Source organism: Rhinoderma darwinii, chromosome 11, assembly GCF_050947455.1.
Source record: "Rhinoderma darwinii isolate aRhiDar2 chromosome 11, aRhiDar2.hap1, whole genome shotgun sequence".
NCBI lineage: Eukaryota > Metazoa > Chordata > Amphibia > Anura > Rhinodermatidae > Rhinoderma > Rhinoderma darwinii.
The window spans coordinates 85261731-85323750 of record NC_134697.1 but is presented as its reverse complement, the minus strand read 5'-3'; the positions used below and the strand labels follow the sequence as shown (position 1 = coordinate 85323750).

At 45.8% G+C, this 62020-nt stretch overlaps 3 protein-coding genes across 9 annotated transcripts; 1 reads left to right on the top strand and 2 right to left on the bottom strand.

Moving 5' to 3' along the window:
• Positions 1–3663: 3663 nt before the first annotated feature.
• On the bottom strand, positions 3664–24565 carry LOC142663724 (uncharacterized). 5 transcript variants are annotated; one of them, XM_075842523.1, is made up of 5 exons: positions 24495–24565; positions 7336–7440; positions 5705–5887; positions 5056–5158; positions 3664–4922 (listed from the first exon to the last, which is right to left on the bottom strand). In XM_075842523.1, the coding sequence occupies exons 1-5, from the start codon at positions 24501–24503 to the stop codon at positions 3907–3909; spliced, it is 1416 nt and encodes a 471-aa protein (XP_075698638.1). In that variant the 5' UTR covers positions 24504–24565; the 3' UTR covers positions 3664–3906. The 5 variants fall into 5 exon arrangements, with proteins under 5 accessions (XP_075698638.1, XP_075698637.1, XP_075698639.1 ...); XM_075842522.1 differs by having other exon boundaries at positions 3664–4925; positions 24495–24563; XM_075842524.1 differs by lacking the exon at positions 24495–24565 and adding an exon at positions 11170–11674 and having other exon boundaries at positions 3664–4925.
• A 131-nt stretch (positions 24566–24696) lies between these two features.
• On the top strand, positions 24697–35831 carry LOC142663713 (uncharacterized). Of its 2 annotated transcripts, none has more exons than XM_075842499.1 (5): positions 24697–24845; positions 25002–25164; positions 27694–27864; positions 27947–28250; positions 29229–35831. In XM_075842499.1, the coding sequence occupies exons 2-5, from the start codon at positions 25087–25089 to the stop codon at positions 30200–30202; spliced, it is 1527 nt and encodes a 508-aa protein (XP_075698614.1). In that variant the 5' UTR covers positions 24697–24845; positions 25002–25086; the 3' UTR covers positions 30203–35831. The 2 variants fall into 2 exon arrangements, with proteins under 2 accessions (XP_075698614.1, XP_075698613.1); XM_075842498.1 differs by having other exon boundaries at positions 24697–24854.
• A 9171-nt stretch (positions 35832–45002) lies between these two features.
• On the bottom strand, positions 45003–56004 carry LOC142663720 (uncharacterized). 2 transcript variants are annotated; one of them, XM_075842513.1, is made up of 7 exons: positions 55923–56004; positions 52559–52698; positions 52265–52447; positions 51893–51962; positions 51404–51501; positions 49953–50061; positions 45003–49192 (listed from the first exon to the last, which is right to left on the bottom strand). In XM_075842513.1, the coding sequence occupies exons 2-7, from the start codon at positions 52634–52636 to the stop codon at positions 48276–48278; spliced, it is 1455 nt and encodes a 484-aa protein (XP_075698628.1). In that variant the 5' UTR covers positions 52637–52698; positions 55923–56004; the 3' UTR covers positions 45003–48275. The 2 variants fall into 2 exon arrangements, with proteins under 2 accessions (XP_075698628.1, XP_075698627.1); XM_075842512.1 differs by having other exon boundaries at positions 45004–49195.
• Positions 56005–62020: the final 6016 nt, after the last annotated feature.

Sequence of the window (62020 nt, the reverse complement as noted above, 5' to 3'; positions counted from 1 at the left end):
AATGTCTTGACTATATTTTCTAGTCATTTTGCAACTCATTTGATAAATATAAGTGTGAGTTTTCATGGAAAACACAAAATTGTCTGGGTGACCCCAAACTTTTGAACGGTAGTGTGTGTGTGTGTGTGTATATATATATATATATATATATATATATATATATATAAAAAAGAAGATTTCAGCTACATTACTCAAGATCGCAAGCCCACGTTGACAGGTGCACTCAACAGCCTACCAGGTAGGTGACACTCCGTAGTTAAAAATGTGCCTCCTGTTGTCAAAAACTTTGCCTGAGAAATAGATGCGTCACGTGGGGTGAGAGCGCAGAGCCTTTCAAATGGGGATGTCGGTCCAGAAGATCCAGGTAGTGGTCTGGGTTCCGGTAGGGTGAGCTACAGCAACCAAAGCTAGCCAAGCAGAGGAATAGAACAGAGCTTTCTATGCTATGAAAGCAATACAAAATGGCGCGGGAGTCATGTGACGTAAGGACAGCATACAGCCCTAAACCACGGATACGGAAGCACTATGGACTGCATTTTGCAGAACTGAAACGGTTGGCGTTAATAATGGGGTTTGACCGCTCGTGGAGTTACAACCGCCTCCATTCTTCAGGGTTTCCACAAATGCTGCAATATGTCTGTGGACGTTTTTGCCAATTCAGCCAAAAACCCATTTGTGAGGTCAGGTGCTGATGTTGGACGCAAAGGTCGGGCTCGCTCTCTGCAGTATAATTCCTCCCAAAGGTGTTGAATGGGGTTGCGGTCAGAGCTCTGCAGCCACTCATCACCCCATGTCTTAAAGGGATTTCGCCACAATAAAGATCATGTCCTATTTTATTCTAATTTAAATATCTGTAATTAACATTAACTATCAAAACTGTATCGTTTGGGTGAACACTTTCAGTTTCTTATTTATGTATTTGAAAGATATTTTGGGGTTATTTCTTCTTTCTTTGGCAACGAGTCTCTCTGTTTCGATCTGATAGTACTGAAACTTCGCACTGGTGGGTGAATAACTTCCCATTTATTTTGGCAGCGCGGTCTCGTCTCTATTCTTTCGTTGCATCCCACGTCGCCGCTGCCGCTATTTAAAACCACTTTTCAATTGACTTTTTAGGATACGGCTTCTTTGTATCCTGTATACATAGAGGCTGTACCTTCCGTCAAAGTCGATTCCATCAGTTTAGCCGTACTGGTGATGATCTTAGATGTGATGGTTATTAGCCGGATACTGCGTGTCCGAACCAGCTTTGATCGGAGTACAGCGGACCTGACCAAATCTGCTCTGACGGAAGAACGCCGCTTCTATGTATACGGGATACATAGAAGCTGTATCTTAAATAGTTTTGAATAAAAATGTATTGAAAAGTTGTTTGTACATAGCCTTTAAAGCATGTGTTGGTTTTAAAAAACTTGCATCATATAAAAGATCATAAAAGTGTTCCTCCAGTTATACTTTCCCGCCCGAACAAACATCAAGCGTGGAGAGACAACGGCACACAGGGCGGTATGGCTACCGTGGCAATTGTATGACGCCTAGAGAGTATCGTGCATGGGACCACCTAGAATTGGACACGTGCGCGATACACTCCGGGCGTCGCAACATCGGGAGAGAGAAAATAACTAAAAAGACACAAAGTGGTGCAAACACAACCATTGAACAGCTTACAAAAAGTTAGGTCAACAACATCTGGATTTATAGAAGTGTCACACGTGATGGGCTCAGAAACACAGGCTCACGCCGGCAGTGTCACACGTGATGGGCTCAGATACACAGGCTCACGCCGGCAGTATCACGCGTGATGGGCTCAGATACACAGGCTCACGCCAGCAATATCACGCGTGATGGGCTCAGATACACAGGCTCACGCCGGCAGTATCACACATGATAGGCAGATACATTGGCTCAGCAGTAAGTATCACTCTTGCTTAGGTACACTGGCTCAGTAGCAGATAATGGGGACTGTAGAGCGGTGTGGTTTTCGGGAAACAGGGTGTATTCACACATGAAAGAGATGTTGCAAAAATGTCTGCAATAAATCTACTGCGTGGTAATATGGCTCACATACACTGGCTCACACAGAGTTTCACACGATAGGCTTAGATACACAGACCAAGCAGACTGTATGACACATGACAGTCTAGAGACCCTATTACACGGGTGATCTCTTTTATGCAGAATTAAAAATCATCGTTGTCGTCAGCACATCTCCCGATGTAATCAGGACAACGCGCTGCCAACAAGATGAAAAAGAAACGAGCGATCGTAGTCCCTGTACATATCCAATCATTGCTCTGTGTAAAAACAGAAAACGAGCGCTACGCAATGAGCTGTCTTGTTGATCGGCGCTCGTTTACACAGCCCATGTAATAGTACCCCTAGATACACTGGTTCACGCAAAAAGCATCATATTATAGGCCAATACATTGGCTCAGCAATGAGTATCACCATGCTTAGGTACACTAGCTCAGCAGCAGATAATGGGAGCTGTATGGTTCTCTGACACAGTATCACACATGATAGGCTTAAAGGGGTTGTCCATACAGGACAACTGATGACCTATCCACAGGATAGATCATTAGTATATGAACGGTGCGTATCCGACACCCGGACCACGCACCGATCAGCTGCTCCGACTGCCTCCAGGCACCGGACGTTATTGCACAGTATGCAGTGTATGTGTAATGTCGGGGTAGGGAGACAGACAAGTGAGCCCTAATCTACCCGCCACTCAGTCCCTGCCTACTTGCAACGACCCGCCCTAGGCGACGGGGTACAACTGGGCGACGGTCCCTACACTCAATAGGTGCACGACAAACAGACAAGGGTACAAGAAGACAGGGAAATGGGAAAGTTGCCCACAGGAACACCGTGAGCAACAAGCGAGGTGAACGAGCCGAGTCAAACCAGGAGATGAGCGAGGTACAAAAACGCAGAGCAGAAGAGTGGTCAGTAAAGCCAAGGTCAAACACAAGCAGAGGATCAGTAGTTCAGAAGCTGCAGCAGGGCCAGGAGACTAGCAGAGAATAATCACAAGCAAGGAGGAACAGGAAAGGCAGGTATAAATAGACAGAGGGCGGGAGCTAGCTCCGTCTGGCCAGGCTGTGATAGGCTCTCCCACTCCTAAGCCTGCCATCCTGAGTGGTGGAAGATGGAGTCAGTCTCACAGACATAGAAGCAGGTGCAGACTGATTACCTATGGGCGTCGACACAGAAGTTGTGTCTGGCAGATCCTTTACATATGGAGCCGGAAGCAGATGGCTCCGTGCACTTCATAGCGGCCGCGCTGCAAATCTGCTTTTATTCACTTGAATAGGAGCAGAGCTGTAGTACTGCAGCGCGGCCGCTATCCAGTGACCAGAGCCAACTGCTTCCGGCGTGGATATCCAATGCCCGGAGGCAGCCAGAGCAGCTGATCGGTGCGGGGTCCAGGTGTCGGACCCCCACCGATCATTTACTCATGACCTATCCTGTGGATAGGTCTTTGGTTGTCCCGGTCGCGAACGACCCCTTTATAATAAACCTGCTCAGCAACACAGTATCGCACAGATATACCAGGTGAGTAGAACAGGAAAAAGAAGCTTACAAATCTTGACAAGAATCCTAACATCACTTTTTTCACAAAGACCAGAATTTCCTTCACAGTGTTAATTACAACAAATATTTAACATCCAGAATGTATAAATTTACTTTTTGGAAATGCAAAAGAAGAAAAAAAAAAAAATGCAAATACATTTTAAGTTAAAAGTTTAACAAGTCTAACAATAATATTACTTACAATGATTATAAAACAACTGGAACGAGTCGCACCGCTCTCTTCAGAGCGGTCCCATCATACTTAAGGGGGCACTTGGTTGTGACTTCCCACATATAAGATCTAGACGCTGTCAGAAAGCTGGATTATCGTTACAGGTGTGCGTGGATTTTCTGATGACGTACAATGTCGGACTTAAGCTTGAAGCATTTCCCACAGTAACAACACGTGAATGGCTTCTCCCCTGTGTGGATGGTTTGATGTTTGAAGAGGATGGACCGCTGAGTAAAACACTTCCCGCACGACGTACACGAGAACGGCTTCTCCCCTGTGTGTATCCTTTTATGGTCAAGAAGACTGGCCTTCTGGGTAAAGCATTTTCCGCAGTCTGAACACGAAAACGGTTTCTCGCCCTTATGAATTCTCTGATGGGCAACAAGGTTTGGCTTATGTGTAAAACACGAGCCGCACTCTGAGCAGATGAAGGGTTTCTCTCCTGTGTGGATCCTATGGTGCTTCACCAGATCTGGTTTCCGTATGAAACATTTCCCGCAGTCCAAGCACGCGAAGGGCTTCTCTCCAGTGTGGATCCTCTGGTGTTTGCTCATATCAGACTTCCGAGTGAAGCATTTGCCACAATCGGGGCAAGGAAACGGTTTCTCTTTCGTGTGAAATTTCTCATGGGCAACCAGTGTGGATTTCTGGGTAAAACGTTTACCACATTCCAGGCAGGAATACGGCTTCTCGTTGGTGTGAATCCTCTGATGGACAACTAAATCGGATTTCTGGGTAAAGCATTTTCCGCACTCGCAACAAGCAAATGGCTTCTCCCCAGTATGGATTCTCTCATGCCTGATGAGTGTGGCTTTCTGGCCGAAGGTTTTCCCACACGTGTAACATGGAAACTGCTTCTCGGCTAAGCTGAGATTTTCTTCAGACGACAATTTTGTGTTCTGGGGAAGAAACGGAAAAATGTTGTGATCTACAGGAGGTCTGCTGTGACCAAGAATGTCAGAGTCCTCCAGTAAATGTTCCTGATTATTCTCAGGGGCTGGAGAGGTTTCTTTAACGGCATGGTTTTCTGCAAATTCTTGGGCGACATCATCTTCCATTTCATCATCTAAAGATGGAGCAAGATGTTTGTCTGATAGGGTCCATTGGTAGTGGTCTGCTGGGGGGAAAAAATATATATGTGATGGATAAGAAACACCAGAGAGGATGGGAGTAGGAATGGAATAAGTGCTGTTGGCTCCCACACATGAAAGAAGCCCTTTCGGAAAACATCTGACAGAACTACCAACCTGCACCGATATCTTTTGGGATTTCTTCCTCCTTGCACTGCAATTCAACTCTCACGTACGTCTCCTCTTCATCGTCTGTATTTTCCTCTCTTAAGTTTTGCTCCTTAACATAAAAGCCCCATTATTGCATGAAGTGAAGACATCAAAGGCTTATGAAGCAAGACATAGTAAATAAAAATATATATATATGAGATGTTGGCACCGCCCATATAGTGCCCGATACATGAAATGATAAAACATCTATTCCTAGTCCCCAGCACAAAAATGTCATTCAATACGGAGCTCTGCCCTGCTTCTCGCTGGACGTCCATGCAACTAACATTAGAGGTTGACCTAAATAAATACCCCATAAATCCACTCCCCGGAAAAATAACTCACAAAAGTAAATACAGTATTTGTAAGAAATGGGTCTTAGGATCTAACCCAAGGACTGATAATTGACAAAGTCCAGCCGCCATAATGATGAAAGTGCTGGGATTTAATCTGCTAATGGATACCTAACATGTGGAGTTGACTTCTTCTATTACGCTATGGACTCCCGAGGTTTGACATAATGGCACCTAAATTTTACACGAAGGTGAAGACGCATGAAAAATCCTCCTGTTCTAGTCATGATCCAGGCACCTCCAGTATTCCCGCCGGTCCTCACCTCCACAGTCAGCAGATGAATGATCTTGTTGGCAAGTTCCAGGACCTTCTGTTCATTGTCATGTATTAGGGAGTGACATGAAAGAACTGCGGCGCATCTCGGGGTCCTTCTCAAACCACGCATCACATGACGGCTACTGTTGGAGGGCACGTCCTTACTGGATCTTTTCACTACTGTGTAGTCCTGTATAACAAACATTGCATATGTATATAAAAAGATAAAGATTAAGGCCGGATTCACGCGGCCGTGTTCGTTCCGTATGTCGAACACATTTTAAGGAGTCTGGGTCCAGGGACCATAGTTATCTATGATGTTAGGAGTCCCTGGATCATAGATACTGTCCTGAATACTGTCCTGTACTGACAGTGAGGCCTCATGCACACGACCGTAAAAACTCCCGTTATTACGGGTCGTAATTACGACCCCTAATAACGGGCTCATAGACTTCTATTGGCGACGGGTGCCTTCCCGTTTTCTCACGGGAAGGTGCCCGTGCCGTTGAAAAAGATAGAACATGTCCTATTTCAGGCCGTAATAACGGCACGGACAGTCCATAGAAGTCTATGGAGCTCTCGTAATGACGGGTGGCTACATGTGTGCACCCGTCATTACGGCAGCGTTGCTAAGCGACGTCAGTAAATAGTCACTGTCCAGGGAGCTGAAAGAGTTAACTGATCGGCAGTAACTCTTTCAGCACCCTGGACAGTGACTACCGATCAGTATAAACCTGTAAAAAATAAAAGACGTTCATACTTACCGACAACTTCCTGCTTCCTCCAGTCCGGTCTCCCGCCCGTTGCCTTGGTGACGCGTCTCTCTCGACATCCGGCCCGACGTCCTGGATGACGTTTCAGGCCATGTGACCGCTGCAGCCAATCACAGGTCAATCACAGGCTGCAGCGGTCACATGGACTGCCGCGTCATTCAGGGATGTCGGGCTGGATGTGAAGAGAGGGACGCGTCACCAAGACAACGGCCGGGTAAGTATGAATTTCTTTAACTTTTATTACAGAAAAGGCTGTCCCTTCTCTCTATCCTGCACTGATAGAGAGAAGGGGCTGCCGATTAGTGCAGTGCTATTTTGCCGCCAAAAACGTGCTCGTAAATACGGGTGGAATACGTGTGACACCGGACCCATATTTACGAGCACGGGTCCGTAAATACTGGTGCAAAACGGGTCGAATACGTGTGACACCGGACCCATATTTACGAGCACGGGTTCGTAAATACTGGTGCAAAACGGCTGGAATACGTGTGACACCGGACCCGTATTTACGCCAGTATTTACGGGTGGGAAAAAAATACGGTCGTGTGCATGAGGCCTGATACTGTCCTGAATACTGTCCTGTACTGTACTGACAGGGATACTGTCCTGAATACTGTCCTGTACTGACAGGGATATTGTCCTGAATACTGTCCTGAATACATGATTACAGTACGGGACAGTATAACCGCAGAAATGAAGGGACTCCTAACATCCTAGATAACAATGATGCTAGGAGTCCGGCTTCCTAAAATGTGGTCAGTCCGGGAAATACAACTGTCATACTGTCTGTATATCACGGACCGAACACGGCCGTGTGAATCCGGTCTGAGTGATGACTCAGGTGACATGTGTAAGAATCCCTCACCTCTCCGGTCAGCAGGTAGATGATATCCAGGGTGAGATTTAAAATCTTCTTGGTCATGTCACTCCTGTTCTTCTCCATCTGGAGGGGATGACGCCAAGGTGACCTCTGTAAGAAGTGAATATATAATATGTTCAGTTTGGAGATGGTCTGTAGCTAGATCTCCCGGCAATCCTCTGCTGCATAGTATCATGGGGCACCCGGTAGTGGCATTATATCGGAGGCACGGGAGGAAAGTCAGAGCGAGAAAGTGGCAGGCACCTCCTGGTCACAAAACACACACAGAATGATGAAGTCCTCAGACTCGGATGTCCCCTCCAGCCTCCTGCTCAATGATTTCACCTGCAAGTACGGAAGCCCCTGCATTACCGGAGCTCTCCCCTTATCTATAAGGCATAGCGCTCCGCCTGATCATAGAGAGAACTGTGCAATACAGTCCTCTCTATCCCCCTCCCGCACAGGTCTCTATGATCAGGGGAGGAACCAAACAGGATTCTGAACGGACAATGTTCTGCTTTCTGTCACGGCTCCGACTCTGTAGAGACCAAACCACTGGATACCAGAGACGTCACTTAACCCTTCACTGCCATAGACCACCCGGGATGCTGACATTTACCCTTTCACTACTCCAGACCACCAGGAACAATGGCATTAACCCCTTCAATACTCAAGACCACCAGGGATCACTCCTTCAATACCGTAGACCCCAAGGAAACCTTAAATGGGGTTGTCTGAGATCAGAAAAAAAAGGATCAGCTTTTTTCTCAGCGTCGCCCTCCTCCATGGGCTGCATCTTGTATTGCCGTACAGACCCATTGTGGTGAATGCGTACGAGCTGCAATACTAGACACAGCCCACGAACAAGAGTGGCGCTGTTTTAGTTAAACACACACCCTTTTCTTATTTTAGCACCATCTCTAGCAGCCTATAAGAAAATAAAGGGAGCAGTGGCCGAGCATGCAGAGTACCGCTCCACTCACATAGGGCACTTGGGGACCCCCGTGCTCAGATGAGTGAGGGTCCCAGTGGTTGGACCCCCCACAGATCATAAACTGATCACCTATTTTGTGGATAGGTGATAAATGATCATTATGGGAAAACCCCTTTAATTACTCCAGGCCCCCAGAAGTGCGCATTAAAGTGGAACTAAACGTTGAAAAAAACCTTTCAAAGTTTTGATCAGTGGGGTCCAAACACGGAGACCTCCACCGACCGATAAAACGAAGCAGATCCGTAACTGCCGATAAAAAGACGGATCCATTCATCTCTCGTCTATTCACGTGAAGGTGTCCGGGCTGTAGAAAGAATACGCAACTTTTTTTTTTACGGACCGCGCTACAATAATTTACAATGAGAGCACGGCCCGCAGATGCGGGTGACAGTCCGCGGCCGCCCGTGCCCGTAATCACAGGCCCTGCACACAGCCTCACGGTTTAATCTTTACAGTGCGGCTAATGATAGGAGTCCGGCTTATCATGAGCTGCCCCTCCCCCCACCGCTGGTTGACAGATTTTTCGCTATAGACAGTAATAGGCAAAAAAATAATAAACGTGCAGAAATTGACCTGCAGTGCGTTTTTTTTTTTATTTTATGCCCCAAAAATCGCAACTCGGAGAAAAAAATATATACTGAAGGTCTGTTCGGCTTTTTCCGGAAATCAATGTATCAGAGTACGGACTAGAAAGTCTGAGCCCGCGCTCCGATACATGGATTTCTGGAAAAAGCTGAACAGAAACAAAGCGGCTTATCGCTCACGCGAGTGCTTCCGCTGCTGCTTTTTAGCGATTGGTTGGGGGTCTCAGTGCCCGGACCCCCATCAATCAAAATTATGTCACGACAGAAGTTTGTCAAACGTTTAGTTACCCCTTACCCAGATCTCCCTGCTTCTGCTTCCAGCCCGGCCTCCAGGGATGACGTCCTCCTGTGATTGGCTGCAGAGGTCACATGGGATGGCTGGGCTGCAGGACGTCAGAGGGACGTGTCGCCATGACTATGGGTAAGTATAGTATTTTTTTATTTTTTTTCTTACCTGCCGTTTTCCGCAGCGGACATTCCGGCCAAAACACTGCACCACAATTTGCTGCAGTATTTCGGCCGCAATTCCCTGCAGGGACCAGCGCGGATACGCCCTGTGTGAACATACCTTAAAATAATGAGGGGAATTGGAGGAAAGTGGATAACAGAAAAACTGTAAACCTCTGCTCTTCATCTTATATGTTGTGATGTAATAAAAAAAGAAAGACTGTGGGCGGAGTCATCACTGTACGAGCGCTAGAAACGAACGCCATTTTTATGAAGTCCCTGTACAATCTGTCTCCAGCACACGCGGCTGTAAGTCTGGAACTCCTAACCAGAGCGACCAGAAGCTTCACAGGGTGCAGAGGGATCAGATGCCCCGGCCCTGGAGCCTGAGGGGCCCAAAAGCCCTTCTGCCGCATAAGAAGACCCCCCAAGGTACTATCCATGGCACATGCTGGGTGGGGCCTGTAACACTTTTTTTTTAACCTAAACCCTGGGACCTTTCTTCATTACCTAATCTTCTCACCGGACCACCGTGGAACACTGCATTCCAGAAGGGAACCCCAGAAATGACAGCTAAAGGTGAACTCCGCTGACCCCTCACAGAATGACAATCTGCTTACAAATCAGCTGTACAGGTGACCCCAATATCACACACACAGGTGACCCCAATATCACACACACAGTCACTATACACAGGTGACCCCAATATCACACACCCCAGTCACTATACACAGGTGACCCCAATATCACACACCCCAGTCATTATACACAGGTGACCCCAATATCACACACCAATCACTATACACAGGTGACCCCAATATCACACACACAGTCACTATACACAGGTGACCCCAATATCACACACACAGTCACTATACACAGGTGACCCCAATATCTCACACCCCAGTCATTATACACAGGTGACCCAAATATCACACACCCCAATCACTATACACAGGTGACCCCAATATCACACACCCCAATCACTATACACAGGTGACCCCAATATCACACACCCCAATCACTATACACAAGTGACCCCAATATCACACACCCAGTCACTATACACAGGTGACCCCAATATCACACACCCCAGTCACTATACACAGGTGACCCCAATATCACACACCCCAATCACTATACACAGGTGACCCCAATATCACACACCCCAATCACTATACACAGGTGACCCCAATATCACACACACAGTCACTATACACAGGTGACCCCAATATCACACACAGTCACTATACACAGGTGACCCCAATATCACACACCCCAGTCACTATACACAGGTGACCCCCAATATCTCACACCCAGTCACTATACACAGGTGACCCCAATATCTCACACCCCAGTCATTATACACAGGTGACCCCAATATCACACCCGTCATTAAACACAGGTGACCCCAATATCACACACCCAATCACTATACACAGGTGACCCCAATATCACAGACAGGTGACCCCAATATCACAGACAGGTGACCCCCAATAATTATACACAGGTGACCCCAATATCACACACCCAATCATTATACACAGGTGACCCCAATATCACACACCCCAATCATTATACACAGGTGACCCCAATATCACACACCCCAGTCACCGGATGACTATACACAGGTCACACACCTGTCAGCAGTGACCCGTCTTATACCCAGTCGGGTGTAGGGGTGTATGCGGGCAGAAAATCTCGCTGTCACCACCCGCCCGTATCTCTGTTCTCCTCACGCTCGGTCACTAGAGTTATGCCGGTGGGCGTCCGCCATATTCCCGAAGACCACCTATCTCACAAAATGGCGCTTACCTGACGACCACCCTCCGCAGGGTGCACATCCGCACTCCTCCAGGACGGGTAGCGGCAGTCCACTGCCCGGGGACCCCTCACACGCAGATGCAACAAAATGGCGGTCGGATGCCGGTTACGTCCCGGGAATGAGGGATTGATACTGCGATCACTGGAGAGTCTCCTTACACGGGGAGGACATGAAGTAAAATATTATATATCGCGCCCGTGGCATTAGCTCCATGTGTACACACTGCTCCTCACACAATGGTCCCAAATCAGCATCAAGTCTCCGTAGTGCTTCAGTGCCCAACACGTCATTTACCTAGACAACCAGCAGGGGGCAACCACATACTATAGTGAGGGCAGAAATGATCTCAACTCACTGTACGACTGCTGCAATAGTCACGGCCCCGCCTCCAAGCTGTGTCCTCTAACCTGCTTGAATGTTTCAAAGTTTACACTATAATTTACATGGTGCGGTTTTGCTGCGATTTGCATGCTAACTGCAAAACCGCTGTAAAAATGCTCCATGTGAATACACCCTTAAAGGGGACACAACATCAAATATTCATAGAGATACTTCCTTGCACTATTAATAAAGGTACTAATAATAAAAAAAACTGATTAGGACTCCGATACGATGCATCAAAGTATGTAGCATATCCGACCTCAAACCCGCAGCGAATGCCGCCTGAAAAATCTGAACAAATTGTGGTGCAGTCTTTCAGGCGGAATCTCCGCTGCAGAAACCAGCGCTTGAACAAAACAAAGAAAGTCTATATTTACCCCGGGCGGTTGTCATGGCGACGTGTCCCACTGTTGCCCGTACAGGATGACGCTGCAGCCCATGTGACCGCTACAGCCTGTGATTGGCTGCAGCCGTCACATGCAGCGTCATCCCAGAAGGTGTTGTGCTGTAAAACAACACAATTTATTCTGAAAAAACGCCACAAAAAAATAAATAAAAATTTACAGCCACACATTTTGGATCAGGCAAAAAAACCTATGGATGTCGAGAAAGAGACAGAGAGAGACATATATATATATTGTAAAGGATCTGCCAGGCACAGCGGGGTTAACTCCCAGAACTAATCAGTCAGCACCTGAGAATACATCCCTGAGACTGACTCCTGCTTCCACCATTCAGGCTGGCAGGCTTAGGAGTGGGAGAGCCTATCGTAACCTGGCCAGACTCAGCTAGCTCCCGCCCTCGGTCTATTTAAAGAGGCTCTGTCACCAGATTTTGCAACCCCTATCTGCTATTGCAGCAGATCGGCGCTGCAATGTAGATTACAGTAAAGTTTTTATTTTTTAAAAACGAGCATTTTTGGCCAAGTTATGACCATTTTCGTATTTATGCAAATGAGGCTTGCAAAAGTACAACTGGGCGTGTTGAAAAGTAAAAGTACAACTGGGCGTGTATTATGTGCGTACATCGGGGTGTGTTTACTACTATTACTAGCTGGGCGTTGTGTATAGAAGTGTCATCCACTTCTCTTCACAACGCCCAGCTTCTGGCAGTGCAGAACTGTGACGTCACTCACAGGTCCTGCATCGTGTCGGCACCAGAGGCTACACTTGATTCTGCAGCAGCATCAGCATTTGCAGGTAAGTAGCTACATCGACTTACCTGCAAACGCCGATGCTGCTGCAGAATCATCTGTAGCCTCTGGTGCCGACACGATGCAGGACCTGTGAGTGACGTCACAGTGCTGCACTGCCAGAAGCTGGGCGTTGTGAAGAGAAGTGGATGACACTTCTATACACAACGCCCAGCTAGTAAAAGTAGTAAACACGCCCCGATGTACGCACATAATACACGCCCAGTTGTACTTTTACTTTTCAACACGCCCAGTTGTACTTTTGCAAGCCTCATTTGCATAAATACGAAAATGGTCATAACTTGGCCAAAAATGCTCGTTTTAAAAAAATAAAAACTTTACTGTAATCTACAGTGCAGCGCCGATCTGCTGCAATAGCAGATAGGGGTTGCAAAATCTGGTGACAGAGCCTCTTTAAGCCTGCCCTTCCTGTCCCTCGGTGCTTGTGATTCTTTCCTTGTGGTTTCCTGGCCCAGCTACAGCTCCTGATTATTTGATCCTGCTCCATACAGACCCTGGCTTACCGACTACTCTTCTGCTTTTCGTTTTGTACCTCGCACACTCCTGGCTTGACTCGGCTCGTTCACCACTCTGGTTGCTCACGGTGTTGCCGTGGGCAACTGCCCCTTTTCCTTGCTTGTGTTCCTTTGTGTGTTTGTCGTGCACTTACTGAGCGCAGGGACCGCCGCCCAGTTGTACCCCGTCGCCTAGGGCGGGTCGTTGCAAGTAGGCAGGGACAGAGTGGCAGGTAGATTAGGGCTCACTTGTCCGTCTCCCTACCCCCTGCCATTACATATATATATATATATATAACGACCAAAAAACGTCTACAGTGCATTTAATATTTCCCTATGGACTTCCAGGTAACATCTGGTGGCAACATTTTTTGCCAAAAAAGTGACCCTCTGGTGAACATTAAAAATGTAGAGAGACCATACGGGATGCCCTCCCCCTGAACCATCTGGCCTCCATTCCGGTCCCTCGTTGTCGCCTTTACAAAATGGTCTGAGCCTGCGGCAGCCATTCTGGAGAGAGGACAACGAGGGACCGGGACGCTGAAACAGCGGCAGAATCAGTCAGGAGCGCGGCACCAAACTAAACATCCGTGATGTATATGACATTTTTTACATTTGACTGGAGGGTCTTATTGTGGCCGCCGGAGTATATGATCCAAACTCCGGTGTCCTGTAAAGGTTTTCTGATCCACGTGGAATATATCGTGGATGAAACGTGTGGAGATCTTCTTATCATAGGATTCGGCAGATCGCAGACATGAATTATCATCACAATATACACAGTAAAGTCCCATTATTATGACCAGCAGCGAATATCCAGAGTAACCGCCGTGTGCAGCACGGACAGCAGTGGAAGGGCGGGAGTGATCAATAATGTGCTAGTTGGTGGTCTCCGGTATCTGGCGCCATTGACTGCAGAACATCCCACATTTACTGGAGTGTGCGTGGGGGGAGGATCCATAGAGCGAACAAGAAGACCGAGGTCCCACAGATGCTCAATTGGGTTCAAGTCTGGAGAATTAGGGGGCCGGGGAAGTACTTGGAGGTCTTGGTCGTGCTCTTCCAACCATTGATGGACATTTCTAGCCGTGTGACATGTCGCATTGTCTCGCTGGAAGATTCTGCCCCAGGGAAGACAATCAGCATGTAGGGTGGACGTGATCTGCAGCGATGGATTCATACACAAATACCCGGTTCAGAGCCTTCCACTTGGATGAGGGGCCCAGGGAATGCCATGAAGAAATCCCCCAGACCATAACGCTGCCGCCACCGGCTCGTGTTCTTCCAGCAATGGTTGCCGGGTGTTTGTTCTCTGATGTTTCTCGTCTGAAACGCAACGTCCATCCGTTCCATGAAGCAGAAAACGTGACTCATCGGAGAAGACGACCCTTTACCAATCATCGGTGGTCCAATGCCGATACTGCCGTGCAAATTGAAGCCTTTTTTTCCGCTGCACCTTTGTTACCTAGGAGCAGTGACCATCAGTCTGCTTCGGAGCCCCATACACAGTCGGGTCACTGAACTGTTGTTTTAGACACAGGTCTGGTCGCCCCCTGGTTGATTTTCACTGTGAGCTGCTCCACGCACCTGCGTAGCCGACGTTCACCTCACATCAATGACACGTGGAGCTCCGCAGTTTCCACGTCTGTTATTCCCAATGAGGCCATTTGTCCACTCACGATACACTCACCACAGCAGCACGAGAACCGTTCACAAACTGCGCTGCTTGAGAAATACTCCCTTATTGCAACTCTGATAAATTGCCCCTTTTACCGCCGGCAACAACGAGTGATATGTGATCAGTCAGCTTATCCCACCCCTTATATATCCACCTATCCGGCACACAACACATCACATCCTTCATGGGCTGCGCGCTGCCGACATCAAAAGTAGGAGGTGGTCATAATAATGGGACTCCACTGTGTATTACCAAACCTTGATGAATACACTCAATGAGTACAAGCCATTAGGAAAAGTTAATGTATATCATATATATCTGTCCTCTATTAGCAGGGTTTCATTTTTGAACACTAATGGCTCATTCAAACAAGCGGGTAACTCGTCCGTGTGATGGCCGTCACACGCACGTATTTCAATGAGGTCGTTCACATGGCTGTTAGTGCAGCAATATGATATTCAGATTTGATTGGAGTTTGCTCTATATATGCCAATATGTGTGGAGGCACTATGGGGGCATTATACTGTGTGGGGGGCACTATGGGAGCATTATACTGTGTGGGGGCACTATGGGAGCATTATACTGTGTGGGGGGCACTATGGGAGCATTATACTGTGTGGGGGGCACTATGGGAGCATTATACTGTTTGGGAGGCACTATGGGGGCATTATACTGTTTGGGAGGCACTATGGGGGCATTATACTGTGTGGGGGCACTATGGGAGCATTATACTGTGTGGGGGGCACTATGGGAGCATTATACTGTGTGGGGGGCACTATGGGAGCATTATACTGTTTGGGAGGCACTATGGGGCATTATACTGTTTGGGAGGCACTATGGGGGCATTATACTGTTTGGGAGGCACTATGGGGGCATTATACTGTTTGGGAGGCACTATGGGAGCATTATACTGTGTGGAGTGACACTATGGGAGCATTATACTGTGTGGGGAGGCACTATGTGAGCATTATACTGTGTGAGGAGGCACTATGGGAGCATTATACTGTGTGGGAGGCACTATGGGAGCATTATACTGTGTGGGGAGGCACTATGGGGGCATTATACTGTGTGGGAAGACACTATGGGAGCATTATACTGTGTGGGGGGCACTATGGGAGCATTATACTGTGTGGGAGGCACTATGGGAGCATTATACTGTGTGGGGAGGCACTATGGGGGCATTATACTGTGTGGGAAGACACTATGGGAGCATTATACTGTGTGGGGGGCACTGTGGGAGCATTATACTCTGTGGGGAGGCACTATGGGAGCATTATACTGTGTGGGGAGGCACTATGGGAGCATTATACTGTGTGGGGAGGCACTATGGGAGCATTATACTGTGGGGAGGCACTAAGGGAGCATTATACTCTGTGGGGAGGCACTATGGGAGCATTATACTGTGTGGGAGGCACTATGGGAGCATTATACTGTGTGGGGAGGCACTATGGGAGCATTATACTGTGGAGAGGCACTATGGGAGCATTATACTGTGTGGGGGGCACTATGGGAGCATTATACTGTGTGGGGAGGCACTATGGGAGCATTATACTGTGTGGGGAGGCACTATGAGAGCATTATACTGTGTGGGGAGGCACTATGGGAGCATTATACTGTGGGGAGGCACTATGGGAGCATTATACTGTGTGGGGGGCACTATGGGAGCATTATACTGTGTGGGGAGGCACTATGGGGCATTATACTGTGTGGGGAGGCACTATGGGAGTATTACACTGTGTGGGGAGGCACTATGGGAGCATTATACTGTGTGGGGAGGCACTATGGAAGCATTATACTGTGTGGGGAGGCACTATGGGAGCATTACACTGTGTGGGGAGGCACTATGGGAGCATTATACTGTGTGGGGAGGCACTATGGGAGCATTATACTGTGTGGGGAGGCACTATGAGAGCATTATACTGTGTGGGGAGGCACTATGGGAGCATTATACTGTGGGGAGGCACTATGGGAGCATTATACTGTGTGGGGGGCACTATGGGAGCATTATACTGTGTGGGGAGGCACTATGGGAGCATTACACTGTGTGGGGAGGCACTATGGGAGCATTATACTGTGTGGGGAGGCACTATGGGAGCATTATACTGTGTGGGGAGGCACTATGGGAGCATTATACTGTGTGGGGAGGCACTATGGGAGCATTATACTGTGTGGGGAGGCACTATGGGAGCATTATACTGTGGAGAGGCACTATGGGAGCATTATACTGTGTGTGGGGCACTATGGGAGCATTATACTGTGTGGGGAGGCACTATGGGAGCATTATACTCTGTTGGGAGGCACTATGGGAGCATTATACTGTGTGGGGAGGCACTATGGGAGCATTACACTGTGTGGGGAGGCACTATGGGAGCATTACACTGTGTGGGGAGGCACTATGGGAGCATTATACTGTATGGAGAGGCACTATGGGAGCATTATACTGTGTGGGGAGGCACTATGGGAGCATTATACTGTGTGGGGGCACTATAAGGGCATTATACTGTGTGGGGGGCACTATGGGGGCATTATACTGTTTGGGAGGCACTATGGGGGCATTATACTGTGTGGGGAGGCACTATGGGAGCATTATACTGTGTTGGAGGCACTATGGGAGCATTATACTGTGTGGGAGGCACTATGGGAGCATTATACTGTGTTGGAGGCACTATGGGAGCATTATACTGTGTGGGAGGCACTATGGGAGCATTATACTGTGTGGGAGGCACTATGGGAGCATTATACTGTGTGGGGAGGCACTATGGGAGCATTATACTGTGTGGGGGCACTATAAAGGCATTATACTGTGTGGGGACACTATGGGAGCATTATACTGTGTGGGGGGCACTATGGGAGCATTATACTGTGTGGGGGCACTATAAAGGCATTATACTGTGTGGGGACACTATGGGAGCATTATACTGTGTGGGGGGCACTATGGGAGCATTATACTGTGTAGGGAGGCACTATGGGGGCATTATACTGTGTGGGGAGGCATTATACTGTGTGGAGTGACACTATGGGAGCATTATACTGTGTGGGGAGGCACTATGGGAGCATTATACTGTGTGGGAGGCACTATGGGAGCATTATACTGTGTGGGAGGCACTATGGGAGCATTATACTGTGTGGGAGGCACTATGGGAGCATTATACTGTGTGGGGAGGCACTATGGGAGCATTATACTGTGTGGGGAGGCACTATGGGGGCATTATACTGTGTGGGGAGGCACTATGGGAGCATTATACTGTGTGGGGAGGCACTATGGGAGCATTATACTGTGTGGGGGGCACTATGGGAGCATTATACTGTGTGGGGAGGCACTATGGGAGCATTATACTGTGTGGGGAGGCACTATGGGGGCATTATAGTGTGTGGGGAGGCACTATGGGGGCATTATACTGTGTGGGGAGGCACTATGGGAGCATTATACTGTGTGGGGAGGCACTATGGGAGCATTATACTGTGGGGAGGCACTATGGGAGCATTATACTGTGGGGAGGCACTATGGGAGCATTATACTGTGTGGGGAGGCACTATGGGAGCATTATACTGTGTGGGGAGGCACTATGGGAGCATTATACTGTGTGGGGAGGCACTATGGAAGCATTATACTGTGTGGGGAGGCACTATGGGAGCATTATACTGTGTGGGGAGGCACTATGGGAGAATTATACTGTGTGGGGAGGCACTATGGGAGCATTATACTGTGTGGGGAGGCACTATGGGAGCATTATACTGTGTGGGGAGGCACTATGGGAGCATTATACTGTGTGGGGAGGCACTATGGGAGCATTATACTGTGTGGGGAGGCACTATGGGAGCATTATACTGTGTGGGGAGGCACTATGGAAGCATTATACTGTGTGGGGAGGCACTATGGGAGCATTATACTGTGTGGGGAGGCACTATGGAAGCATTATACTGTGTGGGGAGGCACTATGGGAGCATTATACTGTGTGGGGAGGCACTATGGGAGCATTATACTGTGGGGAGGCACTATGGGAGCATTATACTGTGTGGGGAGGCACTATGGGAGCATTATACTGTGTGGGGAGGCACTATGGGAGCATTATACTGTGTGGGGAGGCACTATGGAAGCATTATACTGTGTGGGGAGGCACTATGGGAGAATTATACTGTGTGGGGAGGCACTATGGGAGCATTATACTGTGTGGGGAGGCACTATGGGAGCATTATACTGTGGGGAGGCACTATGGGAGCATTATACTGTGTGGGGAGGCACTATGGGAGCATTATACTGTGTGGAGAGGCACTATGGGAGCATTATACTGTGTGGGGAGGCACTATGGGGGCATTATACTGTGTGGGGAGGCACTATGGGAGCATTATACTGTGTGGGAGGCACTATGGGAGCATTATACTGTGTGGGAGGCACTATGGGAGCATTATACTGTGTGGGAGGCACTATGGGAGCATTATACTGTGTGGAGAGGCACTATGGGAGCATTATACTGTGTGGGGAGGCACTATGGGGGCATTATACTGTGTGGGGAGGCACTATGGGAGCATTATACTGTGTGGGGAGGCACTATGGGAGCATTATACTGTGTGGGGGGCACTATGGGAGCATTATACTGTGTGGGGAGGCACTATGGGAGCATTATACTGTGTGGGGAGGCACTATGGGGGCATTATAGTGTGTGGGGAGGCACTATGGGAGCATTATACTGTGTGGGGAGGCACTATGGGAGCATTATACTGTGGGGAGGCACTATGGGAGCATTATACTGTGTGGGGAGGCACTATGGGAGCATTATACTGTGTGGAGAGGCACTATGGGAGCATTATACTGTGTGGGGAGGCACTATGGAAGCATTATACTGTGTGGGGAGGCACTATGGGAGCATTATACTGTGTGGGGAGGCACTATGGGAGAATTATACTGTGTGGGGAGGCACTATGGGAGCATTATACTGTGTGGGGAGGCACTATGGGAGCATTATACTGTGGGGAGGCACTATGGGAGCATTATACTGTGTGGGGAGGCACTATGGGAGCATTATACTATGTGGAGAGGCACTATGGGAGCATTATACTGTGTGGGGAGGCACTATGGGGGCATTATACTGTGTGGGGAGGCACTATGGGAGCATTATACTGTGTGGGAGGCACTATGGGAGCATTATACTGTGTGGGAGGCACTATGGGAGCATTATACTGTGTAGAGAGGCACTATGGGAGCATTATACTGTGTGGGGAGGCACTATGGGAGCATTATACTGTGTGGGGAGGCACTATGGGAGCATTATACTGTGTGGGAGGCACTATGGGGGCATTATACTGTGTGGGGAGGCACTATGGGAGCATTATACTGTGTGGGGAGGCACTATGGGAGCATTATACTGTGTGGGGGGCACTATGGGAGCATTATACTGTGTGGGGAGGCACTATGGGAGCATTATACTGTGTGGGGAGGCACTATGGGGGCATTATAGTGTGTGGGGAGGCACTATGGGGGCATTATACTGTGTGGGGAGGCACTATGGGAGCATTATACTGTGTGGGGAGGCACTATGGGAGCATTATACTGTGTGGGGAGGCACTATGGGAGCATTATACTGTGGGGAGGCACTATGGGAGCATTATACTGTGGGGAGGCACTATGGGAGCATTATACTGTGGGGAGGCACTATGGGAGCATTATACTGTGTGGGGAGGCACTATGGGAGCATTATACTGTGTGGGGAGGCACTATGGGAGCATTATACTGTGTGGGGAGGCACTATGGAAGCATTATACTGTGTGGGGAGGCACTATGGGAGAATTATACTGTGTGGGAAGGCACTATGGGAGAATTATACTGTGTGGGGAGGCACTATGGGAGCATTATACTGTGTGGGGAGGCACTATGGGAGCATTATACTGTGTGGGGAGGCACTATGGGAGCATTATACTGTGGGGAGGCACTATGGGAGCATTATACTGTGGGGAGGCACTATGGGAGCATTATACTGTGTGGGGAGGCACTATGGGAGCATTATACTGTGTGGGGAGGGACTATGGGAGCATTATACTGTGTGGGGAGGCACTATGGAAGCATTATACTGTGTGGGAGGCACTATGGGAGCATTATACTGTGTGGGAGGCACTATGGGAGCATTATACTGTGTGGGGAGGCACTATGGGAGCATTATACTGTGTGGGGGGCACTATGGGAGCATTATACTGTGTGGGGAGGCACTATGGGAGAATTATACTGTGTGGGGAGGCACTATGGGAGCATTATACTGTGGGGAGGCACTATGGGAGCATTATACTGTGTGGGGAGGCACTATGGGAGCATTATACTGTGTGGGGAGGGACTATGGGAGCATTATACTGTGTGGGGAGGCACTATGGAAGCATTATACTGTGTGGGAGGCACTATGGGAGCATTATACTGTGTGGGAGGCACTATGGGAGCATTATACTGTGTGGGGAGGCACTATGGGAGCATTATACTGTGTGGGGAGGCACTATGGGGGCATTATACTGTGTGGGGAGGCACTATGGAAGCATTATACTGTGTGGGGAGGCACTATGGGAGCATTATACTGTGTGGGGGGCACTATGGGAGCATTATACTGTGTGGGGAGGCACTATGGGAGCATTATACTGTGTGGGGAGGCACTATGGGGGCATTATAGTGTGTGGGGAGGCACTATGGGGGCATTATACTGTGTGGGGAGGCACTATGGGAGCATTATACTGTGTGGGGAGGCACTATGGGAGCATTATACTGTGGGGAGGCACTATGGGAGCATTATACTGTGTGGGGAGGCACTATGGGAGCATTATACTGTGTGGGGAGGCACTATGGGGGCATTATACTGTGTGGGGAGGCACTATGGGAGCATTATACTGTGTGGGGAGGCACTATGGGAGCATTATACTGTGTGGGGGGCACTATGGGAGCATTATACTGTGTGGGGAGGCACTATGGGAGCATTATACTGTGTGGGGAGGCACTATGGGGGCATTATAGTGTGTGGGGAGGCACTATGGGGGCATTATACTGTGTGGGGAGGCACTATGGGAGCATTATACTGTGTGGGGAGGCACTATGAGAGCATTATACTGTGTGGGGGGCACTATGGGAGCATTATACTGTGTGGGGAGGCACTATGGGAGCATTATACTGTGGGGAGGCACTATGGGAGCATTATACTGTGTGGGGAGGCACTATGGGAGCATTATACTGTGTGGGGAGGCACTATGGAAGCATTATACTGTGTGGAGAGGCACTATGGGAGCATTATACTGTGTGGGGGGCACTATGGGAGCATTATACTGTGTGGGGAGGCACTATGGAAGCATTATACTGTGTGGAGAGGCACTATGGGAGCATTATACTGTGTGGGGGGCACTATGGGAGCATTATACTGTGTGGGGAGGCACTATGGGAGCATTATACTGTGTGGGGAGGCACTATGGGGGCATTATACTGTGTGGGGAGGCACTATGGGAGCATTATACTGTGTGGGGAGGCATTATACTGTGTGGAGTGACACTATGGGAGCATTATACTGTGTGGGGAGGCACTATGGGAGCATTATACTGTGTGGGAGGCACTATGGGAGCATTATACTGTGTGGGAGGCACTATGGGAGCATTATACTGTGTGGGAGGCACTATGGGAGCATTATACTGTGTGGGGAGGCACTATGGGGGCATTATACTGTGTGGGGAGGCACTATGGGAGCATTATACTGTGTGGGGAGGCACTATGGGAGCATTATACTGTGGGGAGGCACTATGGGAGCATTATACTGTGTGGGGAGGCACTATGGGAGCATTATACTGTGTGGGGAGGCACTATGGAAGCATTATACTGTGTGGGGAGGCACTATGGGAGCATTATACTGTGTGGGGAGGCACTATGGGGGCATTATAGTGTGTGGGGAGGCACTATGGGGGCATTATACTGTGTGGGGAGGCACTATGGGAGCATTATACTGTGTGGGGAGGCACTATGGGAGCATTATACTGTGGGGAGGCACTATGGGAGCATTATACTGTGTGGGGAGGCACTATGGGAGCATTATACTGTGTGGGGAGGCACTATGGAAGCATTATACTGTGTGGGGAGGCACTATGGGAGCATTATACTGTGTGGAGAGGCACTATGGGAGCATTATACTGTGTGGGGAGGCACTATGGAAGCATTATACTGTGTGGAGAGGCACTATGGAAGCATTATACTGTGTAGAGAGGCACTATGGGGCATTATACTGTGTGGGGAGGCACTATGGGAGCATTATACTGTGTGGGGAGGCACTATGGGGGCATTATACTGTGTGGGGAGGCACTATGGGAGCATTATACTGTGTGGGGAGGCATTATACTGTGTGGAGTGACACTATGGGAGCATTATACTGTGTGGGGAGGCACTATGGGAGTATTATACTGTGTGGGAGGCACTATGGGAGCATTATACTGTGTGGGAGGCACTATGGGAGCATTATACTGTGTGGGAGGCACTATGGGAGCATTATACTGTGTGGGGAGGCACTATGGGGGCATTATACTGTGTGGGGAGGCACTATGGGAGCATTATACTGTGTGGGGGGCACTATGGGAGCATTATACTGTGTGGGGAGGCACTATGGGAGCATTATACTGTGTGGGGAGGCACTATGGAAGCATTATACTGTGTGGGGAGGCACTATGGAAGCATTATACTGTGTGGGGAGGCACTATGGGGGCATTATACTGTGTGGGGAGGCACTATGGGAGCATTATACTGTGTGGGGGGCACTATGGGGGCATTATACTGTGGGGAGGCACTATGGGAGCATTATACTGTGTGGGGAGGCACTATGGAAGCATTATACTGTGTGGGGAGGCACTATGGAAGCATTATACTGTGTGGGGAGGCACTATGGGGGCATTATACTGTGTGGGGAGGCATTATACTGTGTGGGGACACTATGGGATAATTAGGCCGGATTCACACGAGCGCGTTCAGTCCGGCCGGGCTCTTATCGTCATCTTTATCTATGATGCTAGGTGTCCCTGCGGGAAAACTGTCACGTACTGAAAACTTGTGACGATAAGAGCCCGGCTCCCTGCAGTGTGCTCAGTCCGGGAAATGTGGCCGACCTGCGGACCGTATATGACGGACTGAACGCGCTCGTGTGGATCCGGCCTTATACTGTGTGGGCTGAACTGGGTGTGTATGGGCGGAGATTGGGTAGGGTTAGAGGAGTGTCTTAAGAGAAAAAACTTTTTACAATACTTGGAAGCTGTTGAAATGAGGACCCTCTGACTGACACTATGGACGGGGAACACTGCCCGTCATTTGGAGGTGGTCTGAATTTGAGGAAGGAACTTGTATGAAAAAATACAGCACTGGGGGCCACCAACTCAAGCAACCAAACTTACAAAACAAGCCACTTGTCCTATATACCATATTAGTGTATACCCCTCCACTATTTAATAGAGAGGTAATTGATCATTAATACATAAAATACTTTTCCCTCATTTTTTTCTATTTATTTTTGTACAAATGCAAATCAGTACACACCGTCCAATTAGAACTCATCATACCTTGCCCATGTAAGCGGCAGCTCCACAGACGGCGCCTAGAGGACGATTGCTGAATAAAGCGGTCTGCCATTTTGTTGAAGTCCAGCACAATAAAAAGCATGTGCAGCGCCTTACCTACAATGGTGCTCCTGCGAGAGACAAAAAGATTGCGTGGAACTTAAAACCCCATCGTCTTTTGGAACGCAAAAATCGGAAGTACGCTGGAACGCACAGTGGTCAGTCGAATGGAACGCAGAAACCGGAAGTGAAACACCGGCAGACCGGAAGTTTTTTTTCTACTCTTGAACGTCCTGTTCATGTTACAAATGGGTGATAAAGGAAAGAAACCGCAGCCAATGTGAATGACTCCAGGTGACTCTGGTATTTGTCTTCTTATTTACCTCTGTTGCCATGATACACAGGAAGGGGAGTGGATTTCATCTTTGTATTCTCATTATTGTGCAGTAATACATGTTATACACATCAGAGCCTCATATTTATTACACTTTTTTTTTTTTTAATTTACAGGAAGGCAGTGCATTAAGTATACATGTCACGGGAAGACCCTCTTTATTAGGCGTCCCGCGTGGATCACGTGACTTTCTCGGGGAAGATGGAGAAGGACAGAATTTACATGGCTGAGAGGATATTTAATATTACCCTAGAGATAATCTGTCTGCTGACTGGAGAGGTGGGTGATGCTATATGTGCTCGGAAGAGACATAGATGAATAAGGCCATGTTCACACAGGGCGGATCCGCTGCGTAAAGTTACACCGCGCATCTACCCTGACGGCCGCAGGGAATTCAGTCTGAAAAACCGCACCAAATTGTGCTGCAGTTTTTCAGCCAGAATGTCCGCTGCAGAAAACTTCACATTAAAAAAAGAAAATTCATACTTACCCATAGCCATGACTACGCGTCCCTCTGCCGTCCCGCATCCCGGCCTCCTAGGGTGAAGTTTCATCCCATGTGACCGCTGCAGCCTGTGATTGGCTGCAGCGGTCACATGGGATGAAACACCAGCCCAGGAGGCCGGCCTGGATGAAGAAGCATAGAATTCTGGGTAAGTATAATAATTTATTTGTTCTTTCGGAGCTACGTTTTTTGCGGCAAAATCGCAACATCTGCTATTGTTGCGGGTTTTACCTCCCCATTGAATTCAATGGTGGAAACCCCCAACAAAAAGTGGTTACGAAAATACAATTGACATGCTGCGGATTAAAAAAACGCAACACGGGTCGATTTCTGAGCGTTTTTTCCGCTTATCATTTACGCAGCGCGTGGATGAGATTTGTTCAAATCTCATCCACTTTGCTGCTACTGTATTATGATGCGGGTTTTCCGCAACAAAATCTGTTGCGGAACATCCGCAGTATTTACACTGTGTGTGAACCCGGCCTAATGGTGGATGAGTAAGAAATTGTTCTACTAGATAATGGTGGTTGTAGTGCTTGAGTAAAAAAATAAAAAGGGAAATTCTCTACGGGTTTCACCCCGGCAGGTCACCATCGTCCCCTTGAGTAGCACCGGACACAAGACGCCTAGAATTCTGCAATTAGAATAATAATCAGCTCTGTTTTAGTAAATATTTGCAGGTCCCATGAAATAACAATTATGGAGCATGTTTTCTTAGTATGTAGGCACTGCAATGTTCCTCTGTTATTCCTCCTGCAAATGTATGAATAAATTGACAACTGGGCGTAACTATTCCCCTTGTCAAATGGGTGTGTCCTCACACCCTCTGATACTGTGCCTGTCAGTGCTGACAGTGTCCGGTTGTGCGGGGATACATCTTATTAACAAGGGGAATGGTAACGCCCAGTTGTCAATTTTATTCATTTCAGGAGGGTTGACAGGTCAAGCCTCTTCACGTTCGGGGTAGGAGCACACAGGGGTACACTGCATTTTTGGACGGAGTCCCTGCTGCGGAAACTGCTAGAAAGAAAGAGTTAATACTTACCCCGTTCTCTGTTGTCCTCCTACGTGGGGTGAAGCGCCACCTCCTGGGATAATGCTGCAGTCCATGTGACCGCTGCAGCCTTTAAATGTCATCCCAGGAGGCCGGGCTGCACTCAGTGTCGCGATCCTCTGTTCTATGAGAATGCCCGGGGGTAAGTATTAACCTTTTTTATTATTTTTAAAGCAAAAAAAGTGGGTTTCTTTTCTGATTTGCGACCTTTGTAGTGGAATCGCAGCTTTTCTGCCGCAAAAAACTGCCGCAAAAATCGCAACGTTTGCTTTTTGTTGCAGGTTTTACGCAATTCAATGGGGAAAACCCGGAGCAGAATAGCAGTGATTCCGCAGCATAAATTGACATTGGCGTGCTTAAAAACTGTGGGCATCGTGCCAAGAGATGAGGACAAGTCAATGCAGCCATTTAAAAAAACTGCACCGCAGATCAAATTAGGAACGGTTTCTCGTCTGATTTTTTACATTTCTTTAAATCTCCTCCACTTTGCTACTACTATATTACAAATTTACGTCAATGAAATCCATTGCAGAAAATCCGCAGTGTTTACGCTACGTGTGAGCATACCCTTAGAGTGTGTTCACACCTGCATAAAAACACATAGTTTTGCCGTGATTTTGCAGTAATAAACCGCCAATTATGCGCACGGAGTGAATAAGGTTCCTCTTACACGGCTTCGACAGCTCGTTGATCGGCGCTCGTTTGCTCCTTCCACAAGGAGGTATGTATGGGGACGAGCGCTCGTTACTCCGATCGCTCGTCCTCATATATTTCCATCATGTCGGCAGCGCGTTTCCCTGTTTACAAACCAAGATGTGCCGCCGACAACGATAATATTTCTTACAGCATAAATGATACAACCAGTCGATGAAGGAGCAGTTGCTTGTTCATTGGCTGACCGTTGCCCTGTTCACACAGAGCAAAGATTGTGTACGAGCGTCCATATGAACGCTGGATCATCTGCTGATCGTATCGTTTTAAAAAACTAAAATATTATCGTCGTCGGCAGCGCATCTTGGTGTGTAAGCTGCCGACATCATAATAATGTATGGGGACGAGAGATCGGAGTAACGAGTGCTGTCTCCTAGGACAATGCTATACAAGTATTGATGATTCTTCTGGGGCCGTAATGTCTAATTTTGATCAAGACCTCAACTTTTCCAAGATTAAGCCGTACTAAAGGCGATAGTTCCAGCGCTGTGGGTTTACATATAAGTCTCAAGTTTATAGTGTTGCTTTTAATTCATAGGATTGTACAGTTGTAAACAAGTATGGGGAACCTGTAACACCTACCAGCCGTTCCTGTCTGACAAGAGGATGGAGCAGGACCCAGAGCTCCATCACGTTATTAGAAAAGGGGGACCATGAGCAGAAGATCCTGGAACTCACCAACAAGATCATTCATCTGCTGACCGGAGAGGTGAGGACTACCGGGAATGCTGGGACATTATATAGTAACGCTATGAAGGTGTCGGGGTGATGACTGTCTCATTGTGTGTCAGGTTCCTATAAGATGTCAGGATGTCACCGTCTATTTCTCCATGGAGGAGTGGGAGTATTTAGAAGGACACAAGGATCTGTACAAGGACGTCATGATGGAGGACCACCTGCCCATCACATCACCGGGTAAAAGGGATCTGTACAAGGACGTCATGATGGAGGACCACCGGCCCCTCACATCACCTGGTAAGAGGGATCTGTACAAGGACGTCATGATGGAGGACCACCGGCCCCTCACTTCATCGGGTAAGAGGGATCTGTACAAGGACGTCATGATGGAGGACCACCGGCCCCTCACATCACCGGGTAAGAAGAGGGCATCTTGTTGACTTACATACTAGGTATTATCACTGTTTGTAAGCTGTAACGGTTGCCAAATTTAGGTCAGGTTGGGTTACACCAGTGTCTAAATTGTTGAGCATCATTTGTGTTGATGTAAATACATGGACACGCACATCTCCATAAAAATTCTGTTGCTTGAAAATTTACTATTCTAGCATTCAAACGCTCTTAATATTGTTGACAATCAGTGTGTTTGTTAAATGGACACTAAAATTTCAAGCAACTTATTCTAATCCAATAGTATACCTGATCTAGATCAACTTTATAATTTACTTATTGTTAAAATTTCGTTTTATCCATGCAAATTCTGTGTAAATATACTAATTCTTGGTCTCTGACGTCCACCCCGGTTGTCAAGTAAAATCCGTCCCTAGTTAAAGTTGGACTGCAGAAGGTGAGGGTGTGACTCTTCACTGCCTGCCTTTACAAGTCTATGGAGAGGGGAGAAGGGAGCAGAGAGAGAAGGAGACACAGACATGCTGGCCATATATGTCTATAGAGAGGGAAGGGTGAGCAGGTCGGAACAAGAGACACAAACACTCTGTCCATATAAGTCTATGGAGAGGGGAGGAGGAGCAGGATTCTCCTCTGAATGCAGTGTATAGAAGACATAAGTCGTTAGGCTCCAGCCACTAGCTCGGAGACAACTGAGAACTAGAGATAGTCTGCTGAAGGGAAAAATGCTAAATAATGCAGAATACAAGTCATATAATGTCCAAAAAAAAGAGTGCTATTCCTCCAGTACGCACATACGACAGCTTATTCTGAAAAGTTAGGTACACTTTAAATATGGTCATTTTCTTTTATGTACTCCATGTATTTTTCCCAAATTAGTTTGGTTCCCCACCTAGCTATAGAAACTCCCATCTCCAGTAACACTTCATAGACAAATTTTGACTGGTATTTAGTATTGTTCTTTTTATTTTATTTTATTTTTTTAAGGTTTATCAGAAGCCAAAATGAAGGAAAAATTGGCCTCACCAAGAAATGTAAACCTCACAGCCACTGACGTTTATGTACCCGTACAATATCCATCTTCTCATATGAATCCGAAATCTATGTTGGGTGATGAAGGAAATCTATCAGACACTGACATTTATATACAATATCCAACTATATACATTAAAGAGGAATCCGACTCCGGTGACAATGGAAATGTCACAGACACCGACACTTATGCAGATAATATTCAACTTTATCCATCCATTCATATTAAAGAGGAATCGACCTCTTGTGAAGAAAGCAATGTCACTGACACGGACACCTACACAGAGCAAACCCGCTACTCCTCTACTGACCAAGCAGCGGACACTATAGACAGTACATCTGAGTATCACAATTATTACTCCAGCAATGTCCATCTTCATAAGAATGACGCTGCTCAAGAAGAGCCGCCATCTATTATTTGTTCTGAATGCGGAGAATGTTTTTCCACCGATTCAATGCTCGTTCTTCATCAAAGAGTCCACGGAGGGAGAAAGATACATTCCTGCCCGGAATGCGGGATGTGTTTTAGCAACAGTACGTATCTTAGCGGTCACCTTAAAACCCACACTATAGAGAAGCCATTTGCTTGTTCGGAGTGCGGGAAACGCTTTGCCAACAACGAAGATTGCGTGAAACATGAAAGCGCTCACACGGTCCGGAGACCTTATATCTGTAATGTATGTGGAAAGTATTTCTCGAACAACTCGAACCGTGTTAGACACCAGAAAATACATACGGACGAAAAGCCATTTTCTTGCAGTGAGTGTGGGAAGAGTTTTAGACGTAAGACACATCTAACCATACATAGTCGGGTTCACACAGGAGAGAAGCCATTTAACTGCCCGGAATGCGGGAAATGTTTCAGCTGTAGCGCTCACCTTACCGCACATCGCCGCATTCATCGAAGAGAAGCCGTTTTCTTAGTCTGAAATGGGGATTTTTTTAAATGACATTTACAGGTGCCAACAAGATATCTCGAAGTTGGGTCCGTACATCATGATTCCTGGAATCCAAGGCCTGTAAAATCCCAAAATGCCGGCGCTCATCGCGACAAATGTTTTAGCTGTAAACGGCCAAAATCCTGTATGTGAAATATTTTTACATATATTGCATAAGATTAATGTTTTATCTACAAGACCCAGACATCATGCAGATGGGACAAGTGTCATTTTTATTTCAATTAAGAGGTGAATAAGTAGAGGTTAGACGCCACTTTTAGCGTTTCTCTACTGGTAGGACTAAGGATTGGGCATGTTGAACTTCAACATGCCAGATTCTTCTTTATCTGCAATCGGGGGAATGTCGAGAGACCCCCTTACACATTAGATTGTCACCTGCTTCCGCTGGCATTGCTGGCTTCGGACAACTTTTATCTAATGTGTATGGCCAGCTGTAGGGAGTAACTTTCCCTAGACCTCCCTGGGGCAAGCAATTTAGTAACACATTTCGAATATGGCTCAATATTGGAGTGCTCGTCTTCGTTGCAGTCTACCTCTTTGCACAATTATTGGAGTTCTGTCTTCTGCTCAGTTTTTTCTTCTGGTTACATTTACTTCATTATATGCTCTCGTCCGGTGGAGGTCTGCCGTAAAGAATAAGCAAAAGAGCCAATTAGTTTGGGCACAAATAGGCTTCGAGATGCAAGTCGAGCATTGTCTACACAATTTACTTGCTGCTAACGTAGTTTTGGTTGCAAAGTTTAATATCAATAGGAGAGAAAACCAGAGAGATTTTTCTATATTGTTTTTGGAGACGAAGGGCTGTGTAAACGAACGCCTGATCACAAGTCAGCTCATTGATCGGCGCTCGTTTCCTCCTATCACAAGGAACGATACATTTCCATCATGTCGTCAGCATGTCTCCCAATAATCGGGATCGAGCGTTTGTACGACTGCTAGTTCACCTGATCATTGTCCCACGTAAAAGGCCCTTTAAATGTTTGACTTGTATAGCATTGTCCTAGGAGAGCTCATTGATCGGCGCTCGTTTGGTCCTGTCACATGGAGCTATGAATGGGGATGAGCGATCACTACTGTGATCGCTCGTCCCCATACATTTTCATCATGTCGGCAGCGCGTCTCGCTATTTACACAGGGAGATGAGTTGCCGACGATGATAATATTTTATACTGCAGAAACAATAAGATCAATCGACGCGGCAGCGTTTGCTCGTTCATCGGCCGATCGTTGCCCACAGGGCAATGATCGGGATCGTGCGTTCTGTGAATGCTCGTGTGCCCGATAATTGGCCGGTGTAATAGTCTTTAGAGACTCGATTGAAGATATATTCAGTCATTTGAGAATTACGCAAATGTTCTCTTTTTGAAACAAGCTTCCCCATGCAACTGTTACATTACCTCATTAGTATTTTAGAAAAGTTCAATATGGTGCTTTACCTAGTAAGACTTTTGCCAGATACAAGGACTGGGCATGTCTAAGAAGCCCAGGTGACTCTGACCTCCATAGCTGTAAGACATGGCTGCTGTAAATGACTGTACCTTACATGAACCTCTGGATCAACACTGCAAGATTATAGGTTCAACTACATGGACTTATGTCTTTTTTATTTTTCAAACTGACTATTTATGTTACTTTATAACTGTGGAAGAGGAAGAGAAGAGCCAGGGACAGCTGCTTGTATTAAAAGGAAACCCAGTACATAGGCATAGCATTGCTTTCTGTGAGCAAATATGTGTTTTATAGGCTATGTAAACCTTTGTAGCCTTTTTTTTAAAATTAAATGTATGTATTTTGTTTTCTTCAAATGGACTTTTATTAAAAATGTTCGTTACTTTCTGCAATGCAGTTTCTATGTATGCACTATACATAGAAGCTGCATAGTGCAGCTGTAAGCCGAATCCGTCAGTCCGGACCGACAGCTTGGCTCGTGTGCGCCTCTAACACACAGGATAACACTAATACCGATCACATCAACGAACTTAGATATGATTGGTATCAGGGTTATCCTGTGTGTTAGAGGTTTAGGCTGTATTCACACGAATGGGTGCCGCGAAAAACTGCCAATTTGCACCTGTGCGGGACCTGTTTTCACGGATCCCTCATATACTTGTGTCTATTGAGGGATTCTGGAAAACATGGGCAAAAATGGGCCGTTCACACAGTCCGTTAAAAAAAAAAAAAAAGGCCATGTGATTAGCCCCATAGACATGCATTGATTTTAATGCAGTTGTGTTGCGGCCATTAAAAAAAAAAAGTCTGTCACGCAGTCGATTATCCCTGTCGTGTGAATAAGCCCTAAAGGGTTTACATAACCTTTAAGTCTTTTTCTTTAAAAAGTTAGTAAAGGCCCTGACAACTGATGACCTGTCCACCGGATAGGTCATCAGTATATGATTGGTGCAGGTCAGACACACGGACCCCGCACCGATCAGCTGTCCCGGCCGGCTGGGGGCATCGGATGTCATTGCACCGTATGCAGTGTACGGAGCCGGAAGCAGTTGGCTCCGTACGTTATATTGCGGCTGTGCTGCAGAACTGCAGCTCTGCTGTTATTCCGTGACAGGAACCATCTGTTTCCGGCATGGACGTCCGGTGCCCAGGTCGGACCCGCACCGATCATATACTGTTGACCTATCCGGTGGATACGTCATCAGTTGTCCGGTAGTGGAAACCCCCTTTATTATTTCTCCGTACCTCTGTTTATGGTTCCTTATCAGATTGCTTATCTTATCCAAAATTTTCCTAGGGCTGTCGTCATAATTCAAAATATTCTACGTTTGTTCTTTAGTCTGGCTTCCATAAACCATTCCAAGTAAAATATGTGGGATCTTGTGTTTTTGAAAATCATCTCGCCTGAGAATTATGGTTGTTGGTAATGCTAAAGAGCAGAAAACCCAGCTTGGAAAATCATGAGTGCAAAATGTGATGGGTGTTCTATAAAAATGTTCTATATTTCGATATAGGTATTACTGAAGAATTCATTTTAACCCTTACTTTGCAATCATTTTGATTATCTCTCACTATGGATGATCCAGCACGTCAGTGTGTTGCATGGCCACAGCCCATTAATCTTTAAAGTGTAACTAAAGTTTTAAAAAAACTTTTCACATGGCACAGTGACATGTCAGAATTTTTGATTGGTGGGGCATTCAGAGCACTGAGGCCCCCACCGATCGCTAAAACAAAGCAACCGAAGTTCTCGGTTGAGGGCTGCGTCACTTCATTTCTGGTCAGCTTCTCTCGGAGCGGTGTAAGGGTGTCATGTGAGTGGCTGCAGACCGTCAGGTTCGCTCTCCTCCTGACGGCCGCAGCTATGGGTCGGCGAGCGCTGGCCCCAGTCTCCTCAGGAGACGCCAGCGCTCACTTCCACTCACCTCGGCCGGATCTCGTAGTGTGTGCGCGCACACTTGTGCCCGCTCTTAAAGGGGCAGCGCGCATCGGACTTAAATGAAGTATCAGCCCATGAGTGCCCTGGACTATAAGAGGGGTTCAGCCCCTTGCTTCGATGCCTGAGCGTTGTTGTCGTACCCTATGTTTGTCTATGCAATGGTCTCCTAGTGTGTTCCTGATCCTGTTACCTGTATCCCGTGATATCCTGGTCGAGTGCCGTGCTGAGCCAAAGTCGTGCTGTGCTGTATACCACGTCTGTCCTGCTTCACCACGCCTGACATCTGCCCGCTGCCTAGTCCCAGCTGAGCTGCCACAGGTACCTGTTGGCCAGCTGCCATACCGCCAAGGCGGTACGGCCCAGGGGTTCCACAAACACTAAGGGCTTAATAAAAAGTCTATGAGCCAGTACACCGTTTACTAGGTTTACTTGTGGAAAGCCGATCAGAAACTAATCGGCACAGCGCACACTTGAGTGCTTCTGCTGCTTAGTTTTTTGCGATTGGTGGGGGATCAGTGCTCGGACCACCTCCAATCAAAACTTCTGACATGTCACTATTACATGTTAAAAGCTTTTTAAAAGTTTAGTTACCCTTTAATGTGAATTGTGTACAACCTCAATATCACTGCGGTGGCGTTGCAGGGAAATTTAACACTTGCTGCCAGATTGCCCCTCAAATTACAGCTGATTGATGGGCCTCTTAGCAGTTGGACATCCTGTGATCAGTTTGTTGGGGGACACTTCTAACAAAATCGGATTGTCATTTTTCTATTCATTTGCGGTAGAAATTTTTGCAAAAGTGACAAAAAGTGCAGCCGTATTGATCTTTTTTAATTCGCTTTAAACTTTATTAGGGTATGAACAAGTTGACAAAATGACAGTAGATTTAGTTTGAGAAGCCAATTCAAGGGTAATGACCAATATGGCTGCCAAAACTGAAAAAATGGCAATAGGTACTTAAAAAAGGACCAAACTTTGGCTACTGTTTGATTTAGGGTCTCTTAAACCTAGCTTCCGTTCATAACGGAGTTGTGCCAGCTATCACAGATCTGTTTTAGAACAGAAACCAACAAATCTTACCAACATATTAACCATTTTTACATTTTGGGTGGAAATCCTCTGGAATAACCCAATCCAACTGTCAAGCTAAGAACTGGATGGTTTAGACTGAGTGGTACAGAAACTTAGAACTGTGTTTTTCCATTTTCTTTGAAAAATAGAAAGGTAGTGTGTCACGGCTGTGGGGTATGTGGACCCACTAGGCCGCTCCGCCGTAGTGGAGTAGCAGCTGCCCAAACTACAGTCAACAATAACAGTCTCTGGGGTAAGAGTACCTGGGAGGATGTTCACGCAGATACTCGGAGTAGCAGACACGTGGCACAGGTGGTGTTTGGCGTGGCAGATGACAACATGACTCCAACACTAGATACAGCTCAGGAACAAGCACAGTTACGGGATACAGGTAGTAGGATACGGGAACACTGGAAGCAGGATAACAACTAAGGGACCATTTGCAAGACTAACTTGGGAATACAACAACAATACTCAGACATGGAGTGGAAGGGCAGAGCCCTTTATATAGTCCAGGAAGTAGGGGGATAGGTTAAGGAACATTTAGTTGGTGCGCGCGCTGGCCCTTTAAAGCTGGGGATGAGCACGTGCGTGCACCCTAGAGGCAGGAGAGTGCAAGATGCCAACAAGCTCTTAGTGTCCCGCGGTTGTGGACACAACATAGCGTACTTTATCCAGGTGATCCAAGCATGATCAGATATCTCACCGACCATCAGTTTCATGAAAACTTCAACATTGACATATCCCTCTCGTGTTAAAGACGGCATTATTGATGGTAACCGATTACCTTTGTAGGTTTATTACCTCTGATATCTACTGACAGCACTTCGGGTTCATAAAAATAATTTAAAGATTTCTTATTCTTACTGCAAGCTTACATTTCCGTCTTTACTCAAACCTCTTCTTGCTATGTGTTCACCCGTGTTTGTTGACTTAGTGACCATTGTCGGATTTCTGTGGGTAGGGTCTACTTAAAAAAATAGCTTCACAACCCTTTGGTATACAAATCGACTTCATCACGGTCTTGTCTAGACCAGGTATAGGAATAAGGAATCATCAATGGCTCACACCAGGTCATGAACTTTTTATATTCTATTATAGCCGTGTCTTTTTGTTTTTGGTGGCGATCTGAGACTGCAACTAGTTGATTAGTTATTGATCATATACCAAGTCCTTATCACGTGGTCTAAGGCTGGATTCACACGAGCACATTACGTCCGTAATGGATGGAACGTATTTCGGCCGCCAGTCCTGGATCGAACACACTGCAGGGAGCCGGGCTCCTAGCATCATAGTTATGTACGACGCTAGGAGTCCCTGCCTCGCTGCGGGACAACTGTCCCGTACTGTAATCATGTTTTCTGTACGGGACAGTAGTTCCACGGAGAGGTAGGGACTCCTAGCGTCGTACATAACTATGATGCTAGGAGCCCGGCTCCCTGCACTGTGTTCGGTCCGAGACTTGCGGCCGAAAAACGTTCCATCCATTACGGACGTAATGTGCTTGTGTGAATCCAGCCTTAGAAGAAAAATCCTTTGCCCCATGAATTTGATTAAAAAAAAGTGACAATTTGTATTATAGTAAAGTTTGACGTCATCCAAACTTAGTTGTCCAGTGTCCCGAAAGCTGAGAAGTCCAAATATATCAGAAAACTACTGGTGCCGTTGGATAATTTTTTTTCTATATTGACCACTTGTCTCGGCAGTTGTAAGTGTAGAGAGTTTAAAGGGAACCGGTCACCAGCAATAGCTGCTGGAAGTAGGTGCAAAATCATTTTTATGTAACCTATAATTATCTTCTAAAGTAGGCTCTGTACCTAGTAGTATTCCGTTTTTTAATGTTCCTATGCCATATGCTAATGAGCATAAGAGTCATATCTTCATTCCTCAAGCCTTTCCAAGTAAACCTGCCTCCTAACTCTTGATTGACAGCTCCCCGCATCCCTCCAACACACACAAAATTCTGTGCTTGTGCATTGATGTCCTGTTCTGGTGTGTGCGCACAATGGGACACCATAGCGGCGCATGCGCAGTAATTTGATTTGAGGCCCGGATGAAGCAGTGAAGGGTGTCAGAACATTCATGACGGGCGCATGCGCGCTATCTCAGACAAGACTTCGGCATTCAGGGCAGGCATAGGAGGAACGAGACTGCCGGATTATTACCATAAAAGGCGTAAAATATTTGCAGACCGTTATTTACGGTCGGAGGAGTTTAGGAGAGGGGATAACGGCAATGAACTTTTGACAGCAGTGGCTGGGGAGGGGTGAGTAGAGGTCAATAGGTGAAATGCTGGTGACAGGTTCCCTTTAATAACGAGCAGAAATGGTATATAATTGTGTTTTTATTACTGGGATGTAGTCAAATTAAATTATTATTATTATAAAATATGTTCAAGGATTCCAGATAAAATAACATGTCGATTTTTATATGTACAGTGGAGGAAATAAGTATTTGATCCCTTGCTGATTTTGTACGTTTGCCCACTGTCAAAGACATGAACAGTCTAGAATTTTTAGGCTAGGTTAATTTTACCAGTGAGAGATAGATTATATAAAAAAAAAACAAGAAAATCACATAGTCAAAATTATATATATTTATTTGCATTGTGCACAGAGAAATAAGTATTTGATCCCCTACCAACCATTAAGAGTTCAGCCTCCTCCAGACCAGTTACACGCTCCAAATCAACTTGGTGCCTGCATTAAAGACAGCTGTCTTACATGGTCACCTGTATAAAAGACTCCTGTCCACAGACTCAATTAATCAGTCTGACTCTAACCTCTACAACATGGGCAAGACCAAAGAGCTTTCTAAGGATGTCAGGGACAAGATCATAGACCTGCACAAGGCTGGAATGGGCTACAAAACCATAAGTAAGACGCTGGGTGAGAAGGAGACAACTGTTGGTGCAATAGTAAGAAAATAGAAGACATACAAAATGACTGTCAATCGACATCGATCTGGGGCTCCATGCAAAATCTCACCTCGTGGGGTATCCTTGATCCTGAGGAAGGTGAGAGCTCAGCCGAAAACTACACGGGGGGAACTTGTTAATGATCTCAAGGCAGCTGGGACCACAGTCACCAAGAAAACCATTGGTAACACATTACGCCGTAATGGATTAAAATCCTGCAGTGCCCGCAAGGTCCCCCTGCTCAAGAAGGCACATGTACAGGCCCGTCTGAAGTTTGCAAATGAACATCTGGATGATTCTGAGAGTCATTGGGAGAAGGTGCTGTGGTCAGATGAGACTAAAATTGAGCTCTTTGGCATTAACTCAACTCGCCGTGTTTGGAGGAAGAGAAATGCTGCCTATGACCCAAAGAACACCGTCCCCACTGTCAAGCATGGAGGTGGAAACATTATGTTTTGGGGGTGTTTCTCTGCTAAGGGCACAGGACTACTTCACCGCATCAATGGGAGAATGGATGGAGCAATGTACCGTCAAATCCTGAGTGACAACGCCCTCCCTCCACCAGGACATTAAAAATGGCTCGTGGCTGGGTCTTCCAGCACGACAATGACCTGAAACATACAGCCAAGACAACAAAGGAATGGCTCAAAAAGAAGCACATTAAGGTCATGGAGTGGCCTAGCCAGTCTCCAGACCTTAATCCCATCGAAAACTTATGGAGGGAGCTGAAGATCCGAGTTGCCAAGCGACAGCCTCGAAATCTTAATCATTTACAGATGATCTGGAATGAGGAGTGGGCCAAAATTCCATCTAACATGTGTGCAAACCTCATCATCAACTACAAAAAACGTCTGACTGCTGTGCTTGCCAACAAGGGTTTTGCCACCAAGTATTAAGTCTTGTTTGCCAAAGGGATCAAATACTAATTTCTCTGTGCACAATGCAAATAAATATATATAATTTTGACAATGTGATTTTCATTATTTTTTTTAATATATAATCTAAATCTCTCACTGGTAAAATTAACCTAGCCTAAAAATTCTAGACTGTTCATGTCTTTGACAGTGGGCAAACTTACAAAATCAGCAAGGGATCAAATACTTATTTCTTTCACTGTATATATATATTAAAAGTAAATGAGATTATATTGTGACCCATGACTGAATGATTCCGATGCGCTCGGTAGGAATTATTTATATAGATGTTCTCTTGTTTAGATCTAGTTGACTTTAGGTCCATGTATTTTTGTTTACGTGATGGTAGCGATTGAACCGAGAGATTTTTTTTTTTTAACTTTGTACAAAAAATAAATGGGTGACTTTTATTCTAACCTGGATGCCGTTGTGTCTCATTATTATTGTAGTGAGTCTGTAGGTTTCCATATTTCTACCTGATCCTTCTACCCATGCATTGGTTGTATTGTATCTGTTGTTGTGATACAGTTGCGACAATTTTTGCAACCCAAGTGCCTGACACTTGAGGTTGTCATTCAGTATTAAGTCGCAACCCAAATCTTGTCAAATTCACATCATTACTCACCAGAAGTTGCCATGTAGCCCAGGCTTTACGGAAGAGTGTTTGCCAACATAAGCTCTGTTTAGATGAGGGCATTTGTAGAGTCCAACCAAAGATGAAGGAGTTGGCATAATAAACCTGGGAGGCTAAGGAATGACACTATAAACGAGTGGGGGTTTTCCTGACTGTCCATAGGTCATGATTGGATGACGGGGAGATACAAGCCTATTAACACATTCGCTATTTCCTAGATTTTTATGTGGCATTGGGGTGGCGGGGGGGGGGGGGTATTTAGTGTGCCGACTTGGTAAATGTGACTGCGTATTTATCAGGTGTACGTAACATTACTTCTTTGGGTGACCAAGGACCATAAAACTGTGACCAGTGGTGTCCATCCACATTGATCCCCCACCCCAACTCAAGAAGTGGCTACAGAATGGGATCTACAGAAAACTACCAGAACTACAAGTTCCTATGCCTGCTCTAGAGCACCAGCATTGTCCAATAAAAAAAAGGCACTCCGGTAAGCAGGAAGGTAGATACACATACTTGCCTACGCTCCCCAAATTTCCTGCTGCCAATTTTGACCCACCTACAACATCAGGGCAACTTTAGGGTTTTTATTCCAGGGCCAATTTAAGTTCCCAATCCACCCCTATTTGTGTGCCTTTATTTAATGGGCAAAGCACCTGTGAAACCCACACTTCCAATCTCATCTACTTAATGAATACACTTTTTGCCAATTAGCTGTTGGAGAAGTCATTAACACAGAGGTTCACTTACTTTTTTCTCTCTGCACTGTGGATGTTTACTCAATGTGCTCAATAAAAGACATGAACAGTACAAGTGTTGTGTGTTTAGTTAGATCATGTTTGTCTATAATTTTGATAGAAATCAGTCCACATTTTAATAGTAATCAATGCAGAAATCCAGTTCGTAGGATAGGGTATAACTTAATGATCAGTGGGTGTCCGACAGCTGGTACCCCCACCAATCACGAGAACGGGGGTCCTGTTACCCCTTGTTTGAACAGAGCGGCAGTTCGCTCATGCTCTCATGGAACTCAATAAATCCGTATTTAACAGACTTTTTTTAGGAATTCAATCCTTGTAACGGCCGGTAAAAACTGATCCTGGCCGAGGACTCCCCAGACACAGTGCTACTTTGAGCCTGGGGAAGCCCTTGACATTACTGTTCATATCTAGAAAGTGAAGTCAGGGCTTTCAGCTATGGAGTCCCCAGCCAGAGCATCGCAAGATCTCTGGCCAGGGACTCCTGTCTTGGGAAAGCCCTTGACGTCACTGTCCATATATGGACATTGACATCAGGGCCTCCTTCTGACCCCCCCCCCCCCCAGTAGATGGAGCCCCTGACCTCTGTTCATATATGGATAGTGCCGTCAGGGGCTCCCTCTAAGAGCGGAATCCCCTGCCATAGCGTTTCTGTCGCTTTGGACTGTAATTATGCTCCTGGAGAAGCCCCTGGTGTCACTATCCATATAAGGACAGTTAAAGACCAGAAAGAGAGGCTTTGTCACTGCTTGACAAAGGCTGCATTGAGCAGCTTAAATGTTGCACCATACTCTTTGCACAAATGGGAGAATAAACCTGCACTCTTGAAATCAAGTTTGCAGTGCTGCCTCTTCTTCTTGTCTTTACCTGTACTGTGGGGATCTACAAGTCTGATTCCTTGAGGCTGGCACTCGCAGTGCCCTGGAAGCCTCGTTCTGCTGTGCTGCCCACATCTCTACTATTTGTTCATGTAAGGACAGTGACGTCAGGAGCTACACCTGCCGACACTATTGCAGGTGATTCCGCTTTTAGAGGGAGCCCGATGTCACTGTCCATATATGGACAGAGACTTCAGGGCCTTCTAGGAGCGGAATCCCTGGCCAGAGGGATTTTACTCCTACAGGGGGCTACAGTGGCGTTATCTACAGGGGGTGTGGCACTATCTACATGGGCACAGTGGCACTATATGGGGCTCTGGCACTTTGTATGTGGACGCTATGTCACTTTATATGTGGGCACTGTCAGTATCTATAGTGGACACAGGCACTTTATATGTTGGCACTATCTACAGTGAGCACTGTGGCAATATGTCGGCACTGTCTACAGTGCACACTGTGGCACAATCTACATGGGCTCTGTGGTGTTTTCAGGGGGTTGGCACAAAAAACCCCTGACAAATGAAATCCATCCATTTTTTTTAACGGCCATGAAAAGCGGATGACAAACGGCCATGAAATGGATGACAATTTTAGAGACACACTGATGCAAAATGGCCATGAAAAACTGACCGTTGCTCAGTTTTTATTGGCCATTTTTTTTCCCAGTCGTTTGCCTAGGCTACAGTCACACAACAGTGGGAAAAAAATGGGCATTAAAAACTGATCAATGGTCAGTTTTTCATGGCCATTTTGCATCAGTGTTTCTCCAATTTTCATCCATTTCCAGTCCGTTTTTAATGGCCGTATGTCATCCGTTTTTCATGGCCGTTAAAAAAAACTGATGGATTTAATTTGTTTGTTTTATTGTCAAAACTCCCTGAAAACACCACAGTGCCCATGTAGATAGTGCTGCAATAACCCTGTAGATAGTGCCACAGTGTCCACTGTGTAGTGCCCACATATAGTGACAGTGCCCACATATAAAGTGCCAGTGCCCTCATAGTGCTCCATGTAGATAGCAGAAGTGTCCCCTGTAGTCACACCCCCATATAGTGCCACAGTGCCCATGTAGATAGTGCCACACCCCTGTAGATAGCACCCCCCCATTGTAGATAGCACCCCATGTAGATAGCACCCCAGTAGATAGCACCTCCCCATAAATGGCACTTGGCCCCTGTAGATAGCGCCTGTGTAGCGTGTAGCTCCCTGTAGGAGCGGAATCGCTCTGGCCGGGGATTTCACTACTAGAGGGAGCCCCTGATATCTGTCTATATATGGACAGTGTCACCAGGGGCTTCTCTAGTAGGGGAATCCCCTGACCAGAGTGTCGCCCGGGGATTCCGCTCTGGCAGTAGATTCTAGATGTAGCCTCTGACATCACTGTCCTTATCTGGAGGGGGAGTGCCATTTATGGGGAGGGGGTGTTGCTATCTACAGGGGGGGGGTCAGAGGGAGACGTCACTCTCCATATATGGACAGTGCTGTCAAGGGCTTCCCCCGGGCTCAGTACTAAAAGTAGCGCTGTGTGCGGGGAATCCTCGGCCAGGATCAGTTTTTACCGCCGATTACAAGGATTGATTGATAAAAAGCGGCCGGTAAAAACTGATTCATTAACTTCTATGGGAGACGTGGGGCCGTCAACCTGGCCAAAAATAGGACATGTCCTATTTTTTTGACGGCCAGTTTTCACGGACCGTTAAAAAAACGGCTGTGTGAATACACCCATGGAACCCTATCCTTCTGAAAACGACCGTGTGACGGTTGTTGCCATTACAAAAACATCCGTCGCACTGACGTTTTTTACTGTCTTTTGAATGTAGCCTAAGAGTTTCTATAGGGGAAGGGAAAATTGTATACCTATATAATCCCCAATTTAATTTGCATGCAAAAATTGGTTGGCGCTTTCCTGCGGTTTTGCCGTTTCTTTAACACACGCACCTCTGAACATAGACATATGTGGTATGTATGAACTACTCCCATCTTATAGTTTTTAGTGAGTACATTTTGTCTGAATAAGTGGCCTGCTTAAGCACACATTTTAATTACAAATTTTAATTTGCGTGCAATTTTTGCTTATAATCACTGTATACTGCAAAGTTGTGTGAAGTTGGTTGTGTGTATAAATGATTATGTGTTTTTTATATACAATATGTTGTCTGTTCTCAAAAATGTGGATTTTGGTAGCATAGTAGCTGTGTGAAGTATATATTTTTAAAACATATGTATAGTCCATAACCCAGCAGTAAAAATCCAACTTTTACATCTAGAGATAGAGGGTTCAGAAAATCCCACAAAACTGCATCTTGCGTTCATTCGGAAATCCCATGAGGTGAGTGACCGACCCATGCACAAACAAGCCTATGGCCAACGTCTAGAGATACAGGTAAAATGGCGACATCCAGAAGGATCGGAAGAATATGAATCTGAACAAGCTCGGTCATTTCAATATCTGAACGAAGACAACTAAAAAAAGCTGGTGTGAACGGATTTTAGGTATGAACCTATATTATTAATTTTGGTAATTTCATATTCTTGTTGTGGGAGAAGACCAAAGCATTATTGCCCGGCCAAAGCATACACTAGATGTGTATCAGCAAATTCATCAGGCTTTGAGCACAAATGATTTACAGCTCTAAAAATTATGAAAGAAAAGCGAGTCAAAAACTAAGCAGTGGCACAGTATAGCTCAAAGAGAAAAACAGTGCTTCATAGAGCAACTCCGTCAGTGCAAATAATGGATAAAACCATCTTTTATTGATTAGGAGGCGATAACACCTCCCTTACATGAAGGTGCTCCCCTTGCTGGGTTATGCTAAGAGCTTAACACCTGGTAGGGCTTGTCAAGTAGTCGCCGCTGCTGCTATCAGTCCTCTCCGGGCCACGCGGTCCGTCACAATGGTTTCAGGGAACAAATGATGCTCACTGTGGATAGTGCCGCGGATCTGAAAAATTCGGTTGACTCCAGGAATTTAATTGATCAGTCTTACTGAATTTAAATGGTGCAAACGTTACGAAACGAACTATCATAGCCATTGAATGGAGCAGCAGGACGCATCCTCCACACCGGCTCCATTCAACTCCTTTTGGTAAGAGGTCTTTCTGCTGGGGGAACGAGGGACACGGTACCCCCATTCCAGGAATTCAATTGATTAGTCTTATTGAATTAAAAAGGCGCAATGACATCTACAAGTCAATGGAATGAACTGTCAAAGACATTGAATGGAGCAGCAGGACGCATCCACAACACTTGCTCCGGGCAAGCGGTCCTACTGTTGGGGGAATGAGAGACACGGTACCCCCGTTCCAGGAATTCAATTGATTAGTCTTATTGAATTAAAAAGGTGCAATGACATCTACAAGTCAATGGAATGAACTGTCAAAGACATTGAATGGAGCAGCGGGACGCATCCTCAACACTCGCTCCGGGCAAGCGGTCCTACTGTTGGTGGAACGAGAGACACAGGAACCCCGTTGTGGCTATAGGTGGGGGTCTCAGTGGTCGGAGCCCCACCGATCTAACAGTTATCCACTGGATAGGTGGTAACTTGTTACAACCGGAATAACCCTTTAAATCCCAAGCGTCATTGAAGGACGGTTTAGTATGAATTCATGTCTGGTTTATACAGTTTCTTATATGTTTTTTTCCATCAAACATATATTGAAGGACACCAGACAGAGTTTGCACATCATATAAGCTGGCTAAACATGGATCTCCTTAGGTTAGGAACCAACCACGTTGGCATCTCAATACTTTACTGACTGGTACAACTTTCACTGTTTTTTCCAAATCAGAGGCTACTCTTATTTATTTTTTCTGAGGCCAGTATATATTGACCTAATAGTGACCTTTTTATAGTCATCTTATACAGATTTTCTTTCTGTTTAGACCCTCTGACCAAAGTTCATGGCCCACATTTATTATGAATCTGAAAGAAATTGCACAGGTTTAAAAGTTGCATCTAAAATTACACCAAATTTACAATTATTTCTTCTAAAAAGAAAAGTGTGTGTGGTCAAGCTGAAAATCTACTTTTAGACTCATTTACCAAAGGCAAAGGTTAAAACTGGCGCAAATGTACAGCTGCCAGTAGCCAGAATTTAAAAAAAAATGTAAACAGTAAGACAATTCCAAATGCGCCAGATTTATTACGAGGCATGCGCCCTTTAATAAATTAGGAGTAATTCTTGCCAATTGCCCATTCCAATTTAATTGGTACAAAAAACGCCCTTATGAAGAAACAAATGTGGGCCAATGGCCTGTGGACACACACAATTCTCAATGAAGGGCGAATCACTTTTCGGCATTCAAAATCATGCCCATTAATGCAAAGCAGAAATCCAAGTTTCCACCACCTACAGAAAGTTTTTGGGTAACTGAAAAATGAAGAATTCCACCACAGTCCTTTTTCTGACACTATGAAGAAGGTAAAATACTGAAGTGGATGGACGAAGGTCGTTGTTAAGTGTAACCGACTAGGTAACTAGGTTTCGGAGCGAAGGTTACACATCACCACTGAATAGTAAAAACTGACAAACTGGAGACGTTTTACGAAAAGAGCAACAAAAGCATAACTTATGAAACTTGTTTTAGGTTTATCGTAAAAAGGTACAGCAATGGCATATAAAAAATATAAATATCACAGATCTGACAAAAGCATTACAAATTATAATGACAATGTGATAGAAATTCTGCTTATGACCAAAAAAATCCATAAAGTACCTATTGTCCTCGAGCTGGAAGAGAGTTTATTTAAAGATTATTTATGACATATTCATGAGACTATATGCTCTAAAGGTCGGATGTGTGGGGGTTAAGCTGCTAGGACCTATACTGATTCTGAGAATGATGGAGTTCCGTCCTCAATGGAAACATGGCTGCCATGCTTGGCCACCCTACAATGAAATGAATAGGAGTTGAAAACTTACTATTAATATAATGCGGTGGTATCATGCTGATATAATACTTCATAACTTCAACAAAGAATGCATCTCTGCATTGAGAACATGGGAGCGAAAACCCTTGTTCCTGAGATCATTGGGGGTCCCAGCTACAAAACCCCTACTCATATGACTTTTTCAACAAGTCTGACTGAGACATTATTAAAGTATTTGCTGAAAAACCCATATAAGTTAAACAAATTTAACATTTGCTCGAAATACTTAAAGAAGCCCTCCGGTGGAAACACAACTTTCCATGTCTGCACCCCCCACCTGGCTGTATACCACACTCTACACTTCTTTTATGTATACTGTACTTACTTTTTGAACTCCTGCCTTGTCTGTGCTATAAAAAAGCCTCCGTCTTGATTCTTAGATTTCCCCAGCTTTCTCTTCCTCTCTGCTTTGCTATCAATCCCATGATGCTTTGGCACAGCATCACATGACTAGCTGAAGACCATACCATTGCTTGCTGGGGGACACTGTGATTATCATTCTCTATATTGTCCTAAATAAGCTGAGAAACAATAAGTATACAGACAGGGAGGCCACACTGTATTCTTCTACATTATACCTGTGTGACAGGAACCTGTCTAAGTATCAGTGGCAGTTGATGATAGAAGTTTCTGTCCCCCTTGTGTAATACTAGTGCGGTACAGAAACTGCTGAAGCCTGTGATGGGTGACACATAGATCTCCATAGACTCAAGTAGAGAAAGCGTTTCACCGAGCCAGAAAGCAACCATCCCAGACTGATATATAGAGATAAATAACAGGTGAGAGACTGACACATGGAATACCAGAATGGTACACAAGAGAAAGTTTAGTTTTGGCCGGAGTTCCTTTAAACCTCATGGACTTCTGTTTAGGATAAAGATGATTCTTTCTCTTTTAAAGATAAAAGTGGAGAATAGCTTGGTCACAGGAAAAGGTTCTACCAGTCGATCAAAATATTTAAAACAATGAAAATATAAAAATAGTTTATACATTTATCATAACAAATTTTAACAGGTTGACACCAAACAAGACAGGTCTACATCATTCACATCCCGGGATATTAGGTTTGGTTCTCACAAACTGTGGGCCTATTAATAAAATTTCCCCAGTTTGTCATAGGAGTGATCCGATAATAGTCAAAGCAATTTTAAAAAAAACTTTGTAGTGCTCGAGAGTTCATCGGAAGACTACAGACTGACGATTATGGAGTGAATAGACTCCAGACATCTAAATCAGTCTATGACCGCATTCGCAGTCCTGTATTTTTCATCTATTTGTGGTCCAAATCTTTTTGGACAAAAACAGTAGAACATTCCAAAAGAAAGGTTTTCCTACTTTTCTCTGATGGTTTCAGGGCAGACCAACCCAGACCAAAAATGCAGCTATGTGCAGTGCAACGTATAACTTTCGGGTGGAAAGCAAGGAAGTCGCATGGAATTTGAGTTCGGCTCTCCTTAAAGGGAACCTGTCACCAGCATTTCACTTATTAAACCAGCAATACCTGGTGGTAGTGGGTGACAAATCATTTCTATATAACCTATAATTATCTTCTTAGTCGGCTCTGTAGCTTTAGTATTCAGCTTTTTATTGTTCCCACACCGTATGCTAATGAGCATAAAAGAGTCAAATCTTCATTTAAAAAGAGTCATATTTTCATTCCTCAAGTCTGTCCGAGTTTACCCCGCCTCTTTACTTTTGATTGACAGCTCCTCGTCTTCCCCCAGCACACACAATCCCGTGCTTGCGCATTGATGTCCTATTCTGGTGTGTGCGCACAACGGGACACCGGATTATTACGATAAAAGGTGCAAAATGTTTGCGGACCGTTATTTACAGTCGGAGGAGGAATTTAGGAGAGGAGATAACGGCAATTAACTTTTTATAGCAGCGACCAGTGAGGGATAAGTAAAGCTCAATAGGTGAAATGCTGGTGACAGGTTCCCTTTAAGCTTACTGGAGCAACGTTTATAAAATCCCCAAATATATTCAGCAAAATATATCTTCCAAAACACTGTATAGTCATCATGATGCTATACCGGCACACGAATAGCGCTCGGTTTAACGGACAAAACTTGTCCACGTTCCAGGGCTGGAGAATACATGGGTTTTGGGTAAGCACTCATCTCAATACAGGATGCTATCTTTAGGTATGAATATCTGTACAGCAGATATACTCATAAGGTGAATTCAAGTACGCGATTCCCTTGTTATTATTTTATCCCAATTTTCCCTGTGTCACGCAGAGACTCAATATAAAACCTTGATCGCTCACCGACTTCAATTTATCAACGTCTTGTAATAATAAAATTCCTAGAAATAAAAAATAAAAAAACACTACGATGTCTGGTTAATTTCAACATTGGGCCAGATCAGACATTGGACTTAATATAAGCTGTAAATATTCCTTAAAATATCTGAGTCTTCTCTTCATCTCACATTGGATTTTTGAATTAAGAGAAAAAGATACAATATATAGACACGAAACACACAACACGTCACTAAAAGAACGAATTACTACATAATCCAAATGTCCATTGTAGGGAAAAACCTCATGACTGTTGCAAGGCAAACAACAATTTTAGGGGCGTGTGGACTTTCTGATGTGTAACAAGAGTGGATTTTTGTGTAAAACGCCTTCCGCACTCCGAACATGCAAATGGTTTCTCCCCTCTGTGGATCCTCTGATGTATGACCAGGGTGGACTTCTGGGTGAAACTTTTTCCACATTCAGAACATGAAAATGGTTTCTCTCCTGTGTGGATTCTTCGATGGACCACAAGATCTGATTTCTGGGTGAAACGTTTTCCGCAATCTGAACATGAATATGGTTTCTCCCCTGTGTGACTTCTCTGGTGCACAAGAAGAATGGACTTCTGAATAAATGATTTCCCACACTCTAAACACGAGAAGGGCTTTTCGCTAGTGTGAATTCTCTGGTGTTTTACGAGATGGGACTTGTGTGTGAAGACCTTCCCACAATCTAAACAGGGAAATTGTTGTTCTTCGCTTTGCTCGGTCTGATTTATCAAAAGATCAGGTTTCTCTTCAAAACTTTTCTCTTGATCAGAGCTGGACAGCGGCTGGTCACCTGTGTGAATTTTCTGGTGTTCCACAAGGGTGGTTTTACGTGTGAAGCTTTTGCGACATTCAGAACATGAATATGGCTTCTCTCCTGTATGGATTCTCTGGTGTCTTACTAGACTTGACTTGCGGGTAAAGCATTTATCACACAGAAAACAGGGAAATATTTTGTCACTTCGGTGAGATGTACTGTGTGTAACAAACTCTAAGTTATCTGGGAGCCATTCTCCATACATGGTGGGATCTGATGAAAGTTCTCCACTGTGATGTATTGAATGTATATTTGGTCCAATTTCTTCTAACGAATCTCCAGTGATGTTGGCTTCCATTACGCAATCTTGAGATAAAACCAGACTTTTGACTGAGGTATTTCTGCTGTTGTGTCCTTCTGACGAAAAATAAATATATTCATGAAAGTTAAACATGCAAATTCTACGCGCACATGAAGCAGTAGTAAAAGGGTCTTAAAAAATACACAGCGCTTTTCTCTTTATGTATAAACTAATGTAAAGAGATAAGCTGCCACTCAACCTATATGGTTGTTCTACAATTTAAGCACAATTCTAAGTAGCGCTTGACAATCGGTCACACTGGGGGGAGGGCACCTGTCATTGGTTTTACCGCTTCTGTATCCAGGCTCTAAGCGCCAACAACTGCACTTACAAGCCAAATGAGGCAAGAAAAAAAAACGTCCTAGGCGTTCTCTTCTAATAGAAATCTACATAAAGGGAGAATTAAAGGGAACCTATGACTAGGTTTGGAGCCACTAAACCTCCAGCATGTCGTTATGTAGCTGTGGTTTAGTGTTCCAAACCTGCCCAGGTCGAAACCGGACGTTTAGGCAATAGTTAGAAAAGTAACTTGCACGTTACTGAGATCAGTCTGGGAGCGGCATCGGGTGTATGGCGCACGTGAAGCCGAGGACAGTACACCTTGCATACGCAGTGTAACATACTCGGCTTCGTGTGTGCTATGCGCCTGATGCCGCCAGACTTTTCTCCGTAACTAGTCAATTATTTTACTAAACTATTGCCTGAACGGACGGTTTCGACCTCGTGACCCATTCCCCTGTCCTAAGGTTTATGAGAAATACCAGAGACTTTGTGGGGGATTATACTTTTCTATATTTAGTGGTTGTCACTCACCTTTGCTGATATCTGTAGGAAACTCTTCCTTGCACAGCTGAATATCCCTTCCATACACTTTTTCATCTCCACATACATCTTCTACTTTAACCACAATAAGGCCATCACCCTAAACAGTCATAAAAAATACTTATGGCCCATCGTTAACAAGATTACGAAGTTAATTATTTTAAAAGGGCATATCTTTAGTAAACTAAGACAAAGAAAGTGGTTGCCACATGTATAAAAATGGAGCCGCGCTCGTACGACACTAAAGTCTTCGTACAGAAACCACGCCGCCACTGGTGCACCTTATTAGGGTGGATTCAGACACGGCAGATTATTTGCAGACATGAAATAAGTTCCATTCGTCTGAATGTGGTTGTTCCTGCAGGAAACACATGGATTTCTGCCAGTTCCATTCATGGAACTGATTTTCAGTCCCAGAAATTTCGTAAACAAAATCTGCTGCAAGTGAATCCACCCTTAACGTTTTAAAAACTTCGGATATGTCGTACAGACATGAAAGGCTTGTATTAGTGGTGTTTCTGAGCTTGTACTCTATTGATCTCGAATAGATACCTTGTGCCTCCATGTACCTTCAGCTAATAGCATGGAGATCATGAAATATTAAGGTTGGCAGACCAACCATAGCCTTCGAGGAACTTTAACAAGCATGTCTGTTTTTATTTTTAAACTTGGGGTACATTTTAAGGGTGGATTCACACGTGGCGGACTTTGTTGCAGAATTTTCTACGACTGAAAATCAGTTCCATTCATCTGAATGGAATTTGCGGAAATCCACGTGCTTGCTGCAGAAACAACTGATTTACATATCAACAAAATTTCTACTTGATATGGGTCTGTTTGGAAACACCTCTTAAAGGGGTTTTCCCACGATACATGTGTGATCGCTAAGGGTAAGACCATCAGAATGGCGCGTAGAGTGCATGCTCGGGCAGCGCTCCATTAATTTCTATGGGACTTCCGGGACCGCTATCTCCAGCAGCTCCATAGAAATGAATGGAGCGCTGGTCGAAAAACCCCATTCAATGCTGGTTAGCTAGTTGTGAGAAACTCCATATTTTCAATAATCATGTCTGAAAGGGATCATCATAAAGCTGTAATACTAGCTGTGTCATCTATAGCTTGCTTACCCAGCTACAGTAATATAATAGAAAAGTACAAACATACAAGCCGCATTTTTCACCCTGTCCGTAAAAAACCTTTGTCATGGAAGTGCACTATAAAACACTTTAAAGGGGTTTTCAAGTCCCAAAAAATGGATGGCCTATCCTCAGGATAGGCCATTAATATCTGATCGTTTGGGGTCCGACTCCAGCTTTGAAGGGGTAGTAGGACTGGACCCCGACTGATCAGTTATTTATGGCCTATCCTTAGGATCGGCCATCAATTTTTTGGGACATTACAACCCCTTTAACAGAACTGTATTTTAGCATAGCATCCGATACCTGGTCATTCTGCGGGACATTACAACTTTCTTCCAAGCAATCCTGGGCATACAGGGAACGGAGACATCTCCCTGGTGTATTTCTCTTAATGGAACCATCTGTAGGAAAAACACCCGCATGATTATGTATATGAGATGATGAGATCATGGGTGCATCTAGAAGACCGTCAAAACTGTTCTGGGGTTAAACGGGTTCTGAACATTTTTCAATCAATTAAGAAAAGAAGCAAAACTCACCTATCCTTTCTCCCGGCGATCCAGTGATTGTTTACATGCATGAAGCATGTGACTGCTGCAGCCAATCAGAGAGATCAGTGGGGTTGATTGGCTGCAGTGGCGACATGACGCCGGGGCATCATCGCTGGATCACCGGGGGAAAAAGAAAGTCAAGTACTTCTTTTCTTAATTTATCTAATTTGCAGCCATTGCAAAAAAATGAAAATCGGAACCCGGATAACCCCTTTAACAGTCAATAAAAGTTTCCCCTCACCTGTTGATTTGAGGATCCGTAAATTCCTCTTCAACACTTCTTTGTCCAGATCTTTTTCTTCTTCAGAGTCCTGGATTCAGATAAAGACAAAGAAATTCTTACATGTTAACCCAGTGGCTTAATAAATATGAAGACCGAAACCCAATGCCAAGACTAATACATAAAGCCATTTCTACTTACATATGGAAAAACCATACATGGTGCAAAGACAATATACGTATCCACGCAAGATGCCGTAAGTAATAAGCGAAATCATAGTTGATGCCAAGATATTACGCAAAGTCTCCTGGTGCCAAGAATGATGTGCATTGTCCTATCTGGTGCCAAACTGCATCAATCAATCAATGTCCCAGCATTCCCGGTAGTCCTCACCTCTCCAGTCAGCAGCTCGATGATCTTGTTGGTGAGTTCTAGAATCTTCTGCTCGTTGCTTCTTTCTGTTATCAGAGGTGAGGACTTCATTATGGGGTACTGGATCCTGCGCAATCCTCCAGAAACACGACCACAACTTGTTGTCAGAAGCTCCCCAGATACCTTCTTCACAACCACATAGTCCTACACACAGGAAACATACAAAATGTAGAAGATGTTTTGGTATCGGAAATTCCCAGAATCCCTCACCTCTCCAATCAGATAAGAGCGAGGCGATGTGAGAGAATCCCTCACCTCTCCAGTCAGTAGGTAGATGATCTCCAGGGTGAGGTTTAATATCTTCTCAGTTGTTTCCTTCTTGTCTCTGTCCATCTCTTGGAGTTGTTCAATGCAAGTCAAGATGGGGGATGATCACAGAGGCTGAAGGCGACCACCTAATTCAATACAAGTGTTTGGGATTCTCGCAAATCAAAAATATTGTCCAAAAATCAGCGAGATCATTTGGATTATTGTACGTCCCTCCACAACCTCAATGCTTTGCTTACCTGGAGGCCACCTTTTCAGAGATCGACACTAGTGGTTCTCAAACTGTGTAGGGGCATCACTGGTGAGGTGCAGCTGGGGGTGGCAGTTTTAACCCCTTCCCGCCATAGCCGTTTTTCGTTCTTTTATTTTTGTTTTTTCCTCCCCACGTTTCAAAAGCCATAACTTTTTTATTTTTACGTCGATATTGCCGTATGAGGGCTTGTTTTTGGCATGACGAGTTGTAGTTTTTCAAGGCACCATTTATTGTACCATAGAATGTACTGGAAAAATTATTTGTGGGGTGGAACGGGGAAAAAATTTCATTCCTCCATTGTTTTTACGCCGTTCAAAATGCAATAAAAACGATATGTTAACTTTATTCTGTGGGGCAATAGGACGATACCAAATTTATATTTTTTTATGTTTTACTACTTTCACAAGGAAATAACGAATTGCTGCAAAAAAAAATAGTTTTGTGTCGTCATATTCATAACTTTTTTATATTTCCGTCGATTTGAAGGATGATTTTTTGCGGGGCAAGCTGTAGTTTGGTACCATTTTGGGGTACATGCGAGTTTTGATCCCTTTTGATTCAATTTTTGTGGGAGATGAGGTGACCGAAAAAACAGCGATTCTGGTGATTCAGGACTTAATAGGAGTACAAAGACAGAAGACCTAGGGGCCTTCACTAGGCCCCCAGGCTGCCATAACTATCACGTTGCGTGGAGTGGGGGGCGATGGACTGTCAGAGGGGGTCGCCCCCTTTTACTAATGGCTTAGATGCCACGACCACTATTGACCGAAACATCTAAGGGGTTAAACAAGCCCGACTCCGCTCGTTGCAGTGAAATGTTGGCTGTTTCATACATCCCCTAGCCAACGATGTCATAAGTATTCATCAAATGTCAAAAAGGGGTTAACTATGCGGGTTGCAATCAGAATTGTCTCCTTTCCGGCACATTTCAATGTAAGGCTCTAGTCACATTGTACATCGCAAATTTCGTCATATTTCCTATAACGGAACAGAATAACGAAAATACGAGTGCAGATGTGAACGGAGCCTGGTATCATCAAAAAAGATAAATGATTATTACCTTTTAATTTTGACTTGGTCTTCGACCATTGGTGGGGCGAAGGTGTCACCATGTTCTGGCTGGTGAGGTCCAAGTAGAAAAAGTTTAAGAAGCCCTGATGTCCACCATGCTGAGGCAGACTGCCAGTAAATCATCGATGAGATTGGTGGCCTGAACGTAAAACTTTTGTGCAGTTGTGCAAAAGTTAAGGCCCCATGCACACGACCGTAGCCATGTGCCCGGTTCGTGATTACGGCACGGACAGCTCGAGGAGTGTCATCCACAGGCCGTCCGCACTCACGGACTATTCACACACAACATGTGCATTGACTTGTCCTTTATTTTTTGCGGTCAGGGCTCCCGGGCAGTACATGGACTGTGGAAACCACGGTCGTGTGCATTGGCGCGTAGGATAGAATGTGTCCTATAGTATCCGCAATTGCGGATAGTATGCGGACCATAATACATGGTCGTGTGAATGGGGCCTATATGTTCCGTTTTTGACCATGGTTTTCATGTAATAAGGTTTCACTAATCTGGCATTGTTGGAACTGCTAAAGAGCATGATTATCGGAAATTGTAAACTACAAGCACACATATATACATACCCTAGCCCGTATGGATGTCCCAAAGTTGGCATACCCACTGTGTAGACCCCAATATGATTTCTGCATGCTGACACCAATGAACGAAGCCAGAATACTGAGGCTCACAAAATGTCTCCATGCTCCAGAAATGTATGTATGGACATGTGAGTGTTTCAGGGTAGGAGACCTACTTGAGCAGGACACCCGCCACTGATGCAGATCTGCTGGAGATGCCGGACCAAGGTAATGTTCCTGTTAATTCGGCATGGGACTATTTTTTAGCACACCATAGTGACGGGACTTTGGGAACAAGGAGTGCCAGATTAATTGAATTTTACTACATATAAATCATAATTTATACAACCAAACGTCAGTCAAGGTCCATAACAATAAGTGCACAGTACCGTAATACGAAAGTCACAAATACTTGTTGTGATTCGCATGACATAAGATGGATGCTGCACAGTACCCCCACCTTAAAGAGGACCAGTCACTAGGTCATATTAGTCTAACTGGTTTTCTGACCTGAATAGCGCTGTCTCCCTGATTCCAGCACTGTTTTTCTTTTTTTCCTGGACCCCCCTGTTCCAGAGATATGACCCTCTGTTGTGCGGGCTCCCTCTATGATAATTTACTTTAGTTAGCCAAAGGGGTGGAGCTAGCTTCCCTGCCTCTGATGCTGACCAATCAGCGCGAAGCAGCTTGAGGGTAGTTCACGCCCTGTTGGCTAACAGCAAATTAGCATATAGGGAGGCAACACAACAGTGGCCATATCTCTAGAGGGGGGGTGGGGGGGGGGGTCCAGGAAAAGATTTACACAACCGTGAGTCCCGTCTGTGATCCGTGGAAAGGTCGGATCGGAGCGTTGTGTCGGATCGGAGAGTCTGGTCCGTTTTTCCAAACCCGATTCACCCGCTAATGAGAATGGGTCTGTGAAAACTATTGGGTGCCACTCAGATGCCGTGAAAAACGGCCCGAATGGCACTCGGTCGTGTGCAACTGGAATAATTCCGTACTAATAGATGTTCCAGACTAGAGGACTTTTTTTCATCCAATCAGAATGCAAGAATACTTTCAAATGGGAATGCCAACATGCAGAACGCGTCACCGATTTTTTTTTTCCTGTAGGAAATTTAGTGGCATGACAACACCTGTACCTGTGACTTTCATGTTACTGATGAGTGGGAAAAGTTGCGCGACAATGTATTTCTATGGACCGCAGCTGTCATGTGACAAAAGTCGCCATGCAGCCCCAGCCTAGCCGTAATATGGCGCATGTAGATGACCGTGTTCTTAAAGTGATAGCGCTCTGTGGAGGAATACAATATAGAGTTGATATAGATATACATGTATGTGTATTAGCATATTAATAATCATATTTATGCCAATATATAGTTGAAATATATGTAAAAGTGTGTCAATCCCATTGAGATAGGCATACATAACTACAACAATTAGGATAATGATAATTACCTCCCTCAGGAGACAGCTCAGCCTCACAGATCGGGCAAATAAGACCCTACAGCAGGAAAGGGAGAAAGGGGGGCGGGCGGAGGGATTCTGGGAGCTGTAGTCTTTTTTAATACAACAACATTAAAACCCATTCACATAACGGACTACAACAAAATGGCTGTCGCATACCCATGTTAAGGACAGCTAGAAAAAGATATGTTTTTACTCCTAGTGTTTGCGTATGGAATCAAGTACTCACGTGATGCGCCCGTTCTTCGTGACGTCACGCATTCATTTTTTATTTTCTTTGCCATCCAGTACGTGCCGCCGCCGCCTTCACTATTGACCAATGAGCGGGAGCAGGCGGGGCGTATCGGTTCTATATTGGATTGGCTGCCAGTGCACGCTGCCAGTACTGATGGTAGTGATAGAAATCCTGCGGTAGCTAGCTGGCGGTGCAGCAACATGTCACATGTGTATAAGTGAAAACATATGAGATAAGGATTTGGGAGATGGAGGGAATATGATAGATTAGATAGATATGAGATCGATAGACATGAGATAGATACGATAGAAAGATACTGTAGATAGATAGATACGATAAATATATACTGTAGATAGAAAGATACTGTAGATCAGGGGTCTCAAGCATGCGGCCCGCGGGACACAGCCGCTAGTACAGACTCTGCTCCGGGAATCTGGAATATCCTGACATCGCTGTCCACATATGGACAGCGATGTCTGGGGCTTCCCCAGAGCCAGAGTCCCGTGCAGAGCGCTAGTATAAGCTCTGCTCCGGTACTCTATGGAATTCCCTATCATCGCTGTCCATGTATGGACAGTTTGTCAGGGTCTTCCCCAGAGCGGAGTCCCGGGCAGAGCGCTAGTATTGGCTCTGCTCCGGCACTCTGTGGAATTGCCTGACATCGCTGTCCATATGTGCACAGTGTTGTCAGGGTCTTCCCCAGAGCGGAGTCCCGGGCAGAGTGCTAGTATCGGCTCTGCTCAATTCCCTAACATCGCTGTCCATATATGGACGGTTTCCCAGGGTCTTCCCCAGAGTGGAGTCCCAGCCAGAGCGCTAGTATCGGCTCTGCTCAATTCCCTGACATCGGTATCCATGTATGGACACACGATGTCTGGGGCTTCCCCAGAGCCGGAGTCCTGGGCAGAGCGCTAGTATAGTCTCTGCTCCGGGACTCTGTGGAATTCCCTGACATCGCTGTCCATATGTGCACAGTGTTGTCAGGGTCTTCCCCAAAGCGGAGTCCCGTGCAGAGCGCTAGTATAAGCTCTGCTCCGGGACTCTGTGGAATTCCCTATTATCGCTGTCCATATATGGACAGTTTGTCAGGGTCTTCCCCAGAGCGGAGTCCCGGGCAGAGCGCTAGTATCGGCTCTGCTCCGGCACTCTGTGGAATTGCCTGACATCGCTGTCCATATGTGCACAGTGTTGTCAGGGTCTTCCCCAGAGCGGAGTCCCGGGCAGAGTGCTAGTATCGGCTCTGCTCCGGGACTCTGTGGAATTCCCTAACATCGCTGTCCATATATGGACGGTTTCTCAGGGTCTTCCCCAGAGTGGAGTCCCGGCCAGAGCGCTAGTATCGGCTCTGCTCAATTCCCTGACATCGCTGTCTGTGGAATTCCCTGACATCGCTGTCCATATGTGCACAGTGTTGTCAGGGTCTTCCCCAAAGCGGAGTCCCGGGCAGAGCGCTAGTATAGGCTCTGCTCTGGGACTCTGGGGAAGCCTCTGACATCGCTGTCCATCCATTGACAGTGATGTCAGGGGCATCCCCAGAGCAGGAGTCCCAGTGATGTCAGGAGCACAGCTGGAGTCCCAGGAAGAGCCTACTAGCGCTCTGCCCGGGACTCCAGCTCTGGGGTTGCCCCTGACATCCATGTCTATATATGGACAGTGATGTCAGGAGCAGAGCTGAAATCCCAGGCAGAGTGCTAGAAGCGGCTCTGCTCCGGCACTCCAGGTCTGGGCAAGCCTCTGACATCACTGTCCCTATATGGACACTGATGTTAATGGCTTCCCCAGAGTTCCGGCGCAGAGCCTATACTAGTACTACTGATATCACATTCTGGTCCAGGAGGATCCCCTGACGTCACTGTGTATGGACAGTGACGTCAGGGGCTCCAACAGTAGAGGAATCCCCAGCCAAAGCGTCGGCAACGCTCTGGCTGGGGATTCCACTTCTAGAGGGAGCCCCAATGGAGCTATCTACTTGGGGTGTGTGTGGCATTATCTGCAGAGGGCACTGTGGCAGCATCTACAGAGGGCACTGTGGCAGCATCTGCAGAGGGCACTCTGGCACTATCTAAAAAGGTCTGCCCAATCTTGACATGTGTGTCTGCCAAATTCTGCTAACTGAACCGCCGGACTGCATTTAGCGAAACTTAAACTGGAAAACTGGATTGTTGAAATGCGGCCCGTCAACTTCCCATTTTTTCTATATGTGGCCCACTTACCCGGCCGAGTTTGAGACCCCTGCTGTAGATAGATAGAAAGATATATTACATAGTTAAGAGATAGATAGATAGATAGATAGATAGATAGATAGATAGATAGATAGATAGATAGATAGATAGATAGATAGATAGATAGAAAGATATATTACATAGATACAGGGGCTTAACTAGGAAAGACTGGGCCCCATAGAAAACTTTTGACTGGGGCGCCCCCTCCGCTGGGTATCACACAACCCCCCCCCCCTTGTAGATAGTGCCTCCCTATAGATTCCACCACACAGCGCCCCCCTATAGATAGCACCATACAGCCCCCTGTAGATAGTGGCTTACAGCCCCCCTGTAGATAACGTCTTACTGCCCCAAATCCCCCTGTAGATAACGCCATACAGCCCCCTGTAGATAACGCCATACGGCCCCCCTGTAGATAACGCCACACAGCCTGTAGATAATGCCATACAGCCCCCCTGTAGATAACGTTTTACAGCCCCAAATCCCCCCTGTAGATAACGCCATACAGCCCCCTGTAGATAACGCCATACAGCCCCCCTGTAGATAAAGCCATACAGACCCCCCTGTAGATAACGCCATACAGCCCCCTGTAGATAACGCCATACAGACCCCCCTGTAGATAACGCCATACAGACCCCCTGTAGATAACGCCATACAGACCCCCCTGTAGATAACGCCATACAGACACCCCCTGTAGATAACGCCATACAGACACCCCTGTAGATAACGCCATACAGACACCCCCTGTAGATAACGCCATACAGACACCCCCTGTAGATAACACCATACAGATCCCCCTGTAGATAACGCCATTCAGACCCCCCTGTAGATAACGCCATACAGAGTCCCCCCTGTAGATAATGCCATGCAGACCCCCTGTAGATAATGCCATGCAGACCCCCCTGTAGATAACGCCATACAGAACCCCCCCTGTAGATAACGCCATACAGACCCCCGCTGTAGATAACGCCATACAGAGTCTCCCCTGTAGATAACGGCATACAGAGTCTTCCCTGTAGATAACGCCATACAGCCCCCCTGTAGATAACTCCATACAGACCCCCCTGTAGATAACGCCATACAGACCCCCCTGTAGATAACGCCATACAGCCACCCTGTAGATAACGCCATACAGACACCCCCTGTAGATAACATCATATAGACCCCCTGTAGATAACGCCATACAGCCCCCTGTAGATAACGCCATACAGCCCCCCTGTAGATAACTCCGTACAGACCCCCTTGTAGATAACGCCATACAGCCCCCCTGTAGATAACGCCATACAGACACCCCCTGTAGATAACGCCATACAGACCTCCCCCTGTAGATAACGCCATACAGACACCCCCTGTAGATAACGCCATAGAGTCCCCCCTGTAGATAACGCCATACAGAGTCTCCCCTGTAGATAACGCCAATACAGAGTCCCCCCTGTAGATAACGCCATACAGAACCCCCCCTGTAGATAACGCCATACAGACACCCCCTCTAGATAACGCCATACAGACCCCACCTGTAGATAATGCCATACAGAGTCCCCCCTGTAGATAACACCATACAGAGTCCCCCCTGTAGATAACGCCATACAGAGTCCCCCCTGTAGATAACCATAATGCCATATAGCCCCCCCCCCCAAAAAAAACAAAACAAACGGCCTATAGTTTGTCCTACTAAAGAGATGTATCCCCTATCCAGAGGATAGGGGATACTTGTGTGATCGCTGGCAGCGATAAGGAGAACGGGGGACCGAAAGTCCAACCAAGTTCTCCATGAGAAAACTCGGACTTCCGGCGTCTGCGCAGTTCAATAATGAAGGGAGCGCTGATCACGCATGCGCACAAGCGGGACCGGTGTGCAAGTCATTTCTTTGGAGCTGCAGACAGTCCCCGGAAGTCCGAGGTCTGTCATGGAGAACTTCGGGGGACATTCGGTTCCCGTTCCCCTTATCGCTGGGCGTCCCAGCGATCCCACATGTATCCCCTATCCTGTGGATAGGGGATGCATGTCTTTTGCAGGAACAACCCCTTCAGTGGCGTCGCGCTGTAGCAGCCATAGCAGCAGCTAGCGGAGCCTCTGGCCATGAGGGGGGCCCGTGCCGGCGGGTGTCACGGGCCCCCTCATGCTGCGGGCCTGCATAGATAGATAGATAGATAGTGTAGATAGATATAGATATTTACATGTTTTTGTAGTGAAACATGTTGGGGGGGGGGGGGGCTCTTCTATCTGTTTTTATTCAATGTTTAGCTGCCAGTCAGACCCTGATCTAGTGGATGTGCAGCGTTCGGCAGCCGCTGATGGTAACTCTCGTACATTGGGTGGTACTGACCTGGCGCGTCTCTGGCAATGTGACATACAGACTTTACACTGTCAGCGAGCGTTGGCTATTTTTAAAGTGTTTGGTTTTTTGTTTAATTTAGAAACAATTAATAAAAGTTATATTTTAGTAAGAACCGCAAATGAGTCCTACGTTGTGCTATTCTAATGCCTGCCGGCACTGGGGTCTTTTCCTTGCTAAATAAAAATAAACCTATATAAAGAAATGAAGAAACTTTTTTAGATTTGTTTTTATAACACACAAATATTATAACGTGTAATGTAAGTAGAAGTCTTAGCGCAGAGCCCCCCTAATTCTGCACTATATGGCGTCATAAATTAACCCTATCTGTACCGCCGCAAATAATTACTATGTTGTTGAGTATTGTGCCATATTGTTGCAATTTGTGTTAGATTCTATCACATACATGAGAGATGGCACCCAAATTTATTTAACCCCTTCCCGCCGCAGCCATTTTTCAGATTTTCATTTTAGTTTTTTCTCCCCCTCCTTCCAAAAGCTATAACTTTTTCATTTTTCTGTCGATATAGTCCTATGAGGGCTTGATTTTTGCGGGACGAGTTGTAGTTTTTCGTAGCACCATTTATTGTGCCATATAATGTACTAGGAAACGGGAAAATTGTTTTTTGCGCGCCGTTTTTACGGAATTCAGTGTGCAATTAAAACAACAGGTTAATTTTATTCTGTGGGTCAATACGATTACGGCGATACCAAATTATATATAGTTTTTTCTATATTTTACAACTTTTACAAGTAAAAACCGAAGTGTAAAAAATAAAATGTATTTTGTGTCGCCAAATTCTGAGAGCCATAACTTTTTTATTTTTCCGTCAATTAAGTGGTATGAGGGCTTATGTTTTGCGGGATAAGCTGTAGTTTTTAATGATACCACTTTGGGGTACATGCGACGTTTTGATCACTTTTTATTTCATTTTTTGTGGGAGATGAGGTGACCAAAAAATAGTGATTCTGGCGTTTACATTTTTGTTTTTTTTTACGGCGTTCACCGTGCGGGTTCAGACTTTTACGGATGCGGCGCTACCAATTATGTTTATTTTTTTTTTTTTCTACTATGCTCTAGGGGGAAATGGGAAAAGGTTTTTTTTTAACTTTCAATTTCTATTTTTTATTTTTACATTAAAAAAAACCTTTATTTTACTCATTTTTACTTTTGTTATTAGGGTATGTGCACACGACAACACCAAATACGTCTCAAATTACGGAGCTGTTTTCAGGAGAAAACAGCTCCTGAATTTCAGACGTTTTTACAAGTGCACGCGTTTTTCGCGGCGTCTT

Bases quoted from the DNA above. Each gene is read 5' to 3' on its own strand.
- LOC142663724 (XM_075842522.1), bottom strand. The intron at 5,888-7,335 runs GTGAGGGATTCT...TTTGTTATACAG, and splicing joins TCTACCTGCTGACCGGAGAG to GACTACACAGTAGTGAAAAG. The intron at 4,926-5,055 runs GTTGGTAGTTCT...TTTTCCCCCCAG, and splicing joins CCCAAAAGATATCGGTGCAG to CAGACCACTACCAATGGACC.
- LOC142663713 (XM_075842499.1), top strand. From the start codon at position 25,087: ATGGAGAAGGACAGAATTTACATGGCTGAGAGGATATTTAATATTACC. The intron at 25,165-27,693 runs GTGGGTGATGCT...TTTAATTCATAG, and splicing joins TCTGTCTGCTGACTGGAGAG to GATTGTACAGTTGTAAACAA. The intron at 27,865-27,946 runs GTGAGGACTACC...ATTGTGTGTCAG, and splicing joins TTCATCTGCTGACCGGAGAG to GTTCCTATAAGATGTCAGGA.
- LOC142663720 (XM_075842512.1), bottom strand. From the start codon at position 52,636: ATGGACAGAGACAAGAAGGAAACAACTGAGAAGATATTAAACCTCACC. The intron at 51,502-51,892 runs GTGAGGGGAAAC...TTTTTCCTACAG, and splicing joins ACGGATCCTCAAATCAACAG to ATGGTTCCATTAAGAGAAAT. The intron at 49,196-49,952 runs GTGAGTGACAAC...ATTTTTCGTCAG, and splicing joins TCCTACAGATATCAGCAAAG to AAGGACACAACAGCAGAAAT.